This window comes from Dermacentor andersoni, chromosome 6 (genome assembly GCF_023375885.2).
Source record: "Dermacentor andersoni chromosome 6, qqDerAnde1_hic_scaffold, whole genome shotgun sequence".
NCBI classification, from domain to species: Eukaryota; Metazoa; Arthropoda; class Arachnida; order Ixodida; family Ixodidae; genus Dermacentor; species Dermacentor andersoni.
The window spans coordinates 126,807,789-126,879,877 of NC_092819.1; the positions used below are offsets into that span (position 1 = coordinate 126,807,789).

General features: G+C 44.0%; 2 long non-coding RNA genes across 2 annotated transcripts; both read left to right on the plus strand.

Moving 5' to 3' along the window:
• The first annotated feature begins 21,971 nt into the window (after positions 1 to 21,971).
• LOC126523303 (uncharacterized) lies at positions 21,972 to 41,473 on the plus strand. Its single transcript, XR_007597626.3, has 3 exons — positions 21,972 to 22,226; positions 37,986 to 38,097; positions 41,260 to 41,473. It is a non-coding gene; the product is annotated as an uncharacterized lncRNA (long non-coding RNA).
• A 1,221-nt stretch (positions 41,474 to 42,694) lies between these two features.
• LOC126523534 (uncharacterized) lies at positions 42,695 to 51,717 on the plus strand. Its single transcript, XR_011894988.1, has 3 exons — positions 42,695 to 42,979; positions 43,506 to 43,617; positions 51,546 to 51,717. It is a non-coding gene; the product is annotated as an uncharacterized lncRNA (long non-coding RNA).
• The last annotated feature ends 20,372 nt before the right edge of the window (positions 51,718 to 72,089 follow it).

A 72,089-nucleotide genomic window follows, 5' to 3' on the forward strand; every position in this document is an offset into this window, starting at 1 on the left:
GTTGCGCTTATTTTTGTGTGTGTGTGCGTTGTTTTTGGGGACAGGAGCAACCGCCTTGGGCTGTGATAAAGGAAAGTGGACGTAGACGAGGCTGAGTGCTTGAATTGCCGGTGAACCACTCCCACGACGATTCTCGTACGTGCTCGGTGGTGGGTGCGCCGGCGGACTTTCCTCAATACCACTCGGGGGTGATCGGACTATACGTGTTCGTAACGGGCCACCGAGGGATAGGAAAGGTGGCCCCGCTGACCAGACCAATAGTTCTGGACTAGACTTCAGGTGCTATGCACTACCGGCTCCGCCAATGTCGGGTCTCTCAATGAGTTCCAGTTCCACCGTTCTTTTCTATATGTATCTCTTGTAAAAAGTTGTAAACACAACGTCCCTTCAAGCTTTATCCGTGTCTGCTTTCATCCATCAAACCTGTTGTCACTATCCTTAGGTGCAGTGCTCCTCACTTGCGTAGACCCTCTCTGGCGGTGAGTCTCGGACGCCCAAGTGGAAAAGCATATATACTTCAACTCTCGAGAGGGAGCAAGAAGAACCTGGATTTTGCTTGAAGCAACAAAATAACCTAGCTTGTACGGACTTATTGAGTACGTAAAAATAACTGCATATTGATCTTTACTTCTGTAACGAAGAGTAGTCTCTGTAGAGTTCGTTGAACTCATTTGCGATGAATAACCACCACATGTGGTGAAGAGAATGTAAGTCTCTCTCAGCTAACATTGCCCTAGCTGACAGCTCCGGTTAGCATGAATCTCCCCTTTCACTTGTTCGAATTTCAAGTCGATGATAAATGTTCCACATATGTGCATGGCCGTTTATAGTAAGTAGTCCTTTAGGAGCCTACAAATGCATCACCCTTTTTTCTACTAGGCGCACAGCGGGCAAAATGTGGACGAGCATAAAAATGAACTCAGAATACAATACACCTTTCTTTGAAGAGACAAAAGCCTATATAAGTATAATATCCTATCTTATGGTTGGCGCAAAATATCCTCTGTCAGTTTTGCGTCTGTATACTCGGAAATTCTAGCTTGCCTAAGCTAGGGCAAGCTAGCGTTTAATGCTCAATTATGCGCATTGCATTTAACTAAAGTGCGACATCGAAACACACAAGCTAGAATAATGTCTAAAGCACGGCGTTTTGTCACGTTGTCTGTCTTAATACTTTCTATCTGAAACTATCGGAATACTTCAACTCTTTGCTGAGCTCGTTAACTGGCGGATGCGCTGAATATTTTCGCACGATGAATTTCTGTTCTGCGAAGCCGCAATTCCCGAAGAATCTTGGAGCATTTTTGTGCAGTAACTAAAAGCAACCTTCAATAACGAGCAAGTATGAACCCGATATGTCGAAGAGGGCGATACCGCTTATTTTTTAACGTTTCTCGCTTTGTGATTGCATAAAGAAACAAATAGTGGAACGTGCTTTTCCAGGTTGTGTTAGTTCAAGTGAGGGCACTTTATTTGGGAAATTTCGGAGAATCGAATATGGCCTATAGGGAAAAAAAAGGATTTTTGGAGTAGCGCTAATTTGCGAACATGCCCTAACTTTAGCGCTATATCTGTGGATTTTAAAAGTGGACGATGGCGAAGATATTTGCCTTTAATTTCAAAAACTTTCCTGCAAGCAGGGTGACAAATTTTGAAAACCGTGCTCTTTCTAGATGAGCAGAACAAATATAGAAAATTAGGCCATTATCTTAAAACGTTACCTTTTTGCGATTTTGCTCGTCTGTCACAGCGGTGATACTACGTGTTAATTTTTTGGAGTGAATGCTACTGAGCCGCTAACGTGTTTTGCATCTTCCTTCCGTCGTCATCATCACCAATTATGCTCCTTTTGTTACTCCTTTTCCCCTACCCGTACCACAAAGTAGTTGACTAGAGAAATCCAGGAAAAACACGGGGAAGGCGGGAGATGGAAATTCAAAACGATGAGCAAAAAGTGAAAAAGGTCATAGTGAGAGCCAACGTTTCGACAAGTGGACTTCTCTTCTTGAAGGCCGCCTTGAATAAGACAAGTCTACTTGCCAAAACGATGGCTCCCAGTTTTACCTTGCTCTCGTTTTGTGCATTGGCTAGAAAAATGTAACTTGGATCGATTTGTCAACCGTTCGTATCATTAAACATTTTTCGCTTTCTTGTTCTCTGTCTAAACACAACGTAGTTACAACACTTCTTTGGGAATTAAAGAAAATGGTGTTTTTTCAAACGACATAAAAATGGATTCTGTTGAAGAGATGATTTTATATTTTTTTCGTTAAGTGCGATTTTTTTTCTGTCACAACTAAAAGCGATTTTCTTGTTTTTTGCACTCCGCAGCCAGACAGAATTTTTAATGGAAATTAATATTGGTTAGATTGATATACCTGTCAAGGTTATTTGAACACACGTACATTGTTGCTTTATCGGAAACGAGTTGCACACTTGACATTAAAAATCCAAGCTCTTATGTTCATAGCAGCTTCCAGAAATGATGACTTTTTAAGTAAGAGTAGGCTGGAATAGTGCTTTGATTATTATCAATACTGTGAACTGGAGACAGTTGCCTATTTTACTCATTTAAGTATTACTTTGACGCACGTGCAGTGTATACGTTTATCACAATAAACGTAACAACCCGATTGAAAACGCAGTTCTTTATTATTATTAAAGAAAATGTAACACTTAACCTTTTGGTGTATATACTCAAGAAAAATTAGACAAAAAAACTTAATAATGAACACTGATAGTGCGCCAACAGTCCAAGCGAACTTATTTTTGTGGTTATTTCACTTGAGGAAATCCAATAGGGTGAAATAGCCGTTTCGAAACAGTGCGCAAATTGGCCAAGTGATCTTCTCTGGAGCGTTCATACACGATTATGTCGTCAGTGTAAAACATGACGCACTTGCAGAAACCATCCGACATGCTTATCGATTTTAGTAAATAAGCGAGCACTATTAAAATTTGTTCGCTTCATTAAAGAAAGGATGTATTTGTAGGGGTACATTTGTCGCAGGGCAGATTACTTAGCATTTGTTACTTCACTGCAAGATTTGCAGAGAACGGAGCAATTCCTTAGACGTAGGTGGCTACACCCAAGGTGTTTTTACAGCGGAGCTGCCTAAGGCTAGTTTCCGGCGTTTCGGGATGTCAGTAGGCAAAAACGATGGCGGCTTCCGTAGAGCCGAAATTTCTTAAGCACAAGGAAAACTCGCATCAGCGTATGTGTCCCAGCTGCGTTTGAGGCCGGATGTGTCAAAACCGGTGACGGATGATGACTTGATGCGTGGCTATCTGCGCAAACAACGATAGCGCGTCCGTGGCGCCCTGTGCCTTACCCACGACGGGCGAGAGCCTTGCCGTAGACTGTGCCGTGGCGTGCGCCGTGCAGAATGGGGACGGAATTGTTGTCGCTACCGTACACGTTCATCCCCGAACGTCGAAGAGGGACCTCGGAGACTTTATCACCGACACATGTGGGTGGATCCTGTCGATGTGCACCAATCCCGTCGTCATTGTGGGTGACGCTAACGTCGATGTGTCTCGTCCCGCCGGAGAGTGGTTCTTGACGCTTCTCTTGGAAAGGTTCAGTGTTCCATGCGACATCGATAACAATGTCTGCACTACTCGCCATCGCTCGTGCATAGCCCTAACGTTCGCCAAGAATCTCTCCAGTGTGTTCACACAGCCCGTGGCTGTCTATCATAGCGACCATAAAGCAATAATTACTGTGGTCACGAGATAAACGTGAATACAAATGAGCATAATAACGTCCATATCTAAATAATATTGTTTAGCTGTTTAATTTTAATTTCTTCATATTTATATACCGCTCCACTGATCATGCACCTTCACAGAGTGAAATGGCTCTGATATTTTTTTTTTCTTTAGCTCATTCAGAACTTTTAAAAGTGCCTGTAGAAGTTGATGATTTCAGTCATTGAGCTGGATTACTCACAGCCACGCACATTAAAAATTACTTTTTTGATTGTTTTAGTTTATGGACTATACTGCAATTTGCGAATTGTAACAGCCCAGTTTGTCAGATGAATGCGCGTGGAACGAGTTTTCAGGATGACACTGGTTTAGAGATAATAATCATCTAAGTTGACGACAAAATACACTGACCTACCAATTACTTTTCTGCTTCAGTGGATAAAACGGCGTACGAAATAGTAAGAGGAACAACAAGAAAATGTTCCGCGGCGCGTACTTCAAAACCGCTGCCATCCTGAGCATTCGCTTGAAGCGGATACTCAGCCTTGCAAACTCACTAACACTCGCAAATTGCAATGTGTGTTCTAAAGTAAGTAGTTAATCTCCACATCAGACGGTCAAATTTAGTCACAATTCGATCTAGTGCGCATTACTTGGCTGAGTGTCATTTCAGCGGCTCGGTGCTGGACGGTAAAAGGAAGCGTCAATGTGGGATGAGAATGACGATTTAGTATTGTAGAGCCTGATACGATTCTTAGAATTTTTTTTCGTTTTAGAAACGGATACTCTTTTAATAAAAATGAAATCGCTATTTGGAAGGATTTTCGCAGTAAAAAGTATATCATAATCTCGCTAACACATCAATTTGCCTTCAGTCGACGCATGAGCAGAATGTAACTAAAAATCCAAACGCTGAAAATAATGGATCCCGCCCAAAATGAGCGTTTCAAGCTTATTTTGGCTTCATTGATGTCGTAAAGACATCAATGAAAAAACGAAAACGACATCTAAAGCACATGTAAAATAACGAAAAAAAAGGATCCTATAATTAGTGCCCCTCTGCTGTGAGCGTTTATTTATATATTCTCGCAGCACTGCTATCGAGGCTACACACTTCAACACAGAGAAGTGAGTTCGTCGAACACACTCGCTGGCAAGTGCACTTCGCAGCAAGCGCCACTAGACCTTTCCGTCTGGAAGACTGCGTGTGATACTACAGGCAAAGTGCATCCGTTCGAAGTGCCATTAAATTTGCCCCTGTGTCTGGAGTATGAAAAAGGGAATTAGTGCACTTTAAGGAGTGAATTAGTACAATGTTTGCCGCTTCGAATAATCCAGCTCAAAGACTACGATTACGTAATCTTCCACAGGAGAATTAAATAAAAAACATTGTCGTCCACCCCTCCCCCCCTCCCTCCAAAGAAAGAAAGAAAGAAAATAAACCGTAAAAATGCATTAATCCCATGAGTAAACAAAGCTAAGCTTTATTTACACCTTGGAGATAATAAAAACCATTGATACTAAACGTGCACGGCTAGGTAAATTACTATGCAGGAAGAATTTGGGAAGCCTTAAACAACATCGGGCGCATGATGTCTATTAGGCCTTGTTTCCTATCGTGCAATATTAGTAACGATGTCAAGTGTTACTTTGATTTATCTATCTAAAGTTCGGTCACAAGAAAATTATAATGAAAAACGGATTTTTACACTGCTATACGTTCAGTTTAACGATAACCTCGGCAGTTAATGATTGCACGGTGCGCTTCAGTTCCGTGGTTTAGAATTCACATGTTCACGATAAAGGTGAGGATGCGTGGTTTCGTCGGCATTGCAGTGTGGGGAGGGGGTGGGGAGTAAACTAAGAGCGCAAATATATATACACAGATATGCATAGCTGAACAAATATTTATCCACTCTCGTGAATGTCTTTCCACGAACATCCGGCCCATTTCTACCTTTCGTTCCCGGCCCGTGTGTGTACATAATTACCAATATAACGCTTCGTGCGCAGTCGTTTTCCAATCATATTGACGTCAAGTTGCTTTAAAGTGCTTCGCCTTCTCGTTGACCACAGCCCTGTATATACTTTTTAATTCTATTTCCCTTTATTTGTCTTGTGAAGCTTACAGCTTTCTTTCTTTTTTTTCTTGCTGCTTAGTCAGTTAAGCATAACGGGTATCTGTGAAGCTGATCAAAAATTAGGATGCAGAATTAAACACGCGACGTACACCTGGGTTACTACAACCACAGCTCAGTCTGGAACCACAGCCGGAATTCGGCAAGTGTGGTCGTTCACTTATATATAGGCGGCAAATAAATCCACGAGCGAAGGAATGCTCAGTCTTAAAAGGCAAAGCATGAAGGCACGAGAGGAGAACTGGAACGCGAAATTCAAGCATGCGCTCTGAATTCCGCGGTAAATTAAAGTGTTCCTGCCATCTACGGCTCCGATAATCCAAGTTGTCCGGCACTTTGCTCGAGAGCAATCGTTCGTTCTTATAGGCTGCCAGAGTTGGCGAGCAACGTCTGCGCAAACTGAGAGAGAGAGAGAGAGAGAGAGCATTATTCTGAGCTCGAGAACATTTTTGTCGCGTGTTTTTTTTTTTTTTTTAATTTCCGGGTGAATGCAGCAGTCAGCTTAAAACTTAATGCACCAACAGGAGCGGTAATATATTACTCGAAGCGAAACGTCAGCCCCTATTAAAGGACGGCGCTGTTCTTGCCCTCTCCTTTCTTAGGAGCACTGGAACACGAATTTAAAATTGAGGGCACTGCCGGATTTCATTTACGTGCTCTATATCTTTGTCAAGTTTTGCTGCACCTACATTTGGCTTTCATGAAGGTTGCGAGAGTTAGAACTAGGTCTAGGAAAGTCATGGAGGTCGACCAAATGCATGTCCGATTTCGTTTAAGAGATAAAAGAAATGAATGCCGCGAAGTATTACGGGTCCGCTTGTCTAGAGGGCTATATAGCCGAACTTAGCGAAACGGTCACGTACAACAAAAAAAAAACTACAAGGCATCAGTATATAAAATAATAAGAATAATTAGGCAGCGAATGTTTGATATTTTTCGGTTATTCGTGGGTTGCTGTGAAAAGACTTCGCTACTTCACGTTGCTTTCTATTACAGCGAAGAAAAAACTGCAATGCTGGATTTGCTGCTATGCGATTCAGCAATGTTCTAATACTAACGCTGACTAGGCATTTTCTGAAGCAAAAATATGCTTTAGAAAAGTTAACTGTTCGGCTAGTTCTGGGCATCTTTCTTGTGTGTGTGCTTTTTGGCGCAAAATCTTTTTATTATGCAAAAATATGCTCAATGAGCGCACAGCCATACGAAAAGCGAGGAAAGGTACCTCTCCTCCAAAAATATTAAGGAATTGTGGTACAATGTGCGATCGATAGAAACAATGGAATACTTTCAGACGCGTAAGAACCATGATAACGAAAAACACTGTGTGTGTGCTAGCATCTTACGATGCTAGCACACACACACGCACTAACAAATTAGTGTAATTACACAGAGTTGGAACTTTGGCATTCTGATATCGTAATCTCTTGACAATGAGCCACCAGCTGATTAAACACCTGTAATAACCACGTTGCAACTCATTAAAGGCGTTCGAAGTGTTGAAAAGGACACGTGTGCTATTACCCTTTATATCTTATATTTTACGCCTAACATTATGCGTTAATACAGTTACCGGAGTCGTGCTGGCGCTTATGAATTTACATTCACCTCTCACGATTTGTCATGGCGTTGTTCCCAATTACACGTTTAAGGCGCCTAATTTGTCTTCCCGGATCTCTTAAGCTGCCTGATTATCCGTGCGCAAGGTTGGCAGTACATTTTCTGACGCCTCATTAAGCTGTTCTGCAAGACTTTGAGAGATTACGCCTTCTCCGTTAAAACACGCTGTCGGCAGGAGTAAAAAGTGCTTGTTCTCGTTATAGATAGCGCAGTCAAAGCATGCTTCGCACAGGAGCTTCATTTCTCATGCCAAGCAAGAACCAGGATATTACCGGAAACAAATCACCTCTTTACAAGAGGACGGAATGTTTTCTTGTTCCCACGCGTTCAACAAAGTGCCTGAAAACTCTGCAGCATGGGTTTAAGCCGAGTGTACGTGTGGTGACTGCTCTTTTCGAGGCAGCAGGGGCCGCAGTCCACGAAGCCATTACCGAGGTCCAACTCTTCACCGGAGCATTCCCGTTCGCCGTCCACCCACTTTCTGGAAAGCAGCGATGAAGCACGTTTCGCAAGCCGCCCTTTGGTTTTCTTCAATGTGCGATCTCCTTGTTTTCTTGTCAAGTGCGAGTCCTGGCTAGCATGTAGATATGTTGCTACGGCAGCCGGATGTAAACGTCACTCCTGGAATAGCTCCATGACTCACTATGGTAGAAAATGTAAGCGTTTCGTCTTCGAATGGTTACTTCACAAACTTAGAGACTTCTAAGCCACACTTTAGCGATGAGGTGATTTCCAAGCGCCGCAAGTCCCCCCCCCCCCCCCCCCCCCCTTGTTTTTATAGCGATAGCTGCTATAGGCTTGTTCCCTTCGTCGTTTATACGTCCATCGGTATTGCCACTAGAATTACAAAATACATTCAGAGAAAATTACAATAAAACAATTTCTCATCATGCCGCAAGAATTTAAATCGACGAAGAACCGTTGAGAACTTCAAAATTACACTTCTCTGTCACTCTGCCGATGCTACAGCATTGCAGAATACTGATTCTAGAGAGCATGATTTTGCCCCAGTAGTGGCCACGACCGGCGTAAGGTCGATGCATTTTTGGACACTAATCGAGCTGGCGTCGGCACATTCTTCGTTTGCTAGACGGTTATCTTCAAAGTTACGGAAGTGGTCTTAAATTCAGGTTATTTCTCTGCATTTAGTGACAATGATTGAGATTGTCTACTTCGTCTTTTTTAGTATTTCTCTAGCACTCGGATTTTCAAATTTTTACTGGATGACCCTAACGCCATCTGGTTTCCTTCTTGGATACCGTGACGCACACTATTGGGTGAGTCTAAATATAAATCAGAAAAAAATACGCTGAAGAAATGCAGAAGTAAGGAGCCAAATGGTTGTTTTTGTAGAAACCTGTGGCTGCGTATGGTTAGGTTAAACCAGATAGAAAACGGGAGTCCTTGCATTTAACCACCGGGAGACACACCTCCAACAAGCGAAAACCACTTACACTTCTTTACTTAGCAAAATGGAATTGTTATCTCGCACCCGCGACAAAACACGGCTAGACGCAGTATAAAGCTAACTGCGCAACATAATTCACCAGCTATTGTACCACTGCCTCAGCTTTCGGGTGAAACTGATATTTCTTTTTTTACGTTCGAAAGCCATTGTCATAATCTGAAAAATCGGTATAGCTTACAGGACATAGAGAGCAACAGTAATCATTTACATGTATCTTAAATAACAAAAAACCAGATATCATATATTTCTGATGTACGGTAGTGTGTGATCATAGGATGTGTCTAGGTGCTTTATATATCGATGGAAAGGTGAACAAGATTGCAAATTACCTCTCTCCTCTAGCTCCACAATCACTAAGCTACATAATAATAATAATACCAATAATAATAAGGTAGCAAACCTCCTCAAAATAATAGCGGATGAAGCGTTTATTCTCTTCGTACTGAAGAACTTTTCCACAGTGCTTGGCATCATTGATGAGCGATGCCGCTTCAAAGAAGCCGTCACATTACTCACCACTTTTCTCCCCTTCCTATCATGGCTTCTGCGCCTGTTTGCGGAGACCTCCGTCTCCCATCCATTCCTAGTGCATTCGACATTATCTTGCGCAATGTCCGCGGGGAGATTGAAGCTGCCTCTCCAATGCCTTGCCACTTTCGCGCCCCAGCCGACTTCCACGCGACAATATCCCTTGTGCGGGCCATTGTTCAGCAATAATTGGTCAACGTCGGACTCCAATCAATTTGTCCAGTCAACAGACACGTCTTCCGCTCGCCCGGCGTGCCCAATCTACACCGAAGTTCGTACGCTCGTCCTCATTATCGAAATCTAGTAGAATGACACGCTTCCGATAACAGGCCTATCTGCTTCTGCTGTGGACGCGTTGCACATATTTTCCTCCATTGCCGGATTTCTTGGAACTCGCATCCTTGGCCGAGCTTTCCAGAAAACCAACAGCCGGCTGGTAGCCCTAGCCAAGCGGCGCACCTTGAAGATGACACTGCTCCGACATCTCTGCATACACGATAAAACTGCTCCCCCTTGCCTTTGTACCAGGAGATATCGAGGCTGCAGGGATTACAACAAAATTCAATAGTCGCACTGTGTTCATCTGGGGGTGTACAGGCCTCCGAACTCTCCTGTAGAACATATCTTGCTGCTAAGAAAATTCATGGAAACGTATGTGAAAGAGCAAGACAGCATACTGTTAATAGGCGATTTTTGGGTTTCATATGTGGCCGGAGATATAGATGTTACATCTTCTGAAATCTTTCTGGATTTAATATATTCTTACATTGTAACCCAGCTTATTGACCAATATACTAGGGTGTGTGCAACAAGGTCATCTGTACTTGGTTTTATATTAATCTCTAATGCTTTGACACCGCATGTGATTGACTGTCTTGTTGATGAAGGGTTATCTGACCTCAAAATGATTATTCTGTCCTTGAACATATCCTCGTACCTCCTGCACCAGGATTCAATCATCCAATATCTAACCTTTCAAGCTGCTGATGATGATGAGATTACCTTGAAAGGTCGTTTATAACTTTATGTCTGCTTATGAATGCAATGGTGGCACTGACAATCTCTGGGACTCTTTCCCTAAGGTTACGATGCATTGCATTGCGCGATTTATCCCTATAGGCGTCAAAAATGAAAACAAGAAAACCCACGGATTACAAGGGAAATAATTCATGTGAAACGGAGGATAAGAAGGAAACGACAAGCTTGTTCTCGAGATACTAGCGCCCAGAACAACACTTTCCTTCATAACATGAGGCTAGACTCAAACCGTCTTATCAAGTAATCCAAGGAGGGATTCTTTAATGCACCACTGACAAATTTCCTTCATAAAGCACCTAGTAAATTTCGGAGATATGTAAACGCTTCTAAAAACAACACAAAGATGAGGATGAAAGGATTATCCGACAACCTACAAAAAATTTCAACTCCTTTTTTTATCCAGGTTCGCCAATGATGATGGCACACTTCCGTACTTTCATAACTCCTCTGACCACCCTTCAGCATCTAACCTTCTCATCAACGAGGTAGGAGTCCTGAACCTTCCTGTGCGCATTAACACTAAGAAATCCCCGGCCCCGAGAGCATCCAGAATGAGTTCCAATATAGATATGCTCCGTGGGTTGTTAAATATCTTACCCTAGTCTTTCAATCGTCGCTTACCCAGGCAGCACATCCTTTAGCCTGGAAACAAGCTAAAATAATTCCAGTTCACAAAAGTGGGGAGCACATCTGAGGTAGGAAACTACAGGCCTATTTCTCTTACGGGTACCTGCTACAAACTGCTTGAGCATATAGTTTGTTAACATCTGTCAAATTATCTGGAAGCTTACAATTTATCATCACCAGTGCAACATGGTTTTCGTAAGAGGTTGTCTACAATAACGCAGCTGGTTCAAATTGTTCACGATCTTTCAGAATCTATAAATTGCCGAGGACAGGTTGACCTATTCTTTTTAGACTTCGCCAAATCGTTTGATAAAGTATCGCATCCTAAACTCCTGCTAAAGACAAATGAAATATTTCGAAATACAAATATTACTAAGTGGTTGACATCCTACTTTGAGTCTCGTGAGCGGTACGTCAAAATAAATAAAGTTAAATCCATGCCCTAATCGGTTTTGTCTGGAGTACCCCAAGGCAGTGTCCTGGGTGCTCTTTTATTTCTCATATCTATTAATGATTTGCCCTCTGATATAACTGTTCCACTAAGGTTGTTTGCAGAAGACTGCGTTATCTATAATAGGACCGAATGTTTAAGTGACCAGTCAGACCTTAACAACAATTTACAAAGAATTTAAAATGGTGTAACGAATGGCAAACCTCACTGAACCCAGTAAAATCAATTTGTATGACCATAACAAGAAAGAAGGCGACCTTGCGGTTAAAATGCAGCATCGGTCCACACGAACTCAAAAGAGTAACAGAATATAAATATCTAGGAATAATATTTACTCAAGATTTGAGCTGGAATACGCATATCAATCAGGTCTGTAGCAGGGTAAATAAAATCTTATTGTGCCTCAGGGGAAGATTGTACCGCGCAACTCCTAAAGTGAAAAGCCTGGCATATAAGATATTAGTAAGGCCAAATATTGAATACGCAAACATTGTGTGGGACGCACACACTGCAACCAGCCGTCATAAATAGGACATATTTCAATGAGTCGCCTCCAGATTCATATTTAATAAATATCAGCGCGTGCACTCACCTACTGAACAATGCAGGCTTGCAAACCTCGCCGCTTTAGAACTAAGGACTGTTTGACCAAATGAAATTTTTATACCTCATTATTCACAACCAGGTCAAAATTAATTTAGCTGATTTCTGTGTAATTTAACCAGACTAACGCTCCAGACACAAGCAAAGTTTATACATACAGCCGCCAGTCACACGGTATGATATATTAAAGTACAGTTCTTTTTTTTTTCCGAGGGGAATTCCCCCCCCCCCCACCGAATTAATGGAATGAATTACCCAATCCACTTGTCATGTATTCCTTTGTCAGTGCATTTACTGCTGCTTTGGGGAATCTTATCTTTCTGGATATGAATGCGTCATAGTAACTATTTCTGTTTCTGATGCGCATACTGCAGCGTGCTTTGTCTTTGATCACCGCATGCCACTTTTTTACAGATACTGCTATTGTGTAGCTTTCTTTTTCGTTTCTCGTTCAACATGTACCGATATTTTGTATCTTTTCTTTATTGTATTTCTATCCACTCCTGTAATAGTCCTTTCTTGGACTGACAGTATAAATAAACAAACAAACAAACAAATAAACACATCGTCGGCTTTCCCGCTTCCCGCTGCATGCTCGCTCTCTGTCTCCTACGTGCCATAGTTCTTGCTCTAAAAACGAAAGGTCTCAGCTCAGAGATCTAAAGCTGCCATGACGACCCGACATGAAATTCCTCTGCTTACACTGCCTGCCTATCAGAACCTTATCAACCTGGACGAGGACAGCATACATGTAATAGCACTGATGGAGAAAAGGAGTACACACATCGTTTGTGAACTCGAACCTGTGTAGGAGACTAAAAAAGTCCCAATTCCTGCTCCACTCGCTGTCTTCTACGTAGCCGACAGTGGAACTGCAGCTGTCCTTGCGGTGTGTGCCACCCGTGTCCCTGTGGCTGCATGCAATGCTTCTGTTTTGTTTTACATCTTGGAACAGTGCCCACGTAAAACAATCTGAAGCCTTTATTTTCCGTCAACACATTCGGCCCTTATTGACTTCTCAGGGGCTGCTGTCTCACTCGCCCTACAGTATGCTTTTGAGCCTCCTGATCGTACATGGAGTCAACTATGCTCCGCCGATTACGTTCGCGTACCTCATCCAGCTGGGACCTATTATTTCCGTTTCACCCGGTTCACCTGTTGCCGACAGCGCTTGCTCCGTTCTCCCAACATTGCAGTCCACCTTTCGCAGACGGTCGCATTGGCACACACGTTTGTGACTAGAAAAGACAATGCCACCTGTCATCCTATGGTGAATATAGGCATATGTTTTCAAGTGCAACCTCAGAGCATGTCCCTGCCCTAACCTCCTGCCCTAACTGGTGATACTGTGTCAGCTACCATTGTTGATTCGGGCCTTAAAGCCCAGGTATTAGTCATTTTCACGACAATTATCGCTCTTGACCTTTCTGCACAACATGTGGACGCAGTTCGAATGCTTCTCGCCTCGTACTGGTATGTTTTTGACCTGGATGACATGCCACACTGGGTCAAACGGGGGCTGTGAAGCATCGGCTACATATCGGCGACGCCAGCCCCATACATGGAGGGCCTGACAGTGTCTCCCTCACTGAGCACGAAGTCATAGAGAAACAAGCTGACCAGACGCTTGCCGGAGACATCATTTATCCTTCTTTTGGCCCTTGGACTGGCCCGGTCGTGGTCGTCAGAAAGAACGATAACAGCCGGCAATTCTGTGTTGACTATCGCCATCGCAACAAACTAACAAAAAAGACTACTAGCCGCTTCGCGAATAGATAACGTTCTCGATTGTGTATATGGCACAAAATAAATTTCTTCAATATTTCTTCGAGATAGAGCAACCTCCAGTTGCTGGTAAAGTGAAGTTGATGACATCGACTATGCAAAGACTTATTTTATTGCACTTGAGTACCTCGCTTAAATTGATGCCGATCGTGTTATGAAATGTTCCTGATATGTTTGAGCGTATGACGGTGGCTGTCCTTCACATTTTTAAGCGGCCACTCTGCCTGTGATGCCTCGGTGACGTTTTTCTCTTTTCAGTGACTTTTGCCTACTCCTCGAGCGTCTTTCGGCAATTCCCTACGCTTTCCGCAAAGCCGGGTAGTAGTATGCTCCCAGCCGGCCACCTTGAACGTATTGACGTACCATCTGAGCCATACTTGAGGGTTGGTGCCTTCGTGGGCCTTTCCCACTTTCTGCCCGAAGAAATAAGTGCAGTACGGTTGCTGCAGACTACATCGTCCGGTACGCGATCACAGTCTTTCAGAAATAGCTGTGCAACCGACGTCACCGGCTTCCTCCCCGAAGACGTTCTACTTAAGCATGGCGCTCCTCGAAAACTTCTTACAGATCGCGCAGGTATTTTTTGGAAAATAATGTCTATGACATCTTGCAGTCCAGCGCTACAAAACACAGGTTTGACAACTGCGTATCACCCTCAGAGGAACCGCCACACAGAGTGTCTTAATGGAAATATAAAAGAGATGCTCGCCTTTCATGCTTATGCCTACTATTGACACCGCTGTGCCTTTTATGACGTTTGTCTGTAATTCCACATCACATGCCTCTGCAGGCTTTTTTTACGTTTTATCTCTGGTATGGACAGAACCTCGCGCTGCCATTTGGCATGCTCTTTCCTGCTGTTCTTTACACAACGTCAGAATACGTCCGTGAAGTCTCTGTGGAGTTGTAGAGGTACGTCGATTGCTCCTTGCGACTTACTACTTAGCAGGAAAATAGACGGTGGTTCGGTGACATCCGCCACCGCGATGCACACTTCAGCCCTTGAAATATCGCCCTCCTGTGGACAACGTCACGGTTAAATGACCTTTGCAAAAGTTGATTTCGCCTTACTCTGGGGCTTACGGTGTTTGGCGCCAAGTGACCCACGTCACATATGAAATCACGCCTGTCAGTCACCCATGACTCAACCTTCCATGAATGTCGTCCACATCACCTGCCTCAAGAGATACCACTAGGATGATCTAACAAGCACCAGGACGGCAAGCTCGCTGCTCGGGGTAACGTTAGGAAACACTGCTAGAGGTGAAGTTGAAGACAGAACTGAAGACGACGACGCTCGCTGATTTTTCGCGGAATCTTTTTCGTCTCCTATGCCTCTGGACAACCTATAAAAAGCTTGTAAATCTTAAAGCTTAAAGATCTGTTCTCCCTTTAACAATATAACGGACAATATGAATTATGTTACGGAGCTTAGCAATCACGTGTTGAGGCTGAAAAATTGCCAGCGTCCTTTTAAACAACCAAAGGGCCGAATTTCATTCGAGTACTTTTTCAGTTTCAAATTCTCGTTTACTAAACGAAACGGCATCTTTCCGCATTCTTTTCTTTTTTCGTTTTCCGCGATGAAAATCAAGAAACATTTAGTCACCTATTATTAGTGAAAGCAACGCCTTAGCACATATCAAAACAAAACAGAAAAGATAAGCCGGAACTTCAGAAGTTCCGAAAACGAATGGCGAAAAGACCGAAGAGTGCGAGGTCCGGATACAGTGCGAGATGCACAAAAGTATGCATATAAAAAAACAAGGTGCACCACACACTGTATAATGAGTCCCAGTGAACTCAACATGTGCTCAAGATCGAAACGTGGTGCGGGACGTTATATACAAGCACTAAGATGGAACAAAATCCGCACTGTGAAGGTGGTTGGACAGCGAAGCTTTAAACAAGAACTTGAACAATTAGCCACTCTGGCGTAGCTTGAAATTATGCACATGGAGATATTCACATACACTTTACCTAAGTATTAGTTCAAGAGGTTTCAACGGTCTCCAAAACGGCTTGCGCCGCTGCTTCGTGCATCTACAATGAGTGGATCAGAGGGAAGAGAAATACACTTAACCACACCTTCGCCGCGCCTCCTATGCACGTTGCTCTTTCTTGTCATAGCACTGTCACAACACGAATCATTTGTAGGCGGGGTTCTACTTTTACATACGAAAGTGAAGTTACGTCATTCCCTGCTTTGTATGTGACCGTTGCCGCTGCCCGGCACCTGCAGCTTATGCAACCATAATCTTAACCGGCAAACGCTTGCGGCGAACGCTATGCGCGAAGGTGAGCTGTATGGTTTTGTTTTGTAGCGTGCTACACTACGCGGGTTGGAGCCGAGCTCCGCGTGCTTCTGCGCCTGCCATACTGCGCATGCGTGAGAGCCGCTCGACGTCACGAGAGGCGCAGATGCGTCGCCCTCGCCGCGGCCGCGGCGGCAGACCGCGCGCGCTCCTCGCGGCCGCAGACTGCGGCGCATTCCAGCGGTGCGACGTCGAAGTTTCCGCAGACGCGCCGGCGCCGTGTGCGCCCGGTGTTGCATTTACGATTGCGGCACCACGCGGCACTGCGCATGCGCGAGGAGGGCGTACCGTGCCTATAAATGCGCGGGAGAGACGGTTTATGCAGCGCGCTCGACATGGAGGTTAAAGGGACACTAAAGCGAAACAATAAATCAGTTTATACTAATGAAGCATTGTTTGAGAACCCTGCAGGCAGTCATTTCAAAAAAGGAGTTTGATTATTAGATGAGAGAATTAAGGTCCAAGTATCACTATTTGAATTTCGCGCTGAAACCCCAGCGCCGGTACGTCAGCGTGACGTCAGGGATTCCAAAGTATGTTTTCGCATTTGGGCCGAATTGGCTGAATAAAGGTTCCCGAAACTTGCCATGTTTAATATTTGGTTCCTTTAGAGCACAATGTAGTCTACCTGTACCGCTATATATAGTTAGTAGGCCCTAGAAGCTGCCATCAAAATCCAAGACGTCACAGCCCCCAGGCGCAGGGACTTAAGTAGGTATCGCCACCGGTATTTCGTTCTTGCGCTTTTTCTGGCTTACCAAACGTCTTATCGTTGTAAGAGTGGTGTTTCTGGTGTTGTAGAACGGTAATTTACTGATGCAGAAGAAATCATTTTGCACTTTAGTGTCCCTTTAAGGAGAGCCGAGCCGCTGCCAGTCGGCGCAAAAGACTGGAAAGCATAACTGTACCTTTACGCTACCTATATCCTGGCATAGCTGAGCTAAGCCACTGCCAATTTTTTTCCCTTCTGCGCGGCTTGTTCCACCGCTGTCGCGGAGGCGTTACGGTTGCATGGAGGCGAGCACCTTCAGCTGAGCTGTATGTGGATTATTGTTGGCTATGGTGCACCGGCGTTGAAGATGTGGTTGGAAGAGAGTTGGGCAATAAGGCAAAGGGAAGCCCGCGCCCATAAGTTTTCATCACGCCGGGCACACAACAAAGAGGGAGCGAGCACGATTGAAAGATTAGACCATGGGACATCGCAGCTGTCATTTAAGCTTTCTAGTGTGTGAATAAATGTCTTCGAAAGCATACTTAGCGCCAGCGGACACGGGCAGAAGGGAGAAGACACCACAATCGCCTTCCGGTGTTGTCTCCCTTCTCTCCTTATCCGCTAGGAAGTCAGTTTACCAACACGCCTAACAAATAGCAACGCTAGAATAAATGTCATTTGTGTATTTTAACTCTATTTTTCTACCCAAATTCTTCATACGTACAACCACAGAGTGCACGCACAAGACATTTTACGAACCCTACTCTGGCGTTGCCTTTCATACAGCCCACCCATCTTTTTAGGCATCTTCTGCTGTTAAGAATTACGGAAACTCTGACTGCACAGTGAGAAAACGTAGTGATTCCATTTATTAAGCAGGACGCATGCGCACTGGCACAAAAAAAAAAAAAAACAGGCACAGAGCAACGCCTTAAGCCATTCCCTCAAATCAAATGCGCAATCTTTAGATATTCAAATGTAATAGCTATTTAAATGTGTTCGCATTTACTTTTATTTTTCGGGTTTTACGTGCCAAAACCACTTTCTGATTATGAGGCACGCCGTAGTGGAGGACTCAGGAAATTTGGACCACCTGGGGTTCTTTAACGTGCACTTAAATCTAAGTACACGGGTGTTTTGGCATTTCGCCCCCATCGAAATACGGGCGCCGTGGCCGGGATTCGATCCCGTGACCTCGTGCACAGCAGCCTAACGCCATAGCCACTGAGCAAACACGGCGGGTAGCATTTACTTTACACACTTTCTAGGGAATAAACGACTATTTGTGCATGTTTGTCTCTAACCGTGTTTCCGCCTAGCTCGGTGTCTGGGTGGTAGATGGTCGAATCTGTTGCGCATCAGGCTGCTGTGATGAGAGAACAAAGTTCCGAACCCTCGGAACAACTTCTGTCACTCAGAATGTGGCAGTGCATGCATATGTGCCGCTTTTCAGTGAACCTCTTTCAGGCCGACATGGCGAACTGTAGATGCCAAACTGGGTAAGTACCGCCGTTCAATGAAACTGTTTGGCGCCTACTTGGGGCACTGGGCAAGGTATATATGTACGCCAGTGTATAGCGAATGTTCCATAGAAGCCCGCATGTCAAGAAAATGGCGGCTCGTTGCAACCGTCGCCATCTACGTATCGTGGGGACAACAGCAAGCAAAAAATTAAGGAAGACACGTCACAACCTTTAAGGGCAGTGACGTCCAGATCTTATGTTGCTTGGGGCGAATGTTTGAATTTCTTTAGCGTCCGGCATTTCGATCGCTACGCCAGCAGTTATTTTCCTTTTAAAGCTGCGGCGAGCTTTCCACTCGCCTCAGCTGAAACGTCAGCATGTCCTTTAACTATAGGAGTGGCTTATGTCTTTAATGTGAATATAATTAGGCAGTTTTTGACGGCAGTTGCTCCAGTAGCTTCCTCAGGAAAGTGAGCGAATAGGAGGGAAATACATGACACTACCACAGAGGTTTCAAAGTCAACTTCAGGTTTATTCGTCTAGAATATTGCAACCAATATAATTGACCAAACAAAGCATGGTTAAATAGAGTAAAAGTACAATAGCCAGCAGACAGCCATAATGTATAGTAACATATGCGAATTGTTTTCACAAAATCATTCGTAATTTCTTGCGACACTATGTATTCATATGCGACAGTTGTCAGACAACATTGCCCCACATTATAATTTAGAAAACATTCGACTTACTAATTCCGCTGCTCGTCGGACACTCAGAGCCTGTTTTACGGAAAGTAAACGAACATAGCACAACGTTTCTTCGCGAAGCTGTCCGATTTATTGTCACGCCAAGACAAATGCGTCGGGTGCTGCAGCGTAACAAAAATATGCACTCACACCTTTCGCCAATGAATGGCGTGCGCTCGGTCACGCAAAATTTGGAGTGTAGCGCGCGCCCAACTTTGAACAAACATGCCAGGAAAAAAACGTTAGGGGATACCGCCGCGTTCAAGTGAGCAACGCCATTGCGCACGAGATAATACCTTGTTTGCACTGTCTTGCAAAGTCTTGCGCGGGAATCACTGGTTGATATGGGTCACCAAGAACGAACTAATAAATTGTCAAATAGGAGAAAATTAACATTTGTTGTTTTAGTACAGCGAAAATACTTGAAACGGAATATTTACTCGTGTGGCAGTATTTTGATTAAAAATTTTACGAAAAATTTTTTTTTTCCGCATAGGTTTCCTAGTTTCAGTTTTTGTCCACCCCACACCTAGTGGCGCTTCAATCGTGCACCCCTAACTGATCTCTTTGGCGATAGGTTTTGGCACGCTTTTCGTTCCAAGCTTCGCGACCTATTTAGATGGACCTTGCACTGGGTGAGTGTCACTCGGTCTGTGCTGGTTGCCAATGAAAGTCTGTGGCACCAACTTGAGTAACTAAGTTCGTGCCGGCGTACAGTCAAGAAAATTCTGATTTATGTTTATCCTATGTTGGACGGAATGAAGCTCGCGTCACAAGGATTCCTGAGTGACAGCAACCAGACGTGCCACAAATCCAGTAGGTATGTGCCGATTTTCAATGAACGTCTTTCACACCAATGCTTTAGCAAGCTGCGCCACGCGTGCGCCGGGCATTTGCCGCTATCCAATGAACTTCTCGCCAACGTGGGACACTCATCATGTGCCACTGAGTGTGCGGCAAGGGAGTGAACAATTCGTAGCTTTTGCAGACCGTCACGTCACGCTACTCGTCTCGGAGGCGACGTGCGGAATACCCGGCAGCGCCACCAGATGGCACAGCGTGTCAAAAATGAAGCGCGAGAGTGCTGCGCGGTTACCGCATTATGCGTTTCTCAGCGGTCGCACGCACCGGCGCGCCATGCATTTCGGAGGCCATGTGCAGGCGTCGCAGTGGCGGCGCTAAATGGTGCTGAGTGTTTTTTTAGGGAAGCGCGAAGTCCGGCTGTTTTGGTGGTGGCAATACATTCGTTATGACGGTGCCAATATGTTGCGTCACTGATTTAGCGATAAATGCATTACCGTCGGCAGTCATCGTAAGTTGGGTTCGGCTGATATTTTCTTCATAGAGAGCAAAAGTGGCTTTCGGTGCGATACAATCGAAATTGTCTTCGATTGCAGTGCAGAATTTTTCTTAGCATTTTCGGCGATAAATATACATGGGGTTTATTTTACGTAGCTAAGCGGTTGTACATTTCTGCCGCTGAAAACACGTCTTGAAGGTACAGTTCTGGTGTTTTCCATAAAAGCACTTCTTTTCCCGTAGCCGCTACATTACACTTGGTTAGTGGACTGTTTCACCTAGCTGGGGAGCTGCACAGAAAGGCACTCATAATTTAAACACATGAAATCAGCTTGCTTGATTATCTGCCCAGTCAAGGTACAATTGCCCGTCTCAATCTTCCCATAAATAATAATTCTGCTTTAATTTTTAATTTCCGGTAACTTAATGTCTTCGCTTTTTCATCAGCTAACTTTTCTGTGTGGGGGGGAGAGGTGTCACTCAGAGATCTTCATGGCCAGTCTTCTGTGGCAAATGGAAGTGTTTGAGTTCTTTAAAGTATTAACTCCTCCCTTAACTAAATCTATGTGCAGTGCTCTTTTGCTGTACTTAAAGGGATCAATCGTTATAATTTCCTTTGAGTGAGTTGGATAAGCAGTTACATCTCCAACATCAGCATGTGCCATATGATCCCACTTATCGCGCACGCAGAGGTATATTCACTTTCCATCACTAGGCAGTGGTAATTCTGAGTTCATTATAGGCGACCTATGGCTTTCGATCAGCTAAAAATAATAAACCTTGGAATAGAATGTTTGAGGAGCCTCTGTTATTAAATGCGATGACACGCAGAATGTGTGACACCGTGAACCAACGCGCACTGTTCTAAAATTCATTAACATTTTTTTTTTCTTACAGTAGTGAAGGCATAGGTTTTTCCAATTCCTAGTAGCAATGCAATCAGTAGCACAGGTTCCATAAATATAGGTTTATTTTTACATCGTGACACTCTCGGTGACGACATGCACGCATCCCATTTACAACGCGCGGAGATGGTGACATAGTGAGTTTTAACATAAAGCCTAGATTTCAAAATCTCAGAAAAATGGAGCTTTCTTTGAAGACACATTTAGTGACTGCTGCACATGCTGCTATTCAACGCTACTGCGCGTTGGCACTTTCATTTTGGACTCATAATAAAACCAGCTTGTTATTTACGGTCTTGCGCTTCTTTACTCTCACATGTTTCGAGGTTTCAAGTCTAACGAGTTTATAAAAAAATAAGATAGGACCTTCCAAATGAAGACTTCCTCTCGTTGCCACTCAGATATTGAGAGTGTTTCAGAAGGCATCTCAAAAAAAGAAGCATGGCGAATGCCGCAGTTCCTCGTTTATGAATTACGGTGGGTGGCTGCGAATGAAAAAATGCTGTTGGCCTACACGCATGACGTACACTGCAGCAGAAACCAATTTAGGCGCACGATAAAGGATCAGTTCACGGAAGTGGCGCGCAGCCTATTTGCGCCTTGGTATATCTTCGAAACCCCCGGCGGGTAAGCGGCTGACTGGTTCGCTACGCTTCCTCCAGTTAAATCACCGTGCGGTGTGGTGCAAGAAAAGAAATCTACACGTCAGTGATTATGATTTCCACCCCTGACGCACGGTTGACAATACTCGCTGTCCTTTGCCTGAGATGTGCGTTATGCAGTGGCTACACAGCGCTGGAAGAGGTCAAAATCGAGAATGGTATGTATTCATCTTTTTCTTTAAGGCTGTAGCAATAAGTGAGAGCGCGATGCGGATTCAAACTGACCATTCTCGGCAATGTGCTACCGCGGCCTTGAATGCAACTAAAACGAGAAAAATTGTTCGCGCCTCGTGGATAAACGAAAGCACTAATTAAAGGAATGGGCCAATAGGAAGCATTTTGATTGCGGAAAGAAATACCTGTAGGCACTGCCAGCCATTCTGCGGAATTTCTTCTGTATTAAGTTCAAAATTGAACAGTTTCAGCTGCTGCGATAGGATATTTGTTACCAGAAATGGTACATGTTGAAATTGAAGTTTATTCAAAATAGGAAAGTACACAGGAAATGTTGTACAGGACATCTGGGTCCCTAGCTCAAGGCTAGTTGGGATCCATGCTAGTTATTATTCACAATCTGAACATCAATACGAAGAAGTATAAGTAGGTCATATATACATAAAAATTCATTTAGAACACAAGGCAGGGTACGTGTATTAGCTACGAGAAACCCACAGAAAGGAATTTGTATTTAGTAAATTATACACTGCAAGTGAAAAAGGTAAACATGTGTACACCATCCAGATGAAAACTATGCAGATAATAGTAATGAGTGATAATGGGATTTCACTGATACTGAAAAACATTTTGCTTGTTTTACTTCTGTTGGTAATGTGTTCCATAGGAGTGCTCCAGTGTTGCTTAACCTTCGCCTTCCATATACATTATGCATTTTTGGCAAGAGAAAATTTCTCTTAAGTGCGCTGCGTGTATTGCTTCTGGAATGTAAAAAATTTGATACACTCAAAGGACAGTTAGTGGTTATGCTGTTATGAGTATGCAATATAGTTTTAAGATTCAGTAATAAATTAAAAGGCAGTATATTTAAACTTTGAAACAGCGGCATTGACTTGGCATTGTAGTCCGAAAAAGTCATAAATCGCAAGGCCCTTTTCTGAAGTACGGTAGGTTCAACATGTGAAACGTACGTATTACCCCAAGATGCAATACAGTAGCATAGATGGCTATGGAATATGCTAAAGTAAATTGTTCTCACAGTGGCAGGGTCGAAGAAATAACGGCATTTATACAGCATAAAACAAGCCTTGCTCAACTTTTTACACAGCAATGCAATGTGAGGCTTCCAATGAAGATGTCGTCTAGTGTGACACCCAAGTATAGAATAGAACTCACCCGCTCAAGTACATTATGGTTTAGAAAAAGCGAATGACAGTCTTTTAGTGGTGCTTTCCATGAAGTAAAGAGAATATATTTAGTTTTCTTGATATTCAGAGTTAGCTTATTTGACGCGAACCACTGGTTAACAGTCCGAAGTTCATTATTAGCCACTTGAAATGTTTTGTCCAAGGAGTCTAGCGCACAAAGTAGAACAGTGTCGTCTGCATACATCACAGCAGAGAAGTTTTCTGAGGTATCAGGAAGATCGTTTACAAATAAAGAAAAAAATATTGGCCCTAGTACTGAGCCTTGTGGGAACCCTGTAACAATGTCAGAAACGTCGGATTTGGTATCTGCAATGGAAACTAGTTGTTTTCTCTTATTGAGATAGCTGCGGAAAAATTGAAGAGTTAGACCTCGGAAATCATAGCATTCTAACTTATTTAGCAGTATGTCATGATCCAGTGTCAAACGCTTTTCTCACATCTAGAAATATGCCTAGGACACTTTTGTTGTTGTTCAAGTTAGAATTTATTTAGTCAGACAGAGGTAATACCGCTGTGCTTGTCGATCTTTTAGCTCGAAAACCATGCTGGCAATAAGATAAAAATGTATTCACGTTCAAGAAATGAAGTGATTCGTTGAGCGATAAGTTTTTCAAAGACGGTGTTTAAGCAACTTAAGACGGATATAGGACGGTAGTTTTCTAATAAGTTATGGTCCCCATTTTTGTAAATTGGAATAACCTTAGCGATCTTTAGTAAATCTGGATAGGTAGCAGTATAGAAAGAGAGATTGAATATTTTTTCTAATGGCATGCACAGTATATCAATACAATGCTTTAAGGCCACTGGATATTCCATCGTGACCAGTAGAATGTTTGAATGGCATGTCATTAACTACGGACACTATCTCCTCCGCTGTAGTGTCCACAAAACCAAATGAGTTTGTCGTCCTTTCTGGGTAAGTAATGGATGAAAGAAGAGGTACATTATTAGATATTGCATGACCAATCATACAGAAGTACGAGTTAAACGACGAGACTAAGGATTCCATAGATATTCCTAAGATTTTCAAGTCTGGCATTGTATATTCTGTAACCGATGGCTTAATTACCGAGTTGATAATGCGCCATGTAGCCTCTGAATTACCAGAATTACGGACTATTAAATTTGTGTAATACTCTTTTTTACGAATACGTATAGCGCTAGTTACTACATTTCGAGCTATACGAAATTTTTGTTCATAATATTTGTTACCCCTAAGTGACTTTACTTTAGTGTGCCAAAAGTCTTTATCTTTAATTAATTTTAGCAGTCCTTTCGTCATCCAGGGACAGATAGGAGTGCTATAATATCTTTTTTTCGAAGGTGCTTGACGAATGCGCTCATGCATCACACAACGCTTTGCTGAAACTGTCAAATTGCTGATTTGAATTTTTCTGCGCATCTATAGGTAAAGAGCAAAGGCATTCACGTAATACTGGATAATTAACTCGATGAGAAATATGAGAATGGCCCTGAAAATGAGTGGATCGCTGGAAAAAGATGGCAGCAGCAGAGTGATCTGTTACAGCCGAATCATGAACATTACACCAGCTTGAATTGATGTTAAAGTTGCACAATATATGATCGATGTGGATGTCAGTGAAGTTATACGTGTTGGGGTTTTAAGGACGTTATGGAACCCATATGATCTAACAAGATTAAAATAATCGCTGTCATGTTCCTTTATAGCATCAATATTAAAGTCTCCACACATTATTATTCGTTTATTTAAATTGGTTAAAAAAACTAATAAATGTTCAAAATGTTGCATGAAAGCTGATTTGTTCTTGTTAGGAGCACGATAAATTACCGTTGCAACGAAGCAATGAGAATTCACAACAAGCATATCAAATTCATTCGCGTATGAGTAAGAATACTCTTTAACACCTGAGCACGATATAGAAGACCTCACAAATAGTGCAACGCCGCCACCCCGAGTTCCCGTACTTCGACCAGTGGAGAAGAATGTATATCGGGGTATATGGTACAGTTCGTCTGAACGCAGCCATGTTTCGGAAGTAGCAATAACATCAAACGGGAAATTATGTAATGACAGAAGAGAGCAAAGATTGTCAGTATGTTTGAGCAAGCTACGCACATTACAATGAATTAAAGTGTAACAGGAGGAACTGTTCAGGAAGTCATTAGCAGACTAAACTATGGTAGCCATGGTAATGCAAAAAACTAACAAATAAGTGATAAGTCGTTATCATTATGAATATTGACAACCCGTGCATTCTCAGCCTTTCGGGCGAGAATTTTTCCGTTTGCTACCCAGACAAATTTCCAGTTTGTGTTTTTCCTGGCGACAGCTTTCCCTAATAGTGTTTTCATTTCGGGGCAGAGGTGCTCGTTAATGTACACATTCGCTGAGCCATCGTATTCAAAATCCTGAGGGCTTATCCTTTTCTTTTTGAAACCTTTAATTATGCGTTCTCGAATAGAACGAGACATGCACTTAACTACAACATTTGGCCGATCCTTATCTTTACTGGGAACACGATGAATCACATCAAAGTCTGTTTCCCTAACAGAAATGTCATGCTTTTGACAAACAGATGTCAATACTTCGACGAGGTTTTCGTTTCGTTTTAAGGGAAGTCCCTTGATTCCTAAATTTTGCTGTGTATGTTGCTGCAGCTCGATTATTTCATAGCGGGTGCTTTCAACCTTATTTCGTAGTTCATTATTTTCTTTTCTAGCAACGCTTGTTCTTTCTTCATAGCATCAATTGCTGCCTTGAAACTTTCAAAGTGAGAGTTCAAGAAATTAAGGAATTCCCTTATCTGTTGCATGTCATTTCTCAGAGTAGATCCATGCAAGTCAACCTTGCCTGATAGATCAGTAAGCAACTTTGCCAATTCCTTAATTGTAGTCGGTGGCTTGTCCGTCATTATCAAAGGCGATTCGCACTGGACAGACAGTAAAAAAAAACGCGCTAAAAGAGCAGTCACGGAGCGATCCAGGCACTTCTGGTGGGTTATTATGAAAAGATCCAAGTTGATTTACCCGCACGATTTGAAGAAAATGATTAACGTTTGCCGATGCTTCCAGTTGCCTGGACCGCTCCGTACTGACGAATTTCGCACTTGTTACAGCTCCTTTTATAGCTGATGGGAGGGGGCGTCCATGATTTGACGGTCACAGCGCCACTCCATGACGCAGGTGCAGCCGGTAGCTACCATGGTGGCAATCTTGAAGATGAAGGCTGATATAGTTGATCGGATGAAACAGCTGGTCGTTTTTTGACTGTACAACAAGCAGCGAATTGGCCCCGGAATCTGCACGATTTGAAGAAAACGATTAACGTTTGCCAATGCTTCCAGTTGCCTGGACCGCTCCATACTGACGAATTTCGCACTTGTTACAGCTCCTTTTATAGCTGATGGGAGAGGGCGTCCATGATTTGACGGTCACAGCGCCACTCCATGACGCAGGTGCAGCCGGTAGCTACCATGGTGGCAATCTTGAAGATGAAGGCTGATATAGTTGATCGGATGAAACAGCTGGTCGTTTTTTGACTGTACAACAAGCAGCGAATTGGCCCCGGAATCTGCACGATTTGAAGAAAACGATTAACGTTTGCCAATGCTTCCAGTTGCCTGGACCGCTCCATACTGACGAATTTCGCACTTGTTACAGCTCCTTTTATAGCTGATGGGAGTGGGCGTCCATGATTTGACGGTCACAGCGCCACTCCATGACGCAGGTGCAGCCGGTAGCTACCATGGTGGCAATCTTGAAGATGAAGGCTGATATAGTTGATCGGATGAAACAGCTGGTCGTTTTTTGACTGTACAACAAGCAGCGAATTGGCCCCGGAATCTGCACGATTTGAAGAAAACGATTAACGTTTGCCAATGCTTCCAGTTGCCTGGACCGCTCCATACTGACGAATTTCGCACTTGTTACAGCTCCTTTTATAGCTGATGGGAGGGGGCGTCCATGATTTGACGGTCACAGCGCCACTCCATGACGCAGGTGCAGCCGGTAGCTACCATGGTGGCAATCTTGAAGATGAAGGCTGATATAGTTGATCGGATGAAACAGCTGGTCGTTTTTTGACTGTACGACCAGCAGCGAATTGGCCCCGGAATCTGCACGATTTGAAGAAAACGATTAACGTTTGCCAATGCTTCCAGTTGCCTGGACCGCTCCGTACTGACGAATTTCGCACTTGTTACAGCTCCTTTTATAGCTGATGGGAGGGGGCGTCCATGATTTGACGGTCACAGCGCCACTCCATGACGCAGGTGCAGCCGGTAGCTACCATGGTAGCAATCTTGAAGATGAAGGCTGATATAGTTGATCGGATGAAACAGCTGGTCATGTTTTGACTGTACGACCAGCAGCGAATTGACCCCGGAATCTGCACGATTTGAAGAAAACGATTAACGTTTGCCAATGCTTCCAGTTGCCTGGACCGCTCCATACTGACGAATTTCGCACTTGTTACAGCTCTTTTTATAGCTGATGGGAGGGGGCGTCCATGATTTGACGGTCACAGCGCCACTCCATGACGCAGGTGCAGCCGGTAGCTACCATGGTGGCAATCTTGAAGATGAAGGCTGATATAGTTGATCGGATGAAACAGCTGGTCATGTTTTGACTGTACGACCAGCAGCGAATTGGCCCCGGAATCTGCACGATTTGAAGAAAACGATTAACGTTTGCCAATGCTTCCAGTTGCCTGGACCGCTCCATACTGACGAATTTCGCACTTGTTACAGCTCCTTTTATAGCTGATGGGAGGGGGCGTCCATGATTTGATGGTCACAGCGCCACTCCATGACGCAGGTGCAGCCGGTAGCTACCATGGTGGCAATCTTGAAGATGAAGGCTGATATAGTTGATCGGATGAAACAGCTGGTCATGTTTTGACTGTACGACCAGCAGCGAATTGGCCCCGGAATCTGCACGATTTGAAGAAAACGATTAACGTTTGCCAATGCTTCCAGTTGCCTGGACCGCTCCGTACTGACGAATTTCGCACTTGTTACAGCTCCTTTTATAGCTGATGGGAGGGGGCGTCCATGATTTGACGGTCACAGCGCCACTCCATGACGCAGGTGCAGCCGGTAGCTACCATGGTGGCAATCTTGAAGATGAAGGCTGATATAGTTGATCGGATGAAACAGCTGGTCATGTTTTGACTGTACGACCAGCAGCGAATTGGCCCCGGAATCTGCACGATTTGAAGAAAACGATTAACGTTTGCCAATGCTTCCAGTTGCCTGGACCGCTCCATACTGACGAATTTCGCACTTGTTACAGCTCCTTTTATAGCTGATGGGAGGGGGCGTCCATGATTTGACGGTCACAGCGCCACTCCATGACGCAGGTGCAGCCGGTAGCTACCATGGTGGCAATCTTGAAGATGAAGGCTCATATAGTTGATCGGATGAAACAGCTGGTCATGTTTTGACTGTACGACCAGCAGCGAATTGGCCCTGGAATCTGCACGATTTGAAGAAAACGATTAACGTTTGCCAATGCTTCCAGTTGCCTGGACCGCTCCATACTGACGAATTTCGCACTTGTTACAGCTCCTTTTATAGCTGATGGGAGGGGGCGTCCATGATTTGACGGTCACAGCGCCACTCCATGACGCAGGTGCAGCCGGTAGCTACCATGGTGGCAATCTTGAAGATGAAGGCTGATATAGTTGATCGGATGAAACAGCTGGTCGTTTTTTGACTGTACAACAAGCAGCGAATTGGCCCCGGAATCTGCACGATTTGAAGAAAACGATTAACGTTTGCCAATGCTTCCAGTTGCCTGGACCGCTCCATACTGACGAATTTCGCACTTGTTACAGCTCCTTTTATAGCTGATGGGAGGGGGCGTCCATGATTTGACGGTCACAGCGCCACTCCATGACGCAGGTGCAGCCGGTAGCTACCATGGTGGCAATCTTGAAGATGAAGGCTGATATAGTTGATCGGATGAAACAGCTGGTCATGTTTTGACTGTACGACCAGCAGCGAATTGGCCCCGGAATCTGCACGATTTGAAGAAAACGATTAACGTTTGCCAATGCTTCCAGTTGCCTGGACCGCTCCATACTGACGAATTTCGCACTTGTTACAGCTCCTTTTATAGCTGATGGGAGGGGGCGTCCATGATTTGATGGTCACAGCGCCACTCCATGACGCAGGTGCAGCCGGTAGCTACCATGGTGGCAATCTTGAAGATGAAGGCTGATATAGTTGATCGGATGAAACAGCTGGTCATGTTTTGACTGTACGACCAGCAGCGAATTGGCCCCGGAATCTGCACGATTTGAAGAAAACGATTAACGTTTGCCAATGCTTCCAGTTGCCTGGACCGCTCCGTACTGACGAATTTCGCACTTGTTACAGCTCCTTTTATAGCTGATGGGAGGGGGCGTCCATGATTTGACGGTCACAGCGCCACTCCATGACGCAGGTGCAGCCGGTAGCTACCATGGTGGCAATCTTGAAGATGAAGGCTGATATAGTTGATCGGATGAAACAGCTGGTCATGTTTTGACTGTACGACCAGCAGCGAATTGGCCCCGGAATCTGCACGATTTGAAGAAAACGATTAACGTTTGCCAATGCTTCCAGTTGCCTGGACCGCTCCATACTGACGAATTTCGCACTTGTTACAGCTCCTTTTATAGCTGATGGGAGGGGGCGTCCATGATTTGACGGTCACAGCGCCACTCCATGACGCAGGTGCAGCCGGTAGCTACCATGGTGGCAATCTTGAAGATGAAGGCTGATATAGTTGATCGGATGAAACAGCTGGTCATGTTTTGACTGTACGACCAGCAGCGAATTGGCCCCGGAATCTGCACGATTTGAAGGAAACGATTAACGTTTGCCAATGCTTCCAGTTGCCTGGACCGCTCCATACTAACGAATTTCGCACTTGTTACAGCTCCTTTTATAGCTGATGGGAGCGGGCGTCCATGATTTGACGGTCACAGCACCACTCCATGACGCAGGTGCAGCCGGTAGCTACCATGGGGGCAATCTTGAAGATGAAGGCTGATATAGTTGATCGGATGAAACAGCTGGTCCTTTTTTGACTGTACGACCAGCAGCGAATTGGCCCCGGAATCTGCACGATTTGAAGAAAACGATTAACGTTTGCCAATGCTTCCAGTTGCCTGGACCGCTCCATACTGACGAATTTCGCACTTGTTACAGCTCCTTTTATAGCTGATGGGAGCGGGCGTCCATGATTTGACGGTCACAGCGCCACTCCATGACGCAGGTGCAGCCGGTAGCTACCATGGTGGCAATCTTGAAGATGAAGGCTGATATAGTTGATCGGATGAAACAGCTGGTCATGTTTTGACTGTACGTCCAGCAGCGAATTGGCCCCGGAATCTGCACGATTTGAAGAAAACGATTAACGTTTGCCAATGCTTCCAGTTGCCTGGACCGCTCCATACTGACGAATTTCGCACTTGTTACAGCTCCTTTTATAGCTGATGGGAGGGGGCGTCCATGATTTGACGGTCACAGCGCCACTCCATGACGCAGGTGCAGCCGGTAGCTACCATGGTGCAATCTTGAAGATGAAGGCTGATATAGTTGATCGGATGAAACAGTTGGTCATGTTTTGACTGTACGACCAGCAGCGAATTGGCCCCGGAATCTGCACGATTTGAAGAAAACGATTAACGTTTGCCAATGCTTCCAGTTGCCTGGACCGCTCCATACTGACGAATTTCGCACTTGTTACAGCTCCTTTTATAGCTGATGGGAGGGGGCGTCCATGATTTGACGGTCACAGCGCCACTCCATGACGCAGGTGCAGCCGGTAGCTACCATGGTGGCAATCTTGAAGATGAAGGCTGATATAGTTGATCGGATGAAACAGCTGGTCGTTTTTTGACTGTACGCAAGCAGCGAATTGGCCCCGGAATCTGCATGATTTGAAGAAAACAATTAACGTTTGCCGATGCTTCCAGTTGCCTGGACCACTCCGTACTGAGTGATTGCTGGAACATTCGCTAGTGTAGTCTTGGAATTTCTTGTTCACAGGCATGCCGTAGATTGCCTGTGCGCGCGACTCTAGACGCATTCCACAATGCTTCTCATGTTGCATACTGACGATTGCCCGTTTACAGAGGTTCTTGAATTTCGCTGCTGAGGTTCACAGAACAGTATAGGCTTGGACTGGTTGGTAATACCTAGTTACACTGGCAGCGTAGTCCTGTCTAGTCTTGTCGATCGTCCTTCGCGCGCTCTGATTCCAGTGTAACTGAGGTTGACAGAACTGGTCTAGGCAAATATCCCTGCGATGATGTTGGAGTTTCACATTTATAAAAGGGCAACACCATCGAAATGTCACAAAAAGCCGCTGATATTTGTGGACCTGCTGTGGCTACATCAATATGTGTACAGATATAAGAAAGCGGAAAAGGTGAGAAAAAAAACAAGAGCAATAAGATAGGATATATTGTATGCAAGCCGGACGCAAACGGAAGAAAGATCCTTTAAAAAAAAAAGACCCATTCTCTCAGCCCTGAAACAAAATGAGTTGAATCAATTACTCTCCTGTGTGGACGCGACACAGCGCGGAAGATCAAATTTAATTTGCCGACTTGTACCGTGAGTTTCTCGAGAACGCATATATTGGTTTTCATGTGATAGTGCTAGGAGTATAGATTATATCAGTAAGCCAATCCACTTGATAATCGCTCTTATGCTGGAAAAATTAATTAATCAGGTAAACACTTCAACATGCGATACATCTTGGGTCAAAAACAGCTCGTTTTATGCGTTCTATCAGCTGCAACTAATTTTTTATGTGTGAAGAAGCAACCAGCGAGCGCCAATGTAACATTGGAGCCTGCATTCATGTCGTAAGTTTCTGGCAGCGTGGTAAATTTAAAACTGCATAGCTTTCGTTGGCTCTTTCGGTCGCTTTCTTTGTTGGTCGGTGGTCTATTATCGGTCACTGGACGATAGTCGGCGGTCACGTTCGTCGAGGAAATCGTTCGTTCGTTCGTTCGTTCGTTCGTTCGTTCGTTCGTTCGTTCGTTCGTTCGCTCGCTCTCTCGCCATCTCGCTAGCTCCCTCTCGCTCTCTGTCTTGGCCACTGTCTCTCTCTCGTTCGATCAGTCGCTCGTTTGTTTGTTCGAGTTATTCGCTTGCATCGACAACCACCGGTAAGATTACATGCTCACAGTAGAAACGAAGTATAAGACATTTGCATTATACTGGTTCTGTCAACTGGGTCCCTGTTATGACGAAACTGTAACTGCGCATAGAAATAATGCACATAGTTCCTACGAGACACCCGCGTCTTCTCCAAATTGTGACCAAAAATCTGCAGGATTTCGCTACTCTTTTTTTGCTGAACTCAGTTACTTATACTGCAGCAGGCTCTCATAGACGTACCGTCGTTTTAGGACGACCAACTTCTTTGACAGATGCATACAACGTCGTTATCGTGCGGTACAGTGTCGGCAGTCACGGTGTCGGAAGCACTTGCACAGACGTCGCCCTTCTTAGCATCTATGTGGGAAGCAATACTATTCAGACCTTCCGAAGCATAAATCTGGCCGAATGCATGACGCTGTGGGTATCTTGCTATGTTCAGCATTACTACTGCAGTGTCCCAACTCTATGCGTTCGGGTCTCGAAATCCGCTGATGCTGACGCGAGACCTCTGGCCACATGCACCCACAGAGTGGGACTGAAGATTGTGTACGAGCGCTACGTTAACATTCGACACAAATAGTAAGCACCTCATTCCTAGGAGAATGATCGGCGGCTGTTACAAGGAGGGCTTCAGATGCTCAGACCTAAAGCAACCCCCTTTTCTCTAACTCTCGTTCCCGGAGTAAGCAGTAGGCCTGGGCTTTGTGGTAACTATCTGACAGACGAAAAATAGGAGACAGATGGATACGGCATCCGGAGCAGATACAACGTCACAGCGCTGACTTACAAGAAGCTTTACTAAGAAATAGAGCGCTCTATATACGCAAGTTTATGACAAATTTGCACTCCAGTATGTCAGCAACACCGCAATTCACTATCAACTTCGGAAGCTTGATCTCTTCTACTTGGACGGAATTGACAAACCTTTTCATTCGTAAGTAATCTTTGTCATTGTGGGGCTGCTTCAGACGATGATATGTCCAGCATCAAGAAGAGTCGGAATTTATTATTTGGAACAATTCTACTGCATTCATCTTCTTGTTAACACGCGCCCCGAAGTTCTTTATGTCATCGTTTAACAGAGATCTAGTTCAGAGACTGCACGACCAGTGACTATTTTCTGTTTCGAGTAATGCAAGCTCTCGTGTTTACTTCTATGCACTTATTGGACCGGGTACTCTATTTTCACGTTAACAAAATATGTTATTACCCTGTGCTATTACGCTCATATATATATATATATATATATAATAGCACGCGCCGCTGATTGTAGGAACACTCTGAGAGGTATAGGTTACTTGCACTGCAAGTGAATACACATAATTGCATAGTTAACACCATTTCACTAACTAAATTTCAAACTAATTACTTTCGCCTACATATTGCAATACGCCATTTGAAGTCAGTGATTTGAACAAAGCCTATGCACTTCGAACAATTTTTAAAACCAGCGTCAGTTTTATACGATAAGTGCTCTAAAGCTTGCCCTAGAGTGTAGTTTTCCTATTTTTAAACGCTTTTTAATGTATTGAAGCTCGAAAGCTATTGGAACACAAATGCATTTTCTCACAAACTTTGTGAACGCATATGGGAAAAGCGGCGTCATGCATAAAATGCGATCCAAGTGGGTATGACCATTAAGGTAACCGGCTGGAATTCGTGAATCGCGATATCTGGCTTTAAGTAAATGGTTTAAAATAATCAGCAAGAATTTGTTAATTAGTAATTATCGGGCATTCCCTTTAATTTGACGTACAAGTAATGTCGGCCTTTTACAGTAAGTAAGCAGCATTGTGCTAAATGTCACGGCTGAATTTTAAGTTCCATTAACAATAAAAAAAACAGAAAATCCCGTATATTGTTCATGCCATTTGCCAGAGCGCAAAGAAGGAAACACTACCTTCGGCTTTTTGCTTTCTAATAGCGTTCTCTGAATCTGTCAGTAAGACACCTGCCATATCTAGCTTCATGCGTAGATAACCGATTGATTGTTGCGATTGATAACATGCATAATGCAAATTTGTCGTAAACATGCGTATCTACAGGGTGTTTCACGTAACTAGAATCAATGGTTTAAAAAAAAATGCGGTTGACCGCAACCATCGACATATGGTTTGGCGTCATGCGATGCGTCGTAGGGTATTTTTTTTATATTGTGCTGAGCGAGTTAATCAACCAAGATCAATTACACGAAATTTTTAATACTCTCTTTAGGGCTAAGGGCGTTTCGTTACGTCGTCGAGGGCATTTCAAAACGGCCGGTCCAATTTTTAGTGGCAACGTACACGTTGCGTGGCAATTTTCTTTCCGGCCGTTTAAAGAAAGCCTGCGAAACAAGAAATAAAACCACCTGACTGTGCCTGTGGGCTATCGTATTGCAGCGCTCTCAACAGTGCGTCGAGCCTATCGCTTATCAGGGACGACGGTGTTTCCGTTCCGTGTGCCACCGTCAAAGATACTGACGCACTGTGGGGCCGATGCCTAGAGCCGCGGCTTCTCACTTCGCCAAGGTCCGCGCGCACGGTCCTTTCGCACGAAGCGCGGCTTAGAGCACTGCAACACGATAGCGCACGAGCGCAGTCACGTGGTTTTATTTCATATCTCGCGGGCGAAACAGCGATTCATGCCATATGGATGAATCGCACAAGAATGCACGGTCCGGAGCAAAAGTCTGAAGGCCACAGCATCGTGAACATTTTTTTTTATTTGAATATAGTAATACCGCGCAACGTGGAATCGTCTCACTGATGTTCACTGGCTGCAGATCCCCACATAGGCTGTACCACATCATTTCAGCCTGCATGCTTCTAGTTTGCGAAGAAGAAAAAGTACTTTTTGCAGTATCCACGATTTCCAGGCATTTCGCCGCGACTGTGCATTAATCTGTGCTAAATACTACCTCTGGCTGTAGTGCAAAAGCACCAGGAATGCTCAGTGTGTTAACAAGAAACGCTGATATTTTTTTTTGCTATTTTTGCTATAACTGTGTGTAATTGACGACTACAGTTGGCATACATTCCAGACTCCCACAAAAGGTCGTGGGTTGGAGTGTCTTGATTATCTATATCTTAATTAACTCTGCCCTAATTTAATTCCCCTCAATTAGGCCAAATGTCGTGGGTTCGACTCCCACCATAGGTCATGGGTTCAATGTCTTAACTAACTCTAACTTAATTTAATCTACCTTAATTAAGTTATCCTGAATTAACAACAAAACTCAGTGGCTATGGTGTTGGGCTGCTGAGCCCGAGGTCGCGGGATCGAATCCCGGCCACGGCGGCCACAATTCGATGGGGGCGAAATGCGAAAACACCCGTGTACTTGGATGTAGGTACACGTTAAAGAACCTCAGGCGGACGAAATTTCCGGAGCCCTCCACTACGGCGTGCCTTATAATCAGAAAGTGGTTTTGGCACGTAAAACCCCATAATATAATTAACACCAAAAGTGGTGGGTTTGACTCCCGCCAGAGGTCGAGTGTTCGTGGCCTTTTGTACCATCGTGTGGTGATGCTGCCAACGGCGGATTTTCCAATCTCATGAGCCATTTACTGCTTTCGCATTGAAATTTTGATTCCATTGAATGTAGTGCTTAGGGTATTTTACCCTACTTACAACTTGCGACGCGTGTACCCTTACTGAGTGAAGTGTACTCTTACTCAGGCATAATTCCGCTGCGCGCTTTTTCGTTATTAAAGTTGAAACTCGGCACTCGATAGAGAAAGTTGTTCTTGGATCCGCTCTCCCCCTTTCCTATGAATCTCTCGCAAAGGATGCGCCTAAATGTTGACCACCCTGAAGCGTTTTCTTTACATAAATTAAAAGAACCCGCAACAACGGGAACGCACCTACCCTATAGGTCGCAGCGGGGGAACCGTTTATTCGGTCATAGTTTTCGCATAATGAGTCTTAGCAAAATAAACAATTCATATTTTCCATTATTGCGTCAGTTCATGTCAGTGCAATTTTTTTTCAAGAAATTGTAACGAGAATGGATGGTGACAATTTTATGTAAGGTTTTTTTTTAATATCGCTAATTTAGTAACATCGGCAAACTTGAGCCCACTTAGTGACTTTCTTCTGTGAACGAGGGCAAAACCACTCACCTAAGATTTCAAAGATAATCATGGCAACAAGCTGCGAGAACTTGTAAAACGTCCTCGTTATAGATGCGGACAAAAGATGCGAACTTTGGCCTACATTGACCAATGTTCCTTCTTTGTCACTGTTCTTTCTTCATGTCGTAGCGGTGATCGTTCATGTTAGAATTCATTTTATTCCACCGCAGTCTCCCAATAAATATTATTAGAGCCGTATACAAAACGCTTTCAGTTTGGGGACTATATAAAACCTAGTTTCAGCACAATCCATGTAATATGCTTCTGTATTACGGGGTCTTTCTCTATTGATTTATTTTTCTTTTTTTCTTGCTAAGGCAAATTCTTGTTCGCCAAATTAAAATTTGTGTTGTTCTTGAGACTGAGGCAGAAAAAATTAATTTGTCGTGTCAAAATTTAAAAAATATGGCCGCTTAAATTTTTCTGAATAGGCCCTCGAAAAGTGGGCCAGGCTTTGCCTCGGGTTCATCTGTGAGCCCGATGTTGCTCCTAGTTCTTTATAGGACTGCCACATGCGCCGTACCCGCAAAAAAAATTAAATTATGGGGTTTTACGTGCCGAAACCACTTTCTGATTATTAGGCACGCCGTAGTGCGGACTCCAGAAATTTTGACCACCTGGGGTTCTTTAATGTGCACCTAAGTCTAAGTACATGGGTGTTTTCGCATTTCGCCGCCATCGAAATGCGGCCGCCGTGGCCGGGATTCGATCCCGCGACCTCGTGCTCAGCAGCCCAACACCATAGCCACTGAGCAACCCCGGCGGGTCACTGTACCCGCAGCCTTACATCGTTATGTTAGAGCTTAGTGTACAAGGAAATTGACTTATCTGGGCTTACTCTTCGTGTTGATTCATTGGCTATAGCGCTCAGTTGTCGCAAATGATCGCCGATTCTATTTCCCACCAAGGCCCTATCCATTGCGCGAGGACGAAGAGCAATAAAGGCTCGTTAAAATAGACTCATTCCAAAATTAATACTGAGCCTTTTGCTGTGGTATCACTTATATAGCCAAATTGCTCTTTATAGCATGCGACCACGTCATGTATAGAAATTTGTCTAAAATATACGACTGGCACGCCAAAATTTACCTTCGATAGCTTTCTTATAGTGCAATAAAGGACACCCTAATAGGAGCTTGCAGCTTTGTTGTGCTGTGGTTAAATACAGGTATGTTATATTTCGGAAACTTACAACTGGGCAGTCTAGAACACCTTATGCTGTTTGAGAACAATGTTTCAGAAGCGAAAAAAGTTCACGTATTTGTTTTTCAGGTAAGTGTACGTACAAAGGGAAAACAATTGAAGTGGATCAATTCTTAAGCCTAGAGAATCCTTGTGAAAGATGGAGATGCGATGGAACGTCTAAAGCTGTGGTGATTTCTGGGTAGGTAACCAAATTTTTTGTCATCACCTATATGTTTCATGCACGCTGGTGTATGTGGACACCTCCCAAAGATATTCAATTATTCTCTGCAGCAGAAGTACACCATGTGCTTGTAAATCTCCTGTGTCTCATGACAAGATCTAATTATTTCTCTGCTATTCTCGGTGGCATTCCACCTCATTCAATACCCGTTCTCTTTCCCTTTTGAATGGTCGTCAATGAAATTTTGCACACCTAGTCCAACTATAAGAGTTAAGATTGGAAATCAGAAGCGCTCAGTAATTTTCACAACACTTAATTTGCTTTGCGTCAAGAACCGCAGCACAAAGACGACGACAGCTAACCCGTCTACTTTATTCCAGAGTTGTCAGTATATGTACTTCGCTATCTAACTAAAAAATGTAGGGCTTTTTCATCTATTATTGTGACTCCTAGCCCAAAGCCTATTAGGATTTCTAGCCCAAAACGAGGGGGCTTGCTAGCATTGTGGCCGAACTTTTTCTCTTTGTTTGACCATGTTTCGACACGGAAAGCCTCAACGATGACTTCAAGTCAAACTAGATATCGTATTGAAAAATCAGTATTACGCAAAACACAATTCAGGCATCGAAGTCGTTCTGTGATATTCTGTAGTGTTACAGAGATAATGGCTGATGGCGGCGTAATACGGAAGTGTTTAGAACACGTACGTTACTGAAGCTTACCGGCAAAGGTGCATATCTTTTTGCGCAAAAGCTGTATTTTGCTCGGCTTGCCAGTGGGATAACATAAATACCAAAAAAGAAGGGTGTGGACGGCAAATCATTGCATGTCGACATAGATATGACTTGCAGTGATTGTGCCGTCCAGTCTTATTCACGTCGTATTTTGAGCACTGTGCCAGTGATGATCTGTTACTGTCATAGCCGCATTGTCATCTTTATTAAAAGCGACGCTACTGCTTGCTACCAAATACATTGGAACGATTTTTGTACAACTGAGGAAAGCAAAATTAAAGTTCCGACCGATTTGTAACAACAACATTATGACTAAAAATAATAAACGCAACGCCGCTCTAGGTTGAAAAACTAATCTCGTCGAAACTCGACGTTCACACTACTGCAGTGTCTCACTTGCATATGGAAGATGTCACCAGATAGCGTGCTGTGGTTTCTGCTAGCACTGATACAACTATGATCAAAATGCCGTTAAAATTACAGGCTAACGATAATAAATCCTAATATTAGCTATGGCACTGGAATTTTTTTGCCCTAGTAAATATGGCACATGTCAATTCAGAGAATTTTGTTTCTCTACACTCTTCAGCTTACATCTCCGTTTCACTTAAGATACAATGGTTACCTCGACGCGTAAAGTTACTATTTAGCCGACATGGATCTATTAAGATTGCAATGGCACCTTGCAAATAGGATATAAAGCTCAAAAGTGTAATAAAAGGCATCGTCTTAATGGCGTTAAACTGTAATGAAATTACCGTATTCTCCTGAATGTACAAAACAAATAAGGCCTTAACTACAACAACGTTTTACTTCCGATGCGTTATCGTCGGAGTTCACGCCTGTCTTTAGAATAGACAAAAAACAAAGGACCGAGCAAAGGTGGCTTAAAAGTTAAGGAGTGCTTTGTCCTTAATCACAATGTTGGGTCTTTGGTATTTATTCAGTGTAGCGCTTTAAAATTTATAATCTTGTGCACAAAACACATTGTTGAGCTTTTACTCGAATTGACACGTGCATAAGAGTACTATTTTTGTGTTTAATGTTTTGATTCTATCGTGCTATCATTTAATGCACTAATGTTAAGTGTGCATACATTTCATGGTAGACATTTTTCACAAAAACACATACTTCAGCTTGTTGCACTAATCATTAGCTGCTTGTACACGAATGCGAAAGAAGCCTATCGCATCATCTTTCAAGAGTATCACAATTCATATAAATGAGCCAATTCGCTAGGAATGTGCATCGTATCGAATGCATCAAACAGCAGGGGCTTGAGATGAAAACTGCGCATTTCAGTAGCGCACGTGAACATAAACATATCATATCACGAAATATGGGTAGCCATTCGTTGCGGGATGACAACCGGCCTGCCAGCCCGTGGTGGCAGTATACTGCCGCAGTGCGGGACATCGAAACAAAAATGGCGGCTTGTGGTGGAGCCCGTACGGGATTTCTATTCACTCGTAGGTAAATTACTCGAATTTAAAAAGTGTCTCCTTTGTGAATATTAAATCACAATACTATTGTCGAATTATTATATCTGCGGCGGTAACATAGCCAGGTCTGCATTAAGGAGAAAGAAGCTGAGACGGCTGCGCTCGGCTACTGCGGGACATGACAACAGTAGCGGACATGCAGTGAAAATTTAATATTATGCAATACGGCGCATACCACAACACAAACGCCTTGTAAATTTGCTCGTGCAGACTAATCAAAGAGAACCTGGCGGAATGCATCCGACACCCCGCACGTACGTTTACAACGCGACATTGAAATTAGGCTTATCGGACATTAGGGCGGAACAGTGCAGACAACGAGACGTTTGAACAACGGAAAGGACAAACACGCACACCGTAAATGAGAGTGCTAACTTCCAAACATTACACTAAGTGTCGTTAGCATGCTGGACAGGACAATGCACATTCATGTAAAGGGTGGCGTATGAGTATATGCGATACAAGAAATTTTGCACATGCTTCTACCATATTCATATAAATGTGGCTCTTAGGTCTCCTGTCATTTCACACTATGCTTCTGTTCTTTGTTCCACATGTTGTTGTACAAGCTGTCTGCTAGCGTGCTTAATACTAGCCAGAAACGTCAGTGACTGATTTCGAATCTAAATAGACGCCTCGCGTAATAGCGACTGATGTTTGGCTTGAGGTCATTAACCGCCTTTCAGGTGTCTACACAAGCAAATTTCCACGTTGCCCTGTGCATTCGAAGAGTGCAACATTCGTGACGTTCGATAACACGAAGTTCTACACATTGTTATATGGGCGTAAATAAAATTCTATTTTTTTTTAGCTCATGTAGCTTTACCTTAATGTGCCGCTGTTGCTTCTACACATGAATTCCTGCGACATGCACAATTAGCAAAATGTTCACGCTATTGCTTAGCTCCGAGTACACGTTACCTCTTTCTTTTTCTTTCTTCCAGGTGTCCGAAGACACAAGTTGGACGGGCTTGCAAATTGGTGGACGGTAAAGGACCGTATCCCAACTGCTGCCCTAAGCTGGCGTGCTTCAGGCGCTAGTCTGCCGGTGGCGTTCGATATTGGTTACCGATCTGCGGTGGCGAGCGAAGGTGCATCAATACGAAGCATCCCACATGGACACCACATGAATGAATAAACTGAACTAAAAAAAAAAAACGATATGAGTCAGTGTTGGGCCTATTATCAAGTGAGCGAAGTGTAATCTGCTCCTTTATTCACTGAGAAGAATCAAACAATGCTCAAACATCAACCATAACGCTCTCTAATAGCTACCGCACCAATCTGTGCAATTGCTTGTGCTGATTGACAGAACTTGTTCTCGGACTAGTCCGTTCGAACAACAAGCAAATAACACTATGGCGTTAACACGACTGACCCAACGCTGCGGCTTAGCGGCTATCGCGTTATGTTTCTGTGACGCAACATTTGAGGCCACCTTTCAGTGCGGGTAACAACGAAATTCAAGAACCGCTCGTGTACAGTTAGATTTAGATACACGTTACGGAAAGAAAGCTGGTCAATACTATTGCGGAGCCCCCGACTATGGCGTGCCTCACAATGATATAGTCGTACTTCGCGATTTTTTCTGAGGCGCATTTCACTCTGAGAAAATCTATTAGATCGGTAACGGCTCTGCGCTATACGGAAGGCTTGCTTCGTTGGGTACGCGTGGTTCGCAATGATGTATCGCTCACAAGACGGTCGACGCAGGACGCGGGACGCCGAATTTTCTCCAGCGCGGGGCCCTTAACGCTGTCCCGCCATTGTCGGCTAGCATTAGTCGCCTGTGACCAACGGGCCGCTGCCACGCGTTCCAACGTTTACCCGCGTTGATTCGAACGGCGCATATAGACGTAATTAGGTTCGTAAGACTGTCACTCGCCTATCGCAGAAATTTCTTCTTGTATGGGCAGCTGCGACGGCTGTTTGGTTTGGTGAACCTACTTACGCTTACTATTGTCGCAAGTACTGAAGTTTGCCCGCACGCAACCATTACGTACACGCCTTTTTTTAGACTACAGCTCTCGTATTTGCAGAGGCGAGCATCGCAAGCTTGCTGACCTCACCGACAGTTTTAGCTTTGTGAATACCGTCTTCTTGTAATATTTTTCTTACGCGACAATTTGTTCGTAAGTTAACTTAGTGAATTCCGCCCCAGGTCCTATCTTCTATGGCGTTATTCTTCGCGGCCTTTTCCCGCCACTTGGCTTCCTGAAGGACACGTGACATAAGGTTGACGCGGAAAAATATAAATAATTTGCTCGCTGAAACACAATCTTTCGCGTATCACAAGGCCTTCTCCCTCGTTTAGATAAGCAGCGTGCCAAGTAATGCAGCAAGCGATATTCAGGCTCCGTAGCTTCGCAGTTCTCGTGTTTCCACATGGCGACGCACGCTTTCTCGGTATAGTGATATCGAATACAGACGCTACGAGGAATGGAACCCCGACCTTCGGTGCAGCTTTTCCTTCGATTGGTTGTCGCCGTGCGGTAAGAGAACAAAAGTCAAACCCAGCGGTCTAACCGAAGCACTCTCTGAAGCTACAGCTCGTCAAGATGAACTGCCATCTGTGTTTTTTGGCTATCATCACCACTTTCAGCGCCAGACTTTGGAATCCTTCTGTGGCTTACAGTGGTGAATCTTATGTAGAAGTGGTCGACGGTAAGTGATGCAATTCGCAAAATTTTAATTAACGCATGCCTTCGAATGTAGCACGTTCCACAGATGTTCTAGTGTCTGTGAATCTCTTTTTGAATGTGTAGCACTTATCTAGCACTTACCTAGCAAATATCTAGCACTTATCAAAATTATGTACTGAAAGACGCCAACATTTGTAACCGTTAGTTAATTAATTGCTCATGCTTTACCTACCTGAAGCGCCTATGCGAAATGAAACGATTTGTTGAATAATATTTCCCCTAAGATGGTTAAAATAGTGGCGCCTTCTTTTTTGGGGAAATTTTTACAAGCGGCCGAGATTCTATAAGTGACATCTTTTTCTTACATCAACGCCAAAAATTATGGCAGATAGGCTACTCTTTCCTAAATAATCGTGTAGTTATTGCAAATTGGCTATATGTGCTAGATAGCGCTTGTAAATATTTTGTACATTGTTTCTGAACATAAGTTAACCATGTCATAATCACAATGATGTTTACTTTATCTGCACGTACGCTTTGCCTCTTAGGCAAATGTGTCTTTCAGAACCGGACCCTAAATCACCACGAAAATATTCAGTTTGAAAGCCCGTGCCAAGCTTGGTTCTGCAATACTGAGGCACACAAAGTGTACATCGGAGGGTAAGTAGTCTTGTTACTGCTAAGAAACTCATCGACTTTAAGGTGCTGTCAAGTCATTTAGCGTCCATGAGCAAGAACCATGTCAAATGACAAAAGAACTGGCAGTTTACCGCGGAGAATGTACGTTAGGCTGCGTGGAATAACACGCACGCAATCCTGGGGTCCATTCTCAGAAAGTACAGGAACGACACATGCCTTATAATTAGTTTTGCTAAGGAATCGGAAGAAACTGAAAATCTGCGTAATAGACATGTTCAAGAAAGTTAGTATTCGTCGTCAGCACTTGTACAAATGCTACAGGTGGCCTTATTAGCACTACATGCACGCCATGGTATAATTCGGCGTGCCTACCCATATGCGGTCATTAAAGTTCTTTGTCTGTCTGTCTACCCATATACGGTCGTCAAGTACATCTTCTAATTCCCAAGAATGAGATACGACAATCAAGGAAGTTCGCCACTTGAGCGAGAGGGTGACTATCACTTTCGAAGGCAAACCAGTGAAACAATAAAACTCCAGCGCTTTCATATGCCGCCACCTTTCAACCGCGGCCAACATTTGTCGTTTGTTCTGCAGGGGTGACTGGGCCATTTTACAGCATTGCTGAGCAGGACGAAATAAAGTATCTTTTTTTTCTGGCGGCTATATCACCTCGGCCTCTATCCTTGTTTCAGCTTAGCGCTGCTGTAACTACACGTTTCATGCGAAAGTGTCAAATGGCTCATTGAGCGAAAATGGCAGCGTGTGTCCTTTGTAGGAGCGAATTGGCACCAAAATTTTCATTGGCTGCGACGTCACGTCACGGGCGGGCCTCGGCACAGCAAAGCGGGCTAAAGGGAACGCCTGCTGCAGTCGACCTGCGCCAGGCGTTGCGTGAAGGGAGAGGGCATCACCGCGACGCCGCATCACCCTCGCTGTCGCTCTCGGAAGTCTGTGTTATGCGCGTGTTTTCTGTCGGCGCAAGTTCTCGCATGCTCTCTAACTACGCCTCGGCAAGGCCAAAGCAAAACGCACCGAGCATCTGAACGCGCTTGCTTCCCCGCGAGTACTTCATAACTCGATGGACTGCTCAGTAGCGTTCAATTGTCCATTAATACTTTCGCATTCACAACTCATACGAATTGCTTAGGTGTCCTCGGATATTGTTTTTTCATGTCTAATAATTGAATAGCAGCGGGCCTTCCCGATCACCTTCTGCATGTTCCTATCTTAATGTTTTCAGTCTGTTATTGAGAAATAGTTGACCACCTTTAGAGTTTAAGACAGATTGGTCGCCCTGCATTAATGGTGCATATTATCTATGGGGTATGGGCAAATGGGTCGTATAAATGCAGAAAACGGCGCTGGATTCTGTCTGGAAGCAAAAGAAACATCATGGAGAAATAAAGTCATAGACAATGTTGACGCGAACTAATTATTTGCAAGGAAACCCCCTTTACAACAAATTCTGCGATCCCCGTGGCAATGTCTGACTGTGAAGGCCTCAAGAAGTATACTCAAGCCTCAAGCCTCAAAAGCCTCAAGAAATAGGCCTACTTGAACGGAAATCCTACTTCCAACCCTGTAGGCAGAAACAGCTTGCCATATCCCATGAACTGCCACGGCTGGCCACACGACGGAATGCTACACTTACTAAAAACGACACAGCCTCCAAATTCAATAACCGAAACTTCGATCTTAGTGCTTTCTACTAACGTTGCATGCATTCTAACAACTTCAAATAACTTGAGCTACAGGATTTGTCGCTGTTAGTGTAGCTACTAAAGTGTGAAATGATGACATTACAGTTGTGGGGATCGCCGGTATCCCATCGACTGCTTTCCACATAATTTATTAAGCAGCCACCACTACACGAGGCTACAGGTGTGACGGTGGCAAACTGGTCACGTGGCGCTCTTTCCACCACGGCGTGTGCGTCGCCTTGACTTTAGAAGTCGACGCTGCTCCCGATTAATGGGCAGCCTGTTTCAGGCCAGCGTGGATCATGGGTTCGCCGCGCGCCCTTCCTGGGCCAGGCTTAACTGCCCACTTGTTGAGGGGAATAACCACCTTTGCGAAGTTTGTGGATAGACTTTCGTCGAGCTTTTTTCAATGTCGCGTAGTTGTTCTGGATTTAAAAGTTTGAAGTGATGAACAATGTTTCGTTGCTACGTCAACTGCTCTCGTTTGCGCCTTTTCTTGATGAAGGCTACTGGAGACAGCAACGAAGAAGCTCAGTCGCTTCGCAGTCAATCATGCACGAATATTTCTTTTGAAGTAAACTTTGTCGTGACAACAGCAATAATCGTCGCATTCGGCGTTTTGCATGAAAGAATCTACTTTCAATACTTCTTATGCTTCTTACTTTAATATTAATGCCATATTTTCCGCACTATAGTCCGCACCCGCTGTGTAGTCCGCAGGGACGAAATTCGACAGAATATAGGTGTCTTCTTTAGTTTGTCTTCAACCATTAAACAGTAGCTAAGCAGTAAACCGCAGTTCCTTACTACAGAGCATATTAAATACTAAAATAAATTCAATGCAAAAAGCCGTTAAAACGGTTGTCACCCGGACAGCCAAAACGAAACTAGTTAACCATGTCGAATCCCAGGACAGCCTCCTCGATGTCCTCATCACTTTCAGCATCTTTAATTCTTGCGAATTCTGTACTACGCAGAACTTGAACAATGCCATGCAGGTGCCGTTACGTAAAAGAGTTGTGTTTGGCGCATAGATAATAAGTCACGTGTAAATGCGCAGCGCATTTTGCACCTAGGTTATGCGAATATCTTCACAAACCGAAGCACTGAGAATCGGCTACTTTACATATTGCGAGCTGCATTCGCTTGCATACTGTCCACGGTGCTTCTTATTTGATGGCGTAAATTTCTTACACCCTATGAGTAAAACTAGCTGCAAGTATAAGTGCAAATAGTGCTTGAACACAGCCACGATAGTTGCGGAGCTAATTTTTTAATATGCGGTTTAGCACGAAAAAATTGCGTGGGCGAAGTATGCACAGTTATCTTCAAGTGCACCTCCCTACTAAAGTAATAAAATGAAGTAAAGCACCCCCCCCCCCCGCCTCCTTGTGAAATTTCACCTTTCAAACTTATGTAGTTAGCGGCATGCAGTAGTGCCCCCAAAAGATAGTATTATTAATAACAATATTGTTAATTAGAATGCTTCGTCCTGCATGGATCTTTTTCGCGCCACGAGGATCGCATATTATAATGAGGCGCACTGCAGTACATCCATGGCAGTTATATATATCTTATTACACCCATGATGTACAATGTGCACGGTTTCTTTTTTCTCTCAATTTCCACCTGGGCTTTTACTCTTTTTCTTTCTGTCTCCACTTACCCATTTGAAAGTCCCCGGAAGTAAGTTGAGTATTTGTTTTTCGGTTGAGCTCCCGAGCTTTCGCAGCTCATTGCTTTCTGTCTCTGAGCTATTTTCTTTCTGTAGTATCTATTAGCCGGTTGATGATACTGTTATTTTCTATTATCATAGAATCATGAACCGTGAATGCGGTGTCACTGCCCACAAGTAATATTATCGCAAATGTCCGCCCGTTACGCCACAATATGTCTAACCGGCGACATGAGGTACGAAAAAAAAAAAAACCACAAGGGGGTGAAAAGACAGAATGGTTGTCAACCAGCGCAAGCGAAGTGCTCTAGAGCTCGGGAAATCTTACTTTTTAGCTGCAGTTGTAGCATTAAAATTTTATTTCTGGCGGTGTCCGTAGGATGTTTTGAAATAAACAAAAGTGGGCCCTTTATCGCATGGTGTATCATACATGACACACATAATTGTGCGGCTGATTGTGAAGGCGTGGAAGCGAATCTTGACCGCGGCGGCCGCATTTCATGCAGCCAGCAGCCGCCATGGCATGACTCATATTCAAAGGCGGTATTGGCACATAAAACCACGGATTTTTTAAATAATATTCATATAAGAACAGCTTCTGTCTTGGTAGAATCAATGCAAACGAAGCCAACGCGCTTTTACTCGGGATCGCTGTCATCTCTATTAATGAAATATGTAGCCCCTGTAATTTTGTAAATTCTAACTGAGTTATTTTTCCCTCGAAACATGAGTGGCAGCAGTTCATCTCACAATGTGCAAAAATTTTATAGACGAAAAGCTTATTTTCCTGATTCGGACGCCTTACAGTAGCGCAGAAAAAGTGGATTGTTTGCTCTTTATAAGTCTACTGCAATATTGTGAACGAGAAATACGCGCTGGTGGTTCTATGAGGAAAAAATTTTTGCGGAATCTTCATATATAGTAAAGCACGCAGTTACGGAGTGTTTTATAGACGAGTGGAGTGATTAGTTCTGTGGCGAGAAAACAATAGTTGTAGAAAAATATTACGTTTGTATACGCTCAATTGTTTGTTACACCAACTATTCTGTTATGAATTGTGCTGTGTTGTGTACCAGCTAGTGTAATTTATTATATGACATGAAAATACACAACTGTTTTAGAGCGCTGCTCTCAGGCGCTCGTTGCTGTGGCGAGCGTCGGCATCCCTCGTTACCGAGCGAACGAGCACAGAGAATAATGAAAAAGTGAATGTGGAGCGCAGCGGGGAATGAAAGACTGCGATAGCAAAGAGAGCGCGAGGAGAAAATCGGAGAAGGCGGGTGCAACGGTATCATCAGGCGGAAAGCGGCAGAGTCGGGTCTGGCGAAAGCGCGACAAGAAAAGCGTAGTGCCTTGCAAGACGGGCTCGGCGGTGACGATGGCTACAAGATGGCGCCATGGTAGCGCGCGTCACCTGTTCACCGATGACGCCACAGGTACCATATATGAAAACAAAGCGCTCCCTGAGTGAAGGTCTGCTTGCTTACGGCGGCTTTTGTGAATCGCGCCACGCGTCACCCATGCGCTGCCTCTCGCGGTCTCCCGATAAGTGAGGCAGTCGTGCCACAATTGGCTCCGTTTGCAACGTGCCTCACGAGGCACATTGTCCGCGCCTCCCAATATCTCGCATTTAAAATTTCGCGCTAGGGAGTATCGTAATCACCGCAGAATTTCTTTCCAGATCCAGCAGTTGATACGGCTTGTATGGAAAGCTCGCTTCAATCTGTCGCATACGTTGACCCCGCTGAAGCTAAAAGCCTAAAAGTTAATTCGTGAGTTTTAGAGCGTAGTTTTTAGGCACCTGTTTCTGGGCTGAGTGTCAGCGTCCCTCGGCGTAACCACACGAACGCGCTCCTTCCACCAGCTCGCGCATTCGTCGTCACCTTCTAAAGCTGGCTCCGATGCCACTCATCATGTCGGCGTTCCCATACTGTCCCTCCCCCTGCGAAGACGCTGACGGCACTTGCCGACTGCCAGTCGGTGCGGTGATTTGGGTCTCAAACTCTTTGCCTCAATATATCGGGAAATGAAAACACGTATCCACCTGAGCTCGAGTTTTGCATTACGGGGCATCATTATCGTCGAAATTGTTTTGTTAATTAGTGACTAATTATACTGGATCACCCGTCACCTCGTGATTGCCACGACTAACGGCATGTCTAAGAATCAACACTTTTTATTTCAAAGCTACTTTTTACGATAGACATAATATTGGGAAAGCAGCCTTCCACGTCATGAAAACAAGAGTAACAACAGACATGCTCGAAAAGAGGGAAAAAAAAACAAAGAACAATAAGGGTATTTTTATGCTAGCCCCAAGCTGTTAAAGTCTGCGCAAAGATAAAATCAGGAATAAAAAGAAGCACAATAAGGCATCTAGCTTGAATATAGAAGTTATAATTTAGTCAACCGAAATAGACGTCGTCAATTAAAAAATAACTGAAATAAACTTTGATGCGAGAAATAATGTTCATTTATTACTGCGAAGTTTGTCAATGCTTCTCATATTTTCGCAGGTTTTCTCCTATTGGCGAACGTCTTTATTTATCCTTTCATAATATCTTCTTAACTGCAAGGTGTAATATACACGTGACGCGAAAACTTCCGCTAGTGTAATTGCAACCACGTGTCTCTTTAAAAGTTTAAGATTGTTTATGTATTTCTATCATCAGCAAATTTTGTCAAACTTTTATAAAACAATCCTTGTGCATTAAGGGGTTAATCAATGCATGGTTTCAAGCTTATTAAATCTGTCTTAATATAGCATAACAAGGGAATGTTTCTCATTAGCTAGGTTTAGATCAAGGGACGCAAGCAGCTAGCATGCCCAAGCACCCAAACACTGCTCCATGTTTTCTTCAACCGATGCAGACTTGCGTGCACTAAATTCTTGAGCCTCCTATTTGAAAGTTCTCTATTGGCAGATATTTTATATGTCCCAGAACAAATCAAAATTTATTCCAACATTGGGGATGCTGAGGGTCCCGGTCAAAAAGTAGCTACACGAGCTTGACTATAGACCAGCCCGTTTAGCGGGTCATGGTCCTATACGACCACCACCCGCTACTAGATGTATAACGACGGATTACAGACACAGTTAGCACACAGCTGTAAATCTATGACGCTCATCCACACACAAGCATGCACGCAAGCGCACATACACACAGAGACTCAAACGCACTAATTCACAAACACAGAAGCCTTATATTTCACTGGACAGACATCCCGCCTCCTACCTTCGTAGAGAGTCTAAACAACTTTTATAAAGCGAAGCTTTGTTTGCCTCTTCCTTCGGATTTACCAATGCTGCTGCTGCTGCTGTCTGGTACACCGCGTCGGGGTGTGGTTTAGATCATGTGTATACATGAAAGGGGTACAGCAGCGACGAAAGGTGACCTCAGAGACTCGTCTGGACTTTTGCACCGCGTCGAATGCGCACAATACTCTCTAGAGCTGCCTAGGCGTCGCCGGATTAGCATCTTGACAACTTCAATTATCCGTTATCCCCCCCTCCCCCTAAAAAAGCATTGTAGAAATGGCAACACATATATTTCTACTAAGGTGCAAGTTCAGGGGAAACCTAGATAGAATGGTAGAGAGGAGGGGGGAGAGGGGGGCAGAGAATGGGTAGAAGCGACGCAATTGCGAAACGAGTGCACGGCCTCGTCAGTCTTCGCTCACAGTACTCGTACAAGGAGCGGAGTGGGGGGATTGAAAAATTCGACTTGAGAAAACAAAGAAGCGCTACTGCTGTATATAGGCACGACAGTGGCCGTGGGCAAACGGGATAAATTGAAGTTCAAGGCGTGGCTTAGCGGTACGTTTCTGCTATTTCTCAAACAAACACCATGCAAAAGTTGTCAAGTGGACAACTTACTCAGGGCGTGCAGAAGCAGAGCTGCATTAAAGTGCACCGTAGGGGCTAAATGACACTGCGTAAGCGGCCACTCGTGAAATTAACACTGCTGTGCCTACCGCGGTAGCTATGAAGCTATGGCATTGCTCGAGGTCACGGGTTCCATGCCGACCGCGACAGCTGCATTTCCAATGGGGCGAAATAAAAACGCTCATGCACTTAAATTTAGGGACACGTTAAACATCACCCTGGTGTCAAATTCAATCCAGAGTCCACCACTACGGCGTGCCTCATAACGCGATTGTGGTTTTGGCACGTACAGTACCATAATTCAATTAAGGTTTAATACTTCTGCCTCGATGCGATGTGCCATGTGAGGCAATGAATGAGCTCAACCCTCTCAGAGGTTGTCAAGTACGACGCACAACAACGCCTCAAGCAAACACTACCCCCTGTGTGTTCTGTGTACTACGCAGACAAATATCGACGGTGCACGCAATGTAACGTATGACATCAACTCAGCACTCCCTTGTTGGACTAAACGTTGAAGAAATTGAACATGCGCCATCAACGTACCCACTAATTATTGTCAATCAAAGCAAACAGCACCGTAAGCTTCGCATGCATCACTTCCCACAGCGCGTGGGATCCGCATATCTTCTTCTGTTGTATTGTCACCCATTTACATTACGAACACCTTTCCTTCGCTCTACAGGTGTACACCCAATCCTCGGATAGAAGGTTGCACGGAAGTCAGAGGAAACGGAACATATCCTGACTGCTGCCCACGACTGGTTTGCGATGGCCCTGGATTCAACTAAGAATAAATAATAGATACCCAGCGTGGGAAGCAATAAAGCCGGAAGCAATAAAGGATGTTCAGTGCACCAACGTGGTCACAGTTTCAGCGCCGTATCATTGTGAGTGCTTGAGTATGCGTTGGTTTTGAAGGAGTTCATGGGCAGAAACATTGCATTTTTCCGGGCGGGGGAGGGGAGTGGGCTGGGGCCTGACTAGGTTTCCAGACACCGCGCATATATATATATATATATATATATATATATATATATATATATATATATATATATATATATATATATATATATATATATATATAATTGGTGCAGTGGTGGCGTAGATGTAGAGCAGCCGCCTCGTGTGCAAGAGGACCGTGGTTCGAAACCCGGTGCCGCGCAATGTTCCACCGGATTAAAAAAAAAACTCTGCGTGTTGTTGATAAAGTTGCATAAACAGGCCTGGAGTGCGGCCTGATCCCGGTGACCAGAACCTGTAAAGCCCTCCATCACCAGAGCAGGATTGGCCACCCTGGTGCAGTACTTGGCCACAAACTCCTATATGAATACAACAATCAAAGTCTGGCCCCTCACTCTGCAGCAGCTGCGAACCAACTGACCACGGCGGCGTTCAGACCTGTGACGCAGCAGAGGGTGCTAAGAATACTTGGGTGGCCGAACAGGCCGCCATTTTAATCTGAACGTGGCAACGTTTAACGCTAGAACGTTATCTAGAGAGGCGAGCCTAGCAGTGCTATTGGAGGAATTAGAGGGCAATAAACGGAATATAATAGGGCTGAGTGAAGTTAGGAGGTCAAAAGCAGCATATACAGTGCTAAAAAGCAGGCACGTCCTGTTCTACCAGGGCTGAGCAGAGAGACGAGAATTAGGAGTCGGATTCCTGATTAATAAGGATATAGCTGGTAACATACAGGAATTCTATAGCATTAACGAGAGGGTGGCAGGTCTTGTTGTGAAACTTAATTAGAGGTACAAAATGAAGGTTATACAGGTTTACGCCCCTACATCCAGTCACGATGACAAGGAAGTCGAAAGCTTCTATGAAGACGTGGAATCCGCGATGAGTAAAGTCAAAACAAAATACACTATACTGATGGGCGATTTCAATGCCAAGGTAGGCAAGAAGCAGGCTGGAGACAAGGCAGTGGGGGAATAGGCATAGGCACTAGGAATAGCAGGGGAGAGCTATTAGTAGAGTTTGCAGAACAGAATAATATGCGGATAATGAATACCTTCTTCCGCAAGCGAGATAGCCGAAAGTGGACGCGGAGGAGCCCGAACGGCGAGACTAGAAATGAAATAGACCTCATACTCTGCGCTAACCCTGGCATCATACTAGATGTGGACGCGCTCGGCAGGGTGCGCTGCAGTGACCATAGGACGGTAAGAACTCGAATAAGCCTAGACTTGAGGAGGGAACGGAAGAAACTGATACATGAGAAGCCGATCAATGAGTTAGCGCTAAGATGGAATATAGAGGAATTCGAGATCAAGCTACAGAACAGGTATTCGTCTTTAACTCAGGAAGATGACCTTAGTGTTGAAGCAATGAACGACAATCTTATGGTCATCATTAAGGAGTGCGCAATAGACGTCGGTGGTACCTCCGTTAGACAGGATACCAGTAACCTATCACAGGAGACGAAAGATCTGATCAAGAAACGCCAATGCATGAAAGCCTCTAACCCTACAGCTAGAATAGAACTGGCACGACTTCCGAAGTTAATCAACAACGGTAAGAGAGCTGACATAAGGAAATATAATATGGATAAAATTGAACATGCTCTCAGGAACGGAGGAAGCCTAAAAGCAGTGAAGAAGAAACTATGAATAGGCAAGAGTCAGATGTATGCGTTAATAGACGAAGCCAGCAATATCATTACTAATATGGATGACATAGTTCAAGTGGCTGATGAGTTCTATAGAGATTTATACAGTACCTGTGGCACCCAATATGATAATGAAAGAGAGAATAGTCTAGAAAAATTTGAAATGCCACAAGTAACACCGAAAGAAGTAAAAAAAAGCCTTTGGAGCTTTTCAAAGGAGGAAGGAATCTGGGGAGTATCAGGTAACATCCGGTTTGTTGAACGATGGTGGGCAGACTGTTCTAGAAAAACTGGTCACCCTATGTACCCAATGCCTCGAGCATGACCTCGGGCGTACCGGAATCTTGGAAGAGCGCTAACATAATCGTAATGCATAAGAAAGGGGACGCCAAGGACTTGAAAAATTAAAGACCGATCAGCTTACGGTCCATTTCATACAAAATATTTACTAAGATAATCGTAAATAGAATCAGGAGCACCTTAGACATCTGTCAACCAAAAGACCAGGCAGGTTTCTGTAAAGGCTGCTCAACAATAGGCCATATTCACACTATCAATTAGGTGATAGAGAAATGTGCGGAATATAACCATCCCTTATATATAGCTTTCATTGATTACGAGAAAGCGTTTGATTCAGTCGAAACCTCAGCAGTCGTGGAGGCATTACCGAATCGGGGTGTAGACGAGCCGTATGTAAAAATACTGAAAGATATCTATGGCGGCTCCACAGCCCCCGTAGTCCTCCATAAAGAAAGCAACAAAATCCCAATAAAGAAAGGCGTCAGGCAGGGAGATACGATATCTCCAATGCTATTCACAGCGTGTTTGCAGGAGGTATTCAGAGACCTGGATTGGGAAGAATCGGGGATAAAAATTAATGGAGAATACCTTAGTAACTTGCGATTCGCTGATGATAGTGCCTTGCTTAGTAACTCAGGGGGACCAATTGCAATGCATGCTCACTGACCTGGAGAGGCAAAGCAAAAGTTTGGGTCTAAAAATTAACCGTCAGAAAACCAAAGTAATGTTTAATAGTTTCGGAAGAGAACAGCAGTTTACGATAGGTAGCGAGGCACTGGAAGTGGTACGGGAATACATCTACTTAGGGCAAGTAGTGACCGCGGATTCGGATCATGAGACGGAAATAATCAGCAGAATAAGAATGGGCCAGCGTGAGTTTGGCAGGCATTCTCAGATCATGAACAGCAGGTTGCCATTACCCCTCAATAGAAAAGTGTATAACAGCTGTGTCTTACCAGCACCCACGTACGGGGTAGAAACCTGGAGGCTTACGAAAAGGGTTCTACTTAAATTAAGGACGACGCAACGAGCTATGGAAAGAAGTATGATAGGTGTAACGTTAAGGGATAAGAAAAGAGCAGATTGGGTGAGGGAACAATCGCGAGTTAATGACATCTTAGCTGAAATCCATAAAAATTTGGGCATGGGCAAGGAATGTAATGTGTAGGGAAGATAACGGATGGTCATTAAGGGTTACGGACTGGATTCCAAGAGAAGGGAAGCGTAGCAGGGGGCGGCAGAAAGTTAGGTGGGCGGATGAGATTAAGAAGTTTGCAGGGACAACAGGGCCACAATTAGTACATGCCCGGGGTGGTTGAAGAAGTATGGGAGAGGCCTTTGCCCTCCAATGGGCGTAACCAAACTGATTATATATATATATATATATATATATATATATATATATATATATATAATGCAACCGAGACAATAGAAAACCCAGGGCCATACTTTTATTAGTGAAATCATGCGAAGCCTACAAAGACACCAAGGGCAGCATATAAATTACGGGTATTATTAAAAGATTTTAACAAAATAGTATACCAATGAAAGTGGTGGATGAGAAAGGAACTGGCTGCAGGTGGGGCACCACCGCACGTCTTCATTTACGCGTGTGGTACATCCATTACACCGCATGACTGGGCACGCTCGAGGCATTTTGCGCGTTTTCGCGGGCTTCTTCACGCTAGGAAAACACTTTTATGTAGCACGTGTTGAGCAACAGAAAGCTGTATCCGAAGTTCTTAATGTTGCTCTGCAATTTTATCATTGATTCTTTTCATATAAATATAATACTAGAAATTGGATTTATTATTATTATTATTATTATTATTATTATTATTATTATTATTAGGCGGAACATAAATAATAATCTGAGTATCTCCAAGCGACGGGAAAAACTTCACCTTGGTTCAGTCTACCTACGTGGCCATGAATACTTTGTTTAGCGCAAAACGACAGAGACAAGAAAGACGACAGGACTAGCCCGCCAACGCATTGTGCTGAACTACCTACGTGGCATTTGCATATTTTAAAAACTTTGTGCATGATAGTTCTGACACCCGGTATGTTTACGGGGTTTTTTATCTGCACCAAATTTTGGAACATTGCCTAAGGCAGATAGCACGATTCGAATCTTCGATCTGAACTTCCTTGATGAGGCGGCCATAAATTTTCGGGAAATAAAAACATTCAATTGAATAATTATCGCAACGACGGCAATCAAGTTTTTGATTATTGCTTTACACGACATATTTCCCTCTACGAATTATAACCGCTGAGTTCGCACAGCTTATCCACTTGAAACAAATTCTCTGCATAGCACCAGCTCCGTGATATTAATTTTCAAAGTATCTGTCAAAACGCACTGATGTTCCAGTTACTTTTGTGCTTGAATGAATAAACAGCGGTTTCTTAAAAAAACTAACTGGAACGCCAATGCATTTTGTCGTACAATTTGAAAATTAATATCTAGGAACTGGTGCTGCGTAGGTAATTATTTCCAAGCGGATAGGCCATGCGGCTCCAGCGGCTATAATTTGTTTATTGAAATATGTGGCACAGAGTAATTAAAAAGTGAGTTAGTGTAATTACATTAATTATTCAACTGAGCATTTTTATTTTTCATAGAAATAATGGCAGCCTCATCGACAAATATAGATAAAGGGTGAGAACTGTGCTATCTGCTATTGGCAATTAAAAAAAAAACTTTGCGCAGCTAAACATAGCAAAACATCCTGTATATTCTGTCTGTGCATGGTGTTCACAGTGGAAATTTAAAAAAAAGAACATTACTGAAGTGAAAAATTAATTATGAGGCAGCCGCTGGTGGTGAATTGACGCGCTTGATCTCCTCTTGTAAGGATTTGCAGAAATAAAGCGAGAACATGAATTAACACCCATGCACATTTACGCCAACAATGACGCAGTAAGCTTTTAGCCGCACTAAAATTTTAAGTGGAAAGGTAGAGGTAACTAAATGTAAAATCTCAAATGATGCGGGTAACCAGAACACTTGGGTAATGGCACAGTAAGGAGGAGGAGGGTGGAGGGACAGGCTTCGACATCGCCCCCTTTCGCCCCCAAAAAACTCAGGAGGGGCACGTCCCCCCCCCCCCCCCCCCCCCTATTGTAGTCACCGTTATGGTAAGGGCCGCAGATCTGTTGAATTCGCTACATAACTGCCAGATAAACCGTGGCAATGTACCGACAATTCGCTCCTATTTTCTTGAGGTGCGCCTTGCATATTGCTCCAGCCCAAACTCCTTGTTGGCTCAGGAGCTGGGTGATATTGTGAAAGTTATTTTCTGTTTGAAACCACAATCAACGAGGGTTGAGCTACTGTAATAGTTATTTCGTCTGGTATTCAGCTTACTCTCCATTAGACGTTTTTACCATACATTGTGTGTGTAAGGCCAACGATGGCCTCCTTGCTGCACAAAGCTATCACAGGATGTTTTACCATACAGCAAATTGATTCCCCCGCGAACCATTTGCAAGTTCGTTGAAAGCGTGACATAGCTTCGTGGTCCGTCGAAATAAGAGAGGTTCGTCGTCGATGTTAATTGGATTGCTATATTATTCGAAGTCATGTATTTATGAGACTCGAATTCATGGTTGTGTAGAACTGTGGAACTCGCTGTTTTTCATGTTCGTCACATCTATCGCCCCATTAAACTGGGAAGTGTCAGCCGTGGTAATTTTTCTTGGCGCCTTTGTAAGATTCCTTGAATAGGAGAAATAGGTGAAGCACTGTGTTTAACCTTTTGACTGGAAGTTCATCAATATTATTGATCTAACAAAAACATCTGGAAAAACGAGACAAATCTAAATATTAGCCTGTGCCTCCTAATTTACGTCTGTTTGTGTTCCTGCTGAACAGTGGCATTCCCAAAAATCTCACTCGGGAGCAGCGGAAGATGTTCTGATGACAAAACTGGAGGACTTCGTCATTCTCTTCTTAGAACCATGGTGAGAATACAACCATCATTCTCATGGTCGTTGTATTCTCACCAATGCGATTATTTTTCTTTTGTTTTAGCAAACTACTATGTTTATCCCGATAGAAGTGCAGCCCAAGAAGATGCATTGACCTTGCCAAAACGAGTATCAAACATTAGTTTTTGAGCATATATCGACCTTAATCCTGCTGGTCGACAATATCTTTGACCTCAGGCATCTCCCTTAATTTTTACACAAACTCTTCAATATTTCAGCTGGTGTGCATTTGAGCAATATAATGAAGATATAAAGCAATAAAGTTGTTCTAGGCCAAGCTTTCCTTATCTTACTAGTTAAATGGTTAAAAAAATGTTGGCGTCGTAAATATACGGGATATCGGATTCGGCGTAAGCAATGTTTAATTGGTGATCGCTACAATTCGGGTGTAATTGTGCGATTGATAAATATGTTGTAATAAATATTGTATTTTTTCTTTGCTTTCATTTATTTCTGTCATGGTGTATCCCTGAAACAGAGAGAGCAAAGCTTTATATTGAATGGCAGAGTATTTTTCAGGCGTGAAGAGGACTGTAGACTTGCTACACTGCATAGGGAAGGGAAAGTGAAATAAAAGACTACATAGTAGAGCGAAAAGAAAGGAAAGTAAAAGGTAATATAAACTGAGTGAGTAAACTTGATAATGATATTTGCAGAGGTCACGATGACGAAAAGTTCAGTCTTTCTTGTAATATAAAGTGAACCATCTTTAAAGCTTTCGAAGAAGGCAAATCTCTCAGGGCCATCGGAACAATAAATCCGAGGCCCGTCACTGCGTGGATGACGTAGAATGTAACGTTAGTGGATCGCAACACATGGTGTTCGATTAGCACTTATGACAATATACCTCGTCGCGGAATACGTAGCATTCAAGCTATGCGTGTTCCACTGGCTTTAACCTGCTATTCCGCCCAGTAAAGAGAAGTGGTACACCTTATGGAACATAAATAACTGTTCGCGAATGCTAGCCAATGGCAGAACGTCTCGCACTGACGATCAAGTAGCCGTGGCATTCACTATCTTTGTCCGGAGTCATTCGAACTTATCTTTGCGAAGCGTATGACTTCAGAAGCAATCCCTTTATAATAAGCATATAGTTTCCCCGTGTAAGAAGCGTCGGCACTTGTTAAATATATTCTTTTAAGAATACTACACTGAAGTTTACTTCCGACTGCTTCACCAGCTTTCTCGCTCCCAGAAATAGTGGCAAGGTCAGCGTTACTTAAAGGTACTATTACTAGAAAGCAAAACAATGGGATAATGCAAGTGCAGACTCCATTCACAGGGAGATGAATAGCAGCGACCCTGACACTACCGCAGGGAAGAAGCGACCCACGTAGTTGCAAGATTGCCCAGCATGTGCGCAGCATAGAAAACGAGCACACTTTAGGCGCTATAAGCCGGTAACTTACACTCCACGTACGGTGACTCACAGGACTATAGTAACGTGTGATACCCGCGGACTGTCTAAATTTTTTTTTTTTGGTAGCGGGCACACAATCTAGGGGTAAAACGTCCTACTCAATGCTCCATGTTTATTTTTTTATCAGGGCCTTCGTCCACCGCTTCGCTCACGCTTAAGACACATGATGGAAGTTTACTTTCATCGGGAAAACATAGATAACTTGTTGGTAGTAAAATAATATTTCGCGTATCGCACGACGTTTCATCTTCTTCAGATAAGCGGTACGTGAAATATTATATGAGGCAATTTTTTTTAATGTTTTTTTTACCTAGAGATTTGCTGTTCTAGCGTTTCAAGATTTCGACGCGCTCTTTCCTGGTGTGGTGATATTATACACAGCCACTGCGAGGAAAAGAACCGTGACCTTGGCTGCAGCGTTATCTTATAATTTTTTGTGTGTGTGTGCTAGGAGGAAAGTTGAACGCAACGACTAAAACCGGGCCCTATCAGAGCTTGCTGCTCATCAAGATGAACTGTCATGTTTGTGATTTCGTGATGATCGCCGCCTTGATTGTAAGGCTCTAACGTTCTGCCTACGGCTTACTACAGTCAAACTTCGACAGAAGTTGTCGACAGTAAGCGGAGCATTTCGAAATATTTTAATATCGCTCTCTTTAGAAAGTACTATGTTTCACAGAATAAAAAAATCTAATGAATGTGTACATGAATATGTACACATTCATGCAGTTCATGCATACGGAAAGGTGCATGCATACGGAAAGGTGCATACGGAAAGACCCGCACTCCTGGAAACATTTCTCAAGTCATTTGCTTCGCTTTAGAGCATTCGGGGTAAATATGACACTTGTAGGTGAAAGATGAAAAAAAGCCATACAAAAAAAGTCGCAGTTTCAGTCGAAAGGCGAAGCATCCACTGCATTAGCAAATCATAAGACAACCATACCAAGCAAGGAGAGTAGCTTTATCAGTCGTAGAGCTTGTAAACATAGGCATAGTATCTAACTTAACCTGCATGGTGCCACGCGCGTGTAAATAACATGAACACATCCCGCTGGATGACCGCAGAAACTCGCTGTCAAAACGCGGGAGCAAGCGCGGCAGCAGTAGCGAGCGAATTGACCTTGGGGCTGCGTCTCGTGTCAATGCGAACTAAGCCGCGAAAACAAAGCGAATGGCGGAATCTGCTACAGTTAGCTTTCAAGATACAGCGGCCCGGGCGGGCACGCGCGGGCGCCCGGGCCATCCGGAGTAGAACGCGTCCCCCTCCCCACTGTCCCCCCGGAGCCTTCCGCGCGGCGGAAGACGGCGTGCTTCCTTCCCGCCGTCTTCACATTGTGCGCAAGGTTGAGCCGCCGTCGCCGGCTCACGCTCGCGCGTTTTCACTCGCACATGCAGCATACGGCGCGCGGCGACGATTTTTCGCCCTTGGACTTAATACGAAACCTCACGGTGACGCCGACGACAGAAATGCACCTGGAGTGTTCATATAATTGCTATCGCAATGAAACTATTAGCCACGTGAACAAGGCACATCTAGTCAAACGTTGCTACAGTGAAATTGCTAAAAGAAGCCACCTTCAGCATCCATTACTGCTTTAAGGCAGCGGCGGCGCCTGGCACATGCGAGTTTCATGGTATACCGAGGGAGAGCCTAAAAAGCCGCATGAACCTTGCTGATCGGATCGGTCTTGGTGTCACTTGTCTTATTATTATTATTAATATTATTATTATTATTATTATTATTATTATTATTATTATTGTGATATTTGTTCTGAAAACGTATATACATTCGACAGCAAAGCGAGAGCGAGGAGCAGGGTGGCAACTGCCACCGGGAGGGGCACTACGCCTACGTACACTTCAGAAAGGAGGAGACAGAAACATAGAAATGCAACAGAGGAACGTGGAGCGGAACGAGAAAAGAAAGAGCAAGATGACAAATCTCAAACAATAAAGTAGAATAACCAGTACAGGTCGCACATAGCAGCGCCGGTCATTGCAGGTCACACTACTAAATAATGTTAAATAGAAGAAATAGTGTGTTATTTACAAACACTAAGCTAAGTTAGTTAATTCTAGAAAGGTAAGGAGAGCACGATGAGCCCGTCGCGTCAAGACGCACAACCACTGGTGTAAAGACACTCATCGAATCTCCTACACCGCAGGCCAAGGATATGATAGCCCCTCACAAGCGACATACACTGCGCACTGAAAGCGGGGCATTGCGATATCAGGTGCTGAAGAGTTTCTCAGCAACAGCAACACGTGCACGATGGACTGGCCACACGTTATTGCCTGTATAAACGTCCGAAGACGTTAACACAGACCCCCCCCCCCTCCCCTCCCTTACCTTCAGTAGTTATGATCTAGCGTGATGAGGCAAGCCTCGACCACGAACACGGGGCGCGAACGTTCCATTTGAAAAGCTTTGGTCTGGATGCTACTTGAGTAGGTAGCGACGAATCAGAAGACGAGCGTCATCAAGCTTGCACAAAATTTCAGAGCTGGTATAGTTGTTATGAGCGCAAGTTTAAGCTAGCCTATCAGCCTCTTCATTCCCGCGATTCCAATGTGTGAAAGTATCCACTGAGCAACGAGAGATACCCCACATTTTCAAATTTTGTTTCCAGGTTCAGTAATGCTTCGCACAACTGGACGCTCAATGTGACTGCGTTGTAATCTTCTAAAGGTAGCGCAGGAGTCCGTAAAAATGGTAATCTTCGATGAGGTCAACTCCTCTCCCACGTATTTCAATCGCTGCTACCTCCGCAGTTGTTGACGAGGCTGCATGGGGTATATGGAATATACGTCGTGCTTGAGTCCAAGGGCAGAAAAAAGCTGTAGAGACGCTTTGACCATCACTTTGTATAGATGCATTTGTGAAAGCTAGCAGATAATCTGGAAATCTTTTGAACATGTACGACTGAGCCAATTGTAATATTGGCGAAACAGTCATATCGGACTTTTTGTAATGTCAGAGATCGTGAGATAAATGGGGAATACATGTTTGGCAATATCTGTCGGAGGAGGGGGTATACCTGAAGCAGCATGTTCAGGAATATCAGCAATGTCCATAAATAATGCCGCTATTTTTCCCATGCTAGATAACGGGCGGTGAATGTGACGATCCAGGAGCGATTCACCATTCGACGCGCGGTACCGACGCTCAATGTGATATGGAGCTCTCTGGTATGCTTGCAACCTGAGAGATAACTGATGCGTTTCAGTGAGTAATACAACAGATTACACCTCACGAGGTAATCCAAGCATTCGTCGAAGGGCAACGCGAGAGAGAGAGAGAGAGATGCAAATGAGACAGGAGCAGGGACGCTAACCAGACTTAATACCTCCGGTTTGCTACCCTGCACTAGGGGTAGGGAAAGGGGAAGTTAAGACGAAAAGAAGAGCGTGACAAAAATAAAGGCGTGAAAAAAATATGAAAAGGGACGGAATGGGATCATCATAGTCTTTCTAATAGGCCACTGTCACGTAAAAATGTCAACAAAGCCTTGAATGACTTTCGCTGCGACGACAGTTCATGTCGGCATTCGAAAACTGACTGTTCTGAAAGTGGCCTATCGTCAAGACGTGCCAACACGGCCGCTAGTGACAGCCGGTGCGCTCTGTATCGAGGACAGTGATAAAGTACGTGTTCGATAGTCCCCTTGCCGCCGCAGTGACTGCAAGCCGCGCTGTTATTCATACCGACTCGGAAGGCAAAAGATCTTGTGTAGGCGGCACTAAGCCACAGTCGGCAAAGTACTGCTCTCTCGAGTCGAGTGAGTCCACATGGGAGTCGAAGTCGAAGGGATGGGTCCAGTCGGTGTAGACGTGTGTGCTGCAAGCTTGGTGTGTTGCATAAAGTTCTGATGGCTTCATCTGCAAGCACACGAATTTTCATTGCAGCGTCTGTTCTTGAGAATGGAATGGAGTCTTGCAAGCCCTCCTCATGTGCAGATCGTGCTGCTTGCGTCGTCATGTTCATTGCCCATTATGCCACAGTGGCTTGGAATCTATTCTAACGTGAGGTCGTGTCATTGCTCGACGAGGTGGTGAAGCAGCAGTCCGGTTCCTAGAACTAATTGTTCGTGGGGTCCTCGGCGTCGAGCCGAGTCGAGCCTTATGCCGACGGCAACGCGATGATCTCATTAAGGTTGGGCCAACAAACAAGGTGGTACCCTCAAGAGTGGTAAGGCATACATCATGCGTGAGAGTACAGATGACTGGTACACTTGCAGAGCCATTGTTTGATCGCAGCCAGCACCACTAACAGTCAAGGTGGCCCCATATTTAAGGTGGAATTGTGATCTGCGTGACACAAACTTAGCGGCAGCAGGGCTAGAGATACAATCATCCCCCATTAAGTCCAAACAACGGTGTTGTCACACCCAGGTTATTGACCTTTCGTCTAGGTACAATGGGCTCATTATTCGACGAACGCATTGTTTGGGGTGATCTGCTATTGTAGCCGACTTAGCAGATGATATCTGAAGACAAACTTCACCCAAGTACACTGAAGTCGCGTTCAGAGATCTTTGCAAGCTTGCACAAAGTCGCGTACCAAAGTGCGAAGAGCTGCTTATCTACAGAGCAATATCATCTGAATAGATAGTTATGGTCACATAGAAATCACTGTCCCGAGGCAAGCGACTTGGATGCGCGGCGAGTACGGTGTTAAACATACGCGACTATAAAGCGCTGCCCTGTCGTACACCGCACTTCACAGCGCAGGATTCACTTGTTATCCCTCCGAAACGCAATTTCACCCGGCGCTCCGATAGAAAATTGTGCATGAAGCGCAGCAGACGACCGGAAATTCCCGTGGTTACAAGAGCGAAAATAATTGCCTTGTGCGGAACCACGCCGAAAGCTTGCTGCAGGTCTAGAAAAAGCATGTAGTCGGAATGCTTGTTTCCTCTAGCAAGATACCTCAAGTCCAACCAGCTAATGTCCCTAACTCCAAATGTTATGAAGTTAATGAAGCGAATTATCCAGTTTCGCCCAGATGTCAGGCTAAAGAAGTTGAATTTTGTTTCTCCTGATATCACGAGTCGCTTTCGTTGCCGCCGTTCAGCTCTGGACAGCATTGTCGGCATTGTCGCAGTGCTTACATTATGAATGGTTATCTGTTCAACTACGGCCTACATGCATTAATTAATAGGAACGAAATCAGAGCAGTTAGTGAGCTTAACGTTGAGACCGGATAAAGCGTAAAACTTCTTGCTGTCCAGTCTTGGTTCCCTACTTAAGGTCACCAGACAGATGCCCTCTCCATGCAAAGCTTCACAACAGTTTGCAACGGCTCCCCGTAACCATACGAATTGAGCTTGAGTCCCTGTAGAAAGACGTGCAGCGCATTTCACCAACCTCACTGGAGACACATACAAACACCATCCCACTTTGGAGAAATTTGGTCATCATGACCAGGGGATCACAGAGCCTTATCTTCATCCAAGTCTATATAGCCCCCATTCTGCTTCTGCATTTGAAGTCATGTATCTTTTACTTTTACTGTGTCCAAAATCCGTCGAACAGCTGCCCTGATTGCGCAGTTTGGCGGTCGGGCACGAATCATCACGTTGCAGGTATCTCTTTTTTAAATTTTCAGTGGCAATCTTCCAACACTTGTAGTCTCGTTTAGTTTGATCGGTTTACAGAAAAAGAACATAAGCTTTATGCGTAAATGAAGTAATATATTATTATTGAGGATGCACATCTGTGCCAAAATATACGAACTATCATATTTGCCCCCAGCTACCAGTAGTACCTGAAGTTTCCATATGAAGCTGAGTCACAGTTATTGAACAAAAACGGCTTACGAGGTGGCTGCAGAAGCTGCGCCTTTTCATATTGCAGAGGTGACAAACGCATTAAATTCAGTCACCATCCTTCTTTTCACCTATCAAATGCCTACATATTTTTGCTAAATGCTCGTAACGATAAACTTGTTTCACTATGCGCGCAAATGATGGTTTCTAAATCATATTGTTATCTGCAGCTGGGAAGAAACTAACCATCTTCAATCTTGTTTAAGCCTTATTATATTCCACTTTTTTCGCAAATAATAATGTTGTTAATTTCATTTGTACGCTTTACGCTTCACCAACATGCGTCTCTCAGAACACGACCGCCAATCCCGACGAAGATGTACAATCTTAAACGTCATGCCACAGATCATACTGCAAAACAAATGCGCTCGAAGTACACATTACATGGTAAGCAGTCTCGCTATTGCCAAAGAAATGCGTTGCCTTTGTCGTGATCTCAATTAATTTAGAGTAATAGCAGGCAATAGGAGCAATAACTCTGTAACATGAAAGAAAAACGTGCATCGTCATCCGCACTGATGCCCTCCAGGCGACGCGGCTCAGTCGGAGCCCTGTCGCAGCCCTGAAATATGTCAACACATGCATCTTCTGGCGGCACGCATCCCGCAGCCAATATCTATCCAGTGGATCCCACATGACCTTCTAAGCTTCCAAAGCCGTGCGGATTCTGCGACCCTTCTAGCGACCTCTCCGTCGTCACTGCCATCAGCTTTTTCACCTAGATGATGCCGCCCTCCTTTTAACTAGAAAGGAGCACATCCAACTGGGGGACTTGGTAACGGTACCAGTGTTGCCATTTTAGCGTTTTAGTCGCTGCACTTCTTTTAGCTCCGTGACAGAAGGTGACATTTTAGCGACTTCAATGTGAGTAAAGTTGCTTCAAGAATGACCTGCTAGAGCGCACTTTACTATTGAAAACTACATCTGAGTGGCAGAAATTGGCTGTACGACGCGCGGGCTTTGTGTCCATGATGAAAGCATGGTTGCCTTCATTAAAATTGATTGTAATGACACTGCTTCACAGCTGATGTTCGCAAACTTCACAGTGCACTCGGAAAATTCAATTTTGTTTATTCCTTAGGAAACCAAATTCCCCCAATGGACCTTAACGCTCCCCGTTCTTCCACTTCCACTAAACAAGTTCTATTGCTCGGAATTTGCAAGAGTTGCAGTAAATAGATTTGCTAGAGCCTATTGCACAAAATTTTGTGTTGAGATTTATGACGCATCAGGTAAATAATAACAGAGACTATATAAAGCTGTAGATATTGGAACTATTGGGCTAGTTCATTTATATCTCTTGGCTTTTGGACAAATTGAAATAGAGTGAAGATTCCAAATAGATTAGTGGGTGGAATTGTTGCATTTGCTAATATAAAGGTCATGCAATTACCGTGATAACATGCTACGAAGTCCGTGTCAAAGAATATATCTCTCCATTCAATATCTAAGGCAAGGAAATGTGCAGGCGTGACATGGACCATATGCATTAGTGTGGCAGGAAAATAAGATTATCACTCGCATTCTTTGGAATAGTACTAATTTTGGAGCCGCACATTGTGACGGTAAACACCAAATTTCAGCTTCATCTTCCATTGTTATACAAATATTAGCAAAGTAAAAGCATACTACTCTCTTCAGGTAGATTAAATGCTTATTTTTAACGGACACTAACCTTAGAGAATCGTGAGACGCTGTGGTGAATGATTTACCCCACGTTAGCTCACATTATAGGATCTTAAAAGCTATACGTTAGCTAACATTTATTCAAAAGGCATAGCGAAAACTTTAGCGGCATTGCATGACAATTTGCAGAAATATAGTCACTTTTCTGCTCAAGTTAGTTAGAAGCTTCAAACAATTATGGTAGCCCTTACTAGGGCACGATTGCCAGTACTTCGTAGTGTAATGTTTACGTAACTTATTTCGAAACAGGCGCTACATTGAAGATTACTTTCAAGTACATGTGCCTAGAGAACGGATTGCATTTAATTCGCAAATTGCACTTTCTACCTCAGCGTAATTAGCTTGGAAGGTGAGCAGTGAAATTTTGTTCATTAATCAGTTATGCATTGCCGTTTGTTGCAAAATGATCCTCCTCTTTACGCGATTCTGCTGAAAGAGTAAAGCTGTAATAATCCTACAGGTAGTATATATTAAATTAGTCCTGTTCGTGCTTCGCCTGCATGTGTACAAACTACCCTTGTGTCTTTTGTACGCTAAATGGTAAAAGAAAAAACAAAAACACTAAGTATAGGCTAGACGACAAGGCTGATACGTAGCCATGGACGGTGACTAATGGTATCTTCGACTGCTCGCCTACATCCCCCGAAGGAGAGTCGGGCTTGCTTGCTTGCTTGCTTCCTTGAAAGCCTTTATTGAAAACAAAAAGAGAGGTGAAGCCCTTAAGAGGCTCCGCAATGGGTGGAGCCCCTATTCCGAGACCCCATTGGTGCGAGCAACAGAGCAGCGTCGCCTCCCAATCCTCTCTGGTTGGGTTAGGATTTAGGGAAAGAGCTGAATTTAGCTGAGAAGCCCAGACCATGTGGTAGGTGTTAGCCACTTCTCCACAGTATTGGCACTTGCCAATGAAGGAACAATCTAAATGTTTCTAGATTGCCGGGCACAATAAAGTGTTAGTGAAAAGTTGGATCAAGATTCGTTCATTAGCCTTGCCCAGCCCTTTTGCTGGAGTTGAGTATTGGCGATGCCTATCTTTGTAAAAGGTCGTATATCTTTTAATGTAATAAGATAGCTGCCTTTGGATTCCAGGTACTCATGGTCTAACTGGGACGCCCGGTAGATGAGCGCTCAGGCCGCCATGTTCGCGGCTTCATTACCTGCTAGGCCCTGGTGGCTCGGAGTCCAGACCAGACAATGGGGGGTAGGATCAATTCTCCCGTTGCTATAGTTCTCCAATATTTGTTCCGCTAGTGGGGTGACCCAACCAGCTTCATAATTTCGACAAGCCCCCCGCGAGTCGGTTATAACATATATTGAGACCGGGGGTCAGATGCAGCTAGGGCAATAGCTACTTCTTCTGCATGTGTTGAGCCCGAGTCGGGCAGAGCCGGCGTTCCCCGAGCTCAAAGGTACAAGCGCGCAAGCCGAACGTGCGACTCGCTCTCGGAGGAGGAAATGGCAGATGCGAAACCACGTGACTACTGCCTACGTCCGATGTTTCGCCTATAAACCGGCGTACGCACTAGCGGGACGAGCGTTCATCGACACGCCAGCATGCAGTGCCCTAGGTTGCCTAGGTTACGGCGGGCCATCGCCAACAGCAGCGACGCGGCGCTGTAATTACGTTTCGATCTCGATAGCTGCTCCGACGACAGGGATCGAAGCGCCTCAGAGCAGTCGAAGATGGAGGAGAGCAATCGAGAAGAACCAGCCGTACACAGAGCGCGCACCCCCTCTTTCAACCAGCCGAAGACAACGCCGATCGCGAGAGCGCACAGAAACGACCAGTCGAAGATGGCATAAGAGAAGCAACAGGTAGATGACTGCCTTGATTCACATGCTTTACATATTCGCATGAACAGACGATCTATTAGAAACACTGGTAAAGATGGCTGGAAAAAATTCCTATCACCTGTGTTTCTTTGGTATATAAGCAAAGCACGCGACAAGACAGCACTCGCATTTCACTCTTATAATATATAGCCGCAATATATAGTAATATATATATAATATATTGTATATAATATATATAGTATATAGTAATATATATATATATATATATATATATATATATATATATATATATATATATATATATATATATATATAGTATATAATATATATAACTATATGTATAATATATAGCCGCAATAAGCGGAAATCTTAAATCCAACTTAGGGGTGGTGGAAAATGTATTTTGCCTAATAGAACTTCAATATTCGAGAAAGACGACCTCCAAATATTGAATTGAATGGCATTTTCTTTAAGAAACTACAATATAAAACTGATCGGGAGTCCATTTACTTACGTGAATGTAATTGATACATACAAGTAATGCGGCTCGGAAATGAAGAAACCTGTGAACTGAGGACCTCGAAAATGAGAAGCAACTGTTCTTAGTTTATGTGGCGCACCCCTGCGATGACAGTAATGAAGCAACGAGACAGCATTTCACAGGAAGCGCGTATGCAAAGTTGTGTCCGTTAGAGGAGGAAACTATAATGCTATGGCAATGCACACTGTTATGTCAAGACGATGCAAACATATTGAGACTAGGGAAATAATACATTGCTCTTCCCAAATTGACAGAACTAGTTAATCTAGAGGCTGCCTAAAAGGGCAGGTGATTTCCTTTAATGACTAGAAGTTATTGAGCACAAGTTTTGTACTAAATATTTTCGCTCATGTACTGAAGCCTTGGACCAACAACCCCGGCTTTGTTGCAGCAGAAATATTCCCAGCAGTCCCCATTTGCATCGATATCTCTGGTTCGAAACTTTAGTGAGTTTTATACATAATAAACTGAAACAAATATTTCTCGTTTGCACGCTATTTTTGTGAATTTACTGCATCTGTGTTACCATGTTATAGTTGGTTGGTTCGTGGCCGCATTTATATGTTTGTTATGAACTGCTGCTCTGTCAGACTTGCACGATTCCTTTTTTAGGGTTCTGAATTATTACTGTTACCTGGTCCGGAAATTGTATGCTGTAATTATGTTCCACACTGTAACCAACCTTACTCAATGCCATTGAATGAACACGTACGCCATTGTAACTAAATAATAAAGACATTCAACAATTTACAAGAGCAAAGTTTGGAACCAAATATCAATCACTAACAAGGGCTGACCAGACGTGGTGGCACATTGACTACGACGTTGTGGAAATGAGACGAAGGTTGCGGGATTGATTACCGGCTATTGAGAATAGCTGCATTTATAATTATTGTTGTTATTTTATTATAATTATAAGCCGTAGTCGCAGTTATAGTAGTAATAATAGTATTTGGTGTGAAAACAAACATACACTTGAAACAGAGTAATGTGAAAGCAAGGGGTAGGCTGGCAATTTCCGCCTGAGGGGGCACAACGCGTACCTACTTTTCAGAAAGCAGGGGACAGAAACACAAGAACTAGAGACAGGAAGTAGGGAAGAAAAAGAAGAGAAACACCCTATGAATTATCAACAAAGCATCATTCCAATTCTATTCCAGATTTCGATTATTCGCGCGCATCTGCAGCAACCTCCTGTGGCACGGTTGGCCACAGTCTTCAAAAACCTACTACGGTCAGCCGCAATATGACGGAGCGCTACTATTGACAAAACACTGCTACAGAACTAAACGTCAGTAGGGTTTAGATCTTGGTTGTCTCAGACATTATACGCAGAAACGGCAAAAAAAAAAAAAGATGGGCAGTAACGTGACTGGTTATCATACGAGCTGCTAAGCTGTTCGCTAATAAAATTTTAGTACTGAACTACCAACCGCTGCAATTACACAAGGATGCCACGTTGTCGGTAAAACAATTACCGCCGTATTTCGCCTGTCACACACGTCACAAGGCGTTCTGCTTCTATGGCGCTCTGCTCTGCCTTATTTTTGAAGGTATAAATATGTCTGTTATAATAAGGTTCACGCACAACAGCAATCAGAGTTACATAACGTAACGGTAGCGCAAATTGGATGGAGACTCTGAGAAGAGCAACAATCGTAAGAAATACTGAACCAAGAACGGTTAGTTCAGCGCTTGTCCTGTTTGTTTCCCTTCTTTGTGTCGCCTTCGCATCTCAGTTGCCGTTATAATGAACATTAGACCAGCAACCCAATTCTAAACGCTTTTGAATAATTCATACACTGTTGTTATAACGTATTATTTAAGATGAGATTTCGCTTCAGTAGAGTACTCTGACCGATGAGATTGGTGCTATATGTATTTTGTTACCCAGGAATTATGAAAACTGAATGCAGCGTCATTGCCAGCATAAAATGCTGTTGCAGACGCCATATCTTCTTCGCACCAGATGTATTACAATATATCTAACAGACTATGGTATCGGACGGTATTAACCTGGTGGTAAAAACAGATGGTAGCTAAAAACACAAGCAACATGCCTTTTGCAGTGCCTTACAATTTTGTTGCAGCTATAGCAATATTGGTTTTACCTACGATGATGTATTCCCCAAACAGCACGTAACAAAGTGTTTCTAGTTCCTACGATATGATGAATATGACATGATGACCAATTTTGTTATAATTTATTTGTTAACACGCGACGTACCGAAAAAAAATTAGCGATTTCACCGGAAAGGCGAAGAATACGAAGTAATAAGTCCAGTCTTATCGGCCGTATCGACTTTTAAACATTGCTTTGCAAACTAAATAAAAAAAGCACAGTCCTAATAAAAAAACACAGGAAAACATGAACACATCTGACTCTATGACCACGAACATTCTGTGCCAACACGCTGGCTCGAGGAAGAGCAGTCGCAGCAGCGAGAAAATTCACCTTCGTGCTGCTGCTCGCTTCACTGTGAGGGTGGGGTAGATGGGATTAAAAGAGAGAGAGGGTAGGAGGGAGAAAGGTAGAGGGTCGTCCTAGCAGCATCAGAGGAGCCCGGCCGGGAGGGCCCAGTGGGTTCGACCGGGGGAGTAGGCTGGAGGTAGACCGCCTAGGAGGTGGCCCAGCAAAAGCGAAGTAGGGGCGGATCAGGAAGCCCGTGCTTGTCGCATGGGTTGCCGAAGATAGTGCTAGCCTTTCCTCCTTCCTTCCCCACAAGAACCACTTCTCTCTCTCTCACTGTGAACTATGTGGAGAGAACACAGCGCCCCCGAAGCTATAATCCCTCGACAACCCTACACTCGGTCCTCGACGTCCCTACCTCGACACCCGCACGTACGCGTGCACACAGGCACGCACACAAACAATCATGTAGGCACACACGTAACACATTCTGATTTAACATGATGGTTTTTAGCGCAAGAAACTGAAAAAAAAAGCAGTGAGAGGCGAAAGGAAAGGAAACATGAGCGCTACACTTTCCTTTGCTTTCGCCTCTCAGTGTTTTCTTTTCTTTTCTCGAGTTTTTTGCGCTAAAGAG